Source organism: Syzygium oleosum, unplaced genomic scaffold, assembly GCF_021117445.2.
Source record: "Syzygium oleosum isolate NSW1041296 unplaced genomic scaffold, Sole_v2.1 Sole_v2.07, whole genome shotgun sequence".
Lineage (NCBI taxonomy): Eukaryota > Viridiplantae > Streptophyta > Magnoliopsida > Myrtales > Myrtaceae > Syzygium > Syzygium oleosum.
The window spans coordinates 3072935-3135236 of NW_026607491.1; the positions used below are offsets into that span (position 1 = coordinate 3072935).

At 41.1% G+C, this 62302-nt stretch overlaps 11 protein-coding genes and 1 non-coding gene across 14 annotated transcripts; 10 read left to right on the forward strand and 2 right to left on the reverse strand.

Annotated features, from left to right (window-relative positions):
- The first annotated feature begins 5823 nt into the window (after positions 1–5823).
- On the forward strand, positions 5824–8684 carry LOC115690714 (elongation factor 1-alpha-like). Its single transcript, XM_056313067.1, has 3 exons — positions 5824–5934; positions 6918–7400; positions 7488–8684. Exons 2-3 carry the CDS (start codon positions 6939–6941, stop codon positions 8373–8375), a joined length of 1350 nt encoding a protein of 449 aa, XP_056169042.1. The 5' UTR covers positions 5824–5934; positions 6918–6938; the 3' UTR covers positions 8376–8684.
- On the forward strand, positions 5847–19790 carry LOC115668045 (elongation factor 1-alpha). Its single transcript, XM_056313068.1, has 3 exons — positions 5847–5934; positions 17952–18435; positions 18519–19790. Exons 2-3 carry the CDS (start codon positions 17974–17976, stop codon positions 19398–19400), a joined length of 1344 nt encoding a protein of 447 aa, XP_056169043.1. The 5' UTR covers positions 5847–5934; positions 17952–17973; the 3' UTR covers positions 19401–19790.
- Positions 11950–15019, forward strand: LOC115667347 (elongation factor 1-alpha-like). The gene is made up of 3 exons (XM_056313066.1): positions 11950–12026; positions 13163–13645; positions 13729–15019. The coding sequence occupies exons 2-3, from the start codon at positions 13184–13186 to the stop codon at positions 14614–14616; spliced, it is 1350 nt and encodes a 449-aa protein (XP_056169041.1). The 5' UTR covers positions 11950–12026; positions 13163–13183; the 3' UTR covers positions 14617–15019.
- Positions 19791–21161: 1371 nt separating the features above from the next.
- Positions 21162–24030, reverse strand: LOC115690735 (uncharacterized). Its single transcript, XM_030617200.2, has 2 exons — positions 23526–24030; positions 21162–22028 (listed from the first exon to the last, which is right to left on the reverse strand). Exons 1-2 carry the CDS (start codon positions 23584–23586, stop codon positions 21373–21375), a joined length of 717 nt encoding a protein of 238 aa, XP_030473060.2. The 5' UTR covers positions 23587–24030; the 3' UTR covers positions 21162–21372.
- A 138-nt stretch (positions 24031–24168) lies between these two features.
- Positions 24169–26462, reverse strand: LOC115690731 (uncharacterized). Its single transcript, XM_030617196.2, has 2 exons — positions 26320–26462; positions 24169–25065 (listed from the first exon to the last, which is right to left on the reverse strand). Exons 1-2 carry the CDS (start codon positions 26393–26395, stop codon positions 24431–24433), a joined length of 711 nt encoding a protein of 236 aa, XP_030473056.1. The 5' UTR covers positions 26396–26462; the 3' UTR covers positions 24169–24430.
- Positions 26463–26545: 83 nt separating this feature from the next.
- Positions 26546–26617, forward strand: TRNAP-AGG (transfer RNA proline (anticodon AGG)). Its single transcript has one exon. It is a non-coding gene; the product is annotated as a tRNA-Pro (tRNA).
- A 1391-nt stretch (positions 26618–28008) lies between these two features.
- LOC115690715 (transcription factor GTE6-like) lies at positions 28009–33939 on the forward strand. 2 transcript variants are annotated; one of them, XM_030617163.2, is made up of 9 exons: positions 28009–28109; positions 28867–29001; positions 29466–29681; positions 30311–30388; positions 31362–31586; positions 31763–31861; positions 32057–32115; positions 33202–33352; positions 33467–33939. In XM_030617163.2, the coding sequence occupies exons 2-9, from the start codon at positions 28867–28869 to the stop codon at positions 33707–33709; spliced, it is 1206 nt and encodes a 401-aa protein (XP_030473023.1). In that variant the 5' UTR covers positions 28009–28109; the 3' UTR covers positions 33710–33939. The 2 variants fall into 2 exon arrangements, with proteins under 2 accessions (XP_030473023.1, XP_030473026.1); XM_030617166.2 differs by lacking the exon at positions 28009–28109 and adding an exon at positions 28190–28676.
- A 1607-nt stretch (positions 33940–35546) lies between these two features.
- LOC115690708 (protein DOWN-REGULATED IN DIF1 11-like) lies at positions 35547–36087 on the forward strand. Its single transcript, XM_030617160.2, has one exon. It carries the CDS (start codon positions 35598–35600, stop codon positions 35952–35954), a length of 357 nt encoding a protein of 118 aa, XP_030473020.1. The 5' UTR covers positions 35547–35597; the 3' UTR covers positions 35955–36087.
- A 5102-nt stretch (positions 36088–41189) lies between these two features.
- On the forward strand, positions 41190–41662 carry LOC130138575 (protein DOWN-REGULATED IN DIF1 11-like). Its single transcript, XM_056312959.1, has one exon. It carries the CDS (start codon positions 41238–41240, stop codon positions 41592–41594), a length of 357 nt encoding a protein of 118 aa, XP_056168934.1. The 5' UTR covers positions 41190–41237; the 3' UTR covers positions 41595–41662.
- Positions 41663–48690: 7028 nt separating this feature from the next.
- On the forward strand, positions 48691–49234 carry LOC130138574 (protein DOWN-REGULATED IN DIF1 11-like). Its single transcript, XM_056312958.1, has one exon. It carries the CDS (start codon positions 48739–48741, stop codon positions 49093–49095), a length of 357 nt encoding a protein of 118 aa, XP_056168933.1. The 5' UTR covers positions 48691–48738; the 3' UTR covers positions 49096–49234.
- Positions 49235–52806: 3572 nt separating this feature from the next.
- Positions 52807–55892, forward strand: LOC115690704 (uncharacterized). Of its 2 annotated transcripts, none has more exons than XM_030617154.2 (4): positions 52807–52947; positions 54401–54561; positions 54661–54954; positions 55131–55892. In XM_030617154.2, exons 2-4 carry the CDS (start codon positions 54421–54423, stop codon positions 55752–55754), a joined length of 1059 nt encoding a protein of 352 aa, XP_030473014.2. In that variant the 5' UTR covers positions 52807–52947; positions 54401–54420; the 3' UTR covers positions 55755–55892. The 2 variants fall into 2 exon arrangements, with proteins under 2 accessions (XP_030473014.2, XP_030473013.2); XM_030617153.2 differs by having other exon boundaries at positions 52813–52908.
- Positions 55893–59281: 3389 nt separating this feature from the next.
- On the forward strand, positions 59282–60097 carry LOC115690709 (E3 ubiquitin-protein ligase BIG BROTHER-like). The gene has a single exon (XM_030617161.2). It carries the CDS (start codon positions 59282–59284, stop codon positions 60095–60097), a length of 816 nt encoding a protein of 271 aa, XP_030473021.2.
- The last annotated feature ends 2205 nt before the right edge of the window (positions 60098–62302 follow it).

Here is a 62302-nt window from a genome sequence, read left to right on the forward strand (position 1 = left end):
TCCATCATCGACCGAATGGACGAGTTGCAACGAAGTGGGTGGCTCGGCCATGGACGACATTGATCGTGAGCCACCGCAATGATGGAGGGGTGGCTTGACCATGGATGCACAACAGTAGTCGGCTTGGAAGCAGTGTCGCCAACTTCGCCGGCGACTGCAGATAGAGGAGGTGGCTGTGGATAGAGAAGATGGGCGAAGAGAGAGAACAATTCCAACTAGATTTTTTATTTTTTATTTTTGTGTCAAGTTGTAATTGGGATTTAGTAAAAAGTATACGTCACGTCAACCTATGATGTGATATTCTGCAACCGCTGAATACTTTCTCTTCTCACTAGGAACCTTAAGTTTGACTTTTGACCTCTCTAAGTTCTGTAGGCCACTTGCGCATGTAGCTACCGATTCTTCATGTAAGACACGCTTTAACTCAACTAGACTTCTCAAATTCTTGCGTTTACGAGGAATAATCAAAAGTCATATATCGTGTCTCGTTGAGTTTGAGGTCGTTCTCTTAATTCTCGTGAAGGTGGACATAACGAAAAATCAAAGAAAGAAACCGAGACTTCATTTTGGTTTTGGATCGCGACTTCTCAAGTGGGCGTAATAATCACAGTAGACAGAGCAGAATGACTACATAAGAATGCCTTGTGATTCGACCCTTTTCCTATATTGTCATTTATTTTGAGGTCGTTCTCTTGACTATTTAATCTTTCCCCTGTCTCATTCACTTCTAGAAGCAGCATCTTTAATTTTTGCTCCCCAGGTCGGCCGCCCGAAACGGGCCGGACAAGTGCCGACAAAAGATTCTGAATTTTGGGTATCTCTACGATCATCCTTTTCAAGTCTTTTGCAATATACGTACATGTGTATATACGTATGCATATATCCATGATCAAAGCCAAGGGGGGTATAGTTTAAACATCCTAGTAAACCCAATTTAATAGGTTTGTCAAGTTTGGCTTCAACCCATTATAGGTAAGGTGATATCTATCATATTGGGCTTGTTTGTTTAATATTCAATAAAATCAAATATGTCCTTTTAATTTTCTGTCAAAACGGAAAATTTATTTGAAATTGAAAAAATTATAAAGAAAAAGCAATTCTATGTGATTTTAAATGTCGATATTCACGCGTTGTGAATTTCGGATTTTGGAAAAATGTCAAGGTGCATGAATCACAAAATCTAGATTAAGTGAAAACTAACAAGTAACTAGAAAGGTGGTGATTAATTAATGTGATGTAATGACAATAAGGCCATTTTATACTATGGCTTTCGGACTTATAATAGTGTCTCGAGAGTTGGAAATTAAAAAAAAACAAGTAACTAGAAAGGCGGTGATTAATTAATGTGATGTAATGACAATAAGGCCATTTTATACTATGGCTTTCGGACTTATAATAGTGTCTCGAGAGTTGGAAATTAAAAGAGCGACAAGCTACAAGCCTACAAGCACATTTCATAATGGTTTGGATAATATTTTATTAAAATATATAATTTAAGTTACAATTATTCTAAAATAATCATTTAACATTGGATTTGGACTCACAACTACACGCTTCAATTTGATATAGTATTCAAAAAAAATTTACTAAAATATTTGAGCAAGTATTGAACGTATTATAGCATTTAGTCAAGTTCCGGGCATGGCACGGGCAGAGCAGCTAGTTTTTATACAAGAACAATGATAAAAACCTCACATATGTCGTGCACAGAATGATCTTTTGCGTAATTCGTCAACTTAGGAAAAGTTGACTTTATTTTTTCTTTTTAATCTTTTTTGAGAATATAGATTTGGTCAGATATACTTATTAAAATTGGAGGCCATATGGGCTCGAACGGAGAGCGACAATCCCTATAACTTAATGCACCCATGCGAATCATCACTAACCAAACTCTTGGCGATTTTGGTGCAATAGTATTCATGTCCACATCATTTTCGAAGAATCTTTGTTGAATGATCGAATGCATTATCAAACTCCTAATTTAATACCAATTTTTTTTTCATACATTGCTTCTCTTCGACGATCTCCTAAGATCGAGAGGTGTCCACTGTCCACATGGACGAGGCAGAGTCCCAGCTCGATAGCGAGGGCGAAGTCGACGGCGCAGTTGATGGAGTCGAGGCAGAGGACGAGCAAGTAGGGGTAGAGGTGGCACTAGGCGGCGCAGGGGAGGAAGGCGAGGGGGTGGAGTAGGACGGAGTTGAAGTAGCTGAGGGGGGTCGTGCTTGACGGAGGTGACGCTAGCGAGGGACGATTGCTCCAGGGAGCAGTCTTCGATGCAGTTAAGGGTGACGATGAGGGGTCGGGCTAGTGATCAAGCACCACCGGGAGGGAAGATACTACCATTATACGGTGGTGGTGGTGGTGGTTGGCAGGGGCGAGTGAAATTAGGGTTTAGTGCTTGAGGATTTGCGCATTTTTCAGGTTGATGAAGATGGTGGTGCGAGTGAAATTAGGGCTTAGTGCTTGAGGATTTGCGCATTTTTCAGGTTGATGAAGACGGTGGTGCTTGTTCAAATTTTGTTCGACACGAAAGCATTCGCGGAAAAATAAAAAATACAAATCAATCCTTCAATTATAGATGGCGGGACATGCTCGATGGAGGTGACGCTGGTGAGGGCGGATTGCTCGAGGGAGCAGTCTTCGATGCAATTAAGGGTGACAACGAGGTGGGGTGGGACGAGGGGTCGGGCTGGTGAGGCACCACCGCGAGGGAAGATACAGCCATTATGGCGGTGGTGGTTGGCAGGAGCGAGTGAAATTAAGGCTTAGTGATTGAGGATTTTGGGCATTTTTCAGGTTGACGAAGATGGTGGTGCTTGTTCAAATTTTGTTCGACGCGAAAGAGGCCATGGAAAAACACTAAAAATAAAAATTAATCCTTCAATTATAGATGTACACTTCTATAAATGGGGGGTGAGCTCTCAACCAAATAATAGAATCTAATTTTTTTTTATTTTCAAGTCTCGGCTAAACATCGAAAAATATAATCATTTTTCTGGAAAATATTTTCTAGAAATATCACATTTTTCGCGAAATAAACGTAGCCTAAATAGTAAAATCACACTCGTTGAGCCGGTTATTCACCCTATTTTTGCCTGCTCCTCTATCGTCCGGTACCAAAGCAATTATCTTCCGTATTCACAACTTAGCTCTTCATCGATGAAAGGGCCATCATAAAATTATTAGCCACCCCACCCAATCCATTTTAAGTAATAACCACCCCCATTTTCACGCATAGCTTTGCTTCAAGCGTGCACGTATCGCGTGCCTTGCGTTTTGTTATCAATATTAGCAAAAAAAACACAGATAATAATTCAGGTATTCAAATATATTCCCCTATGAAGCAAGGAGAACGTAACTAGATGCTAACAAAAAATGCGTATTCTTCATGAATGTGGCGTACTATGGTTGAAGTGATGATGCACATCATAATAGTAAAACACCTCGCGAGCAGGTAACTTTTTTTTGTCCGATATAGGCTCGACATAAATCGAATCCATTGACATCGCTGATCATAAAAGTTCTATTCGAGCCCTATGTGTTCAATGACTATATTGCAATCGATCCGATCTTTTAATCAGGTCATACAAGTTTCTCTTCATGTTACGTGCCTCACCTAATGCTCCATTTAGGAGAGAAAGGCGGGGAAAAAAAAAAGAGAGGTGAGCGAAAACAATAAGTTTTAATCTTTCATGCGAACGAATTAGAGGGAAAATGTGAAAAAGTTCTTTGACCCGTATTCTAGGGGTGAGCAACGGACCCAATTCAATCAGAAACTGCCCAGAACTAGTTTTACCGGACCAATTCAAGGTTGATGCCAGGAAAACCGGATAGCTCACGAGTTCAAAACCCGGGAACCGACCAAGTTTAGTTTCGTTTCTAGTTTGATCCTTGAATCCATTCGTTGTAACCGGGAACCCGAACAAACCATGCCGGTTTCCGGGTAGAACCGAATTGGTACCGGCTCTATACTTTGGTCAGTACATCTATTTTAAATTTTCAAAAGAGTATGCTTTATCAACCAGGCCCAGCCCACTTTTAAACTCCCAAACTAAAAAGGGGCCACACCCACTTAAACTAAACACAAGCCCAGCTATAAAGCCCAAACAAAACTCAAACTCAAACTCAAAGAAACCCGGCCTCTGTCTAGTTCTCATCTCTCGACTCTCCTCCTTCTTTCACTCTCTCTCATATTTCAGGTTCATTGAAAGTTGAAACAAGGAATAATCGCAAAAAATATATAGAAAAAGGGGGCCCGCCTAGGTTAGAAATCTGTTCGAGAAACCTGGAATCGACCGGTTTGGTTCCCGATTCCAAAGCTGAAACCGAACCACTCCAATCATGCCCAACCCTAGTATTTCCTCTCTTTCTCTATCTCTCAAATTCACTTTGTTTGGTAATCTAAGGTTCCGTTTATTTTGCGGAAAATTAATAATTTGGAAAATATTTTTCCTAAGAACGATTGCTTGTATCGCTTGAAATAATTAGTCAATGGAAAATGTTTTCGTTATTGACAATAATATGTTTTCTAATATTTTTGTGGACGATGAAAATATTCTTCATTCATTCATTTTTGTAAGCGATACAAGTGATCGTTTTTAGGAAAACATTTTCAAAATCATTCATTTTTTACGAAACAAATGGAGCCTAAGCGAGAAAACAAATAGATAAAAAAAAAAAGAAACGAGGAGAAAAGATGAGAAAGGAAGTTAAAATTTCTCTAATATGTTTGGATGCATGTAGAGTGAGAAATGATGTGAAGGGAAATTAATTTTGTGAATAGACTTGATTATCCTTCATCTTATTCACACTTAAAAAGGAAGTAAGGGCAATCTTGGAATAAAAGGGCAAACATTTTCAATTCCTTCCATTTTTCTCCACTTTCGGAAGGAAATTAAAAGTGGGCCAGGGGGGAAGATTTTTCTTCCTATTCAAAACAATTTCCATTCACTTTCCTCCTAACTTAAACCTGCCTAGCAAGGGAAAAATTTCCCGAGTTTATTATTTCTATCAATTTCCTTTCACTTCCCTCCATTCAGACACATTATGAGCTACTCGTGCTCTACTTATCGCCTACCTCCAGATAGGCGCGATCTTTCGAGCTAGCTTAACTTGCTGATCAAGGTTCAAACTGAAAAATACTCAGAGTCGATCAACCTACAAACTCAATGCGGTATTTCATGTTTTATGAGCGATGTTTTCCCATTTTGGCATTTATATAAATATACTTGTATTTAAAATCACTTTTCCTCTTTAATCCATCTTTAAGCACGGATAAAAGGGGCGAGCCAGACTACGTCGAGTTGGGCTGATCTGAAGGAGGAAAAAATTGGTTCCGCGTTTAAAATTCGAGTCGAACTCGAGTGTGGCGAGCCCTTTTGGCTAGGTCGAGTTAAAAGTGTGATTGAACTCGACTCGACCTTTGACCAAAAAAAAAAAAAAAAACTCGGCTCTCTGCTGCATCAAAGCGTAAGCCCCGGACCAAATTTCGGGATTTCCGCGGGCGGAAGCAGCCGAATCGACGGAATTCGCCACCCCGGCATCTCTCCGGAAAATCCACCGAAGAAACCTCGGCGCCCTCCGATCGGACCCGTCCACGTCGGATTCCCAAATCCCCTCTCCCTTCGGGGGCGCGTGGCGCACACCTCCCAGACCCGCGACCCCCCCACCCCCAATGCACGCGGCACGCGCGTGGAGGCGCGAGTGGCGGAGCTGCTCGAGCGAGAAAGCGGCCGAGGGACAGGGACAGCCAATGGAATTAGCCGCACGATCCGAGGTCAAAAGCGGGAATACGACGCAGCGGTATAAAACGCGTCGCCCCCCAAACCCTAGACCCTCTGTCGCTCGATTTCAGTTTTGCATTTTCCATTTCGCTCTGCTCTCGAGCGGCCAAAGGGTTTTTGGTTTTGGCGGCCGAGGCATCTTTGGAAGGTGAGTCCCTCCGCTCGATTTCATCGCCTTTCGTTCATCGGATTCGTCGATCGTTTGCCTGCTTCGTCTCGCTTGTGATGGCCGAATCGCGATAGACGGATCGGATGGTCGTGTTCGGACGTCGGTGTCGTGCTCTTTCTGAGGTTCCTGGCTCGTGGAATCGAGCGCTCTGTCTTTTGCTTTACTGTCGAATCGGTTGAATCTGAGGGAGATAGTGTTTAGATCCGTGTATTGATTCGAATCGTATCGTATGTTCATGTTGACATGCGGCCGGCGATGTCTGGTTCATGAGCGAGTTATTTGATCGCGATGACCGATGTCGAGATGGTCGATCGAAATCGTTTTTTGAGCGCTGAGGCGATTGTGATGTTTTGAAGACTTTATATGGTAACTAGAGGATTGCAGTTGATTTGATGTTCGTATCGTATGTTCCTGTTGACATGCGGCCGACGCCGTCTGGTTCATGAACGAGTTATTGATTGTGATGACCGATTTCGAGATGATCGATCGATATCGTTTTTAAGCGCTGAGGTGATTGTGATGTTTTTGAAGACTGTATGGTCCCGTAGGATTGAAGTTGATTTGATGTGGTCAAACGATTTTTCGGCTACAACTTTGTTTGGGTATCTGGACAACTTGCTGAGTTCCGCATGTACGATATCATGAGCTTCTTGTTTTGAGGATTCTTCTTTTTGGTGTCTAAAGGTAACAGAACCTTAAATTTCTGCTCCTTGTCCGTCGTCGTAGTGTGATCGAGTACATGGATGCGTAGAATGATTTGTGTTGTCCTCTATCTTTTATTTCGGAAGTTATGGTTCTAAAGGAATATGGACTGAATTTTAGTCTGGTGCCAACATGAAGAGCTTCGGAAACTAATTCTCCGAATGAGTGTTTTGTGGTGATCGTTCGATGATATTCATTATTACCGTTGGTTGTTATGATAAATTGTGTTTGCTAAGTAAAAATTATTTTATTCTGGACAGATTTAAGCCTTGTACTTCGAAATGGGTAAGGAAAAGGTTCACATCAACATTGTGGTCATTGGCCATGTCGACTCTGGTAAATCAACTACCACTGGACACTTGATTTACAAGCTTGGAGGAATTGACAAGCGTGTGATCGAGAGATTTGAGAAGGAAGCTGCTGAGATGAACAAGAGATCATTCAAGTATGCTTGGGTGCTCGACAAGCTCAAGGCCGAGCGTGAGCGTGGTATCACCATTGATATTGCCTTGTGGAAGTTCGAGACCACCAAATACTACTGCACCGTCATTGATGCTCCTGGACATCGTGACTTTATCAAGAACATGATTACTGGAACCTCCCAGGCTGACTGTGCTGTCCTCATCATCGATTCCACCACCGGTGGTTTTGAAGCTGGTATCTCCAAGGATGGCCAAACCCGTGAACATGCTCTCCTTGCCTTCACCCTTGGTGTGAGGCAAATGATTTGCTGCTGTAACAAGGTATATTGGTTATTCCAGGCTGCTGTTAGTATATTGCCTTGTTGTTTGTTGATTTTCGACTTAACTCATTATATTCTTTGATGACAGATGGACGCCACCACCCCCAAGTACTCCAAAGCTAGGTATGATGAAATTGTTAAGGAAGTCTCTTCTTACCTGAAGAAGGTGGGATACAACCCTGACAAGATTCCTTTTGTCCCCATCTCTGGATTTGAGGGAGACAACATGATCGAGAGGTCTACCAACCTCGACTGGTACAAGGGCCCAACATTGCTCGATGCCCTGGACATGATTAATGAGCCCAAGAGACCATCTGACAAGCCCCTCCGTCTCCCACTTCAGGACGTGTACAAGATTGGTGGTATCGGAACTGTCCCTGTCGGTCGTGTTGAGACCGGTGTCCTTAAGCCTGGTATGGTGGTCACTTTTGGTCCCACTGGGTTGACTACTGAAGTGAAGTCCGTGGAGATGCACCATGAGGCTCTCCAGGAGGCCCTTCCGGGTGACAACGTCGGGTTTAACGTGAAGAACGTTGCTGTCAAGGATCTCAAGCGTGGGTTCGTTGCATCCAACTCGAAGGATGATCCTGCGAAGGAAGCAGCCAGCTTTTCATCCCAAGTTATCATCATGAACCACCCTGGCCAGATCGGAAATGGTTATGCCCCTGTTCTTGACTGCCACACCTCCCACATTGCTGTCAAGTTTGCCGAGCTTTTGACCAAGATCGACAGGCGATCCGGCAAGGAGCTTGAGAAGGAGCCGAAGTTCTTGAAGAATGGTGATTCTGGGATGGTGAAGATGATTCCCACCAAGCCCATGGTTGTCGAGACTTTCTCTGAGTATCCTCCACTCGGTCGTTTTGCCGTGAGGGACATGCGCCAGACTGTCGCTGTCGGCGTCATCAAGAGTGTCGACAAGAAGGATCCCTCCGGTGCCAAGGTCACAAAGTCTGCTGCCAAGAAGGGTGGCAAGTGAATCGTGCGTTTGAGATTTGACATCGCATCACATGGAAGTCATTGCAATAAGGCGTTGGCCATTGTCAGCAGTTTGTCTATTATTGGTCATTTAGGGGTTTGGTGCGCTGGTTATCATCTCGTGCTCCTGTCCTCATCAAGCACGTGGTTGCAGAACTGGGTGCTCGATAGGCGGTGGCAGACTGGCGTCACCAGCTCGAGTCAATTTTTGAGTCTTGTGTTTTTGGACTGGCACTTATAATGTGCTGTACTGTCTCTTCAAGTGTTCTTTTCTGTACCTGCTGACAGTCTACTATTGGTTCTTTTTCAATGCCGTTCAGGCCCTTGTGTGCCCCCTTTGCATACTATTATCATCTGGTCTTGCCGTCGAAAAAGCAATTCGGCACCCGCAAGCCTGAGACCCCGTCAGTATGGAGCATTGATTTCTGCATGAGTTGAACATCTCATCACTGTGTTTTTGAATTTTGTGTGTGGGGGAAAAATAAAAGCATCTGAACAATGCGTAATCACGTCTAGGGTGACGACCGATTGAAGTTGACTGTAAGTAGTAATGAGAATTGATTTGTTCTCCCAATGCATACTACATTAACATTTTTACCTATTAGAAAAAATGTGGTGCATGTATATGACAACACTACTGTGGACTTAGATTATACACGCAAAAAGTGTTATTGACGAAATGTCAATGCAGAAGCGTCTTGATTTATATATATTGCAAGGCCACCGGCAATGAGTTAATATAATCATCCTAAAATCGAATGGGACTTGAGATTTTCGGCTACACAACCTAGTAGTTCTCAAATCAAAGCATTCCATGAAAATTTCAATAAATTCGAGTGGAGGTATGAAATACAAAGTTCCTCGAGCTGTAAGGACGCTTGCACTCGAATTTGTCATAATTTTACTTGACGGGAGTTTATTACATTTCTTGGAATTATTAGGTGCTTGAAGAGCACATTAAGGTGTCCATGTTATAAACTAATTGTTCCCGAGACAGTAATGTTGTCCGATAACACACGGCCATTCTCTCAGCCTTTTCGAAGGTACTTCTTGTTAGTCTCTAGAGCATTTAGGCCTCGAAACTTTATGATCTGCTGGATCCATGGAGTGATAAGCGGAAAGCACACTTGCAAAACCGGCTGAACATTTCTAACCAACACCCTTAACTCTAAACTTCTAAGAGGAAGAAGGAACAGTGTTTAGAAGGTCAAGAGACAATCGCATATAAAAGAGAGATTTTCGAAACGTTGATCTTAAATTAAAGTTCCTATAGAAGTTACCCTATAAAATATAGGCGGAGCCAAGGATAATCCCGTAACAACACAAAGCACACTAGGACAATAATCCAGGCCTACTAGAACCACTAGGCATAAAAAGATCGCACGTATTCCTGTAAGATGCCTTCTTCTTCTTCTTCTTTTTCGGACGGGAGGTCAATAATGAAACATATAATTATAACAACTATTAAAAAAAAAAAAGTCAGTCCATATAGAGAATCCTCGAATAATCACATGAGAGCGGCCGCTGAAGAAGCTTTTGATTCGATCACATCGGGTGATCATGTTCGCTCCTTTCGCCGCCGCTAGAATCCTCCACAAAAGTCCCTCCAAGTCAACCAATGGCGATGGGGGCCGAGTGGGTCCCAACACCGACTTTAAAATAAGTATATTTTTTTCCCTTTAAAGTGCTCCACGTGTCAACCAACGGAGGGACCGAGGGAGTCGGTTCGTAGTCCTTTTCCAACCGCCGACACTAAATTCTTGTCTTTTTCCTTCTTCTTCTTTTTTTTTCCGCTGTTATTATCATTAGATACGATGCCGTTTTGTTATGTACTGACATTGACACGATATGGTCCATCCGAGAGCATGACTTAGATCTTTTGACATTAGATCTAACCCGTTGTGTTCATATAACTAAACCCTCAGTAGAAAATTTATGTTCCTACGCTTAATTTTAACTTAGATACGACGCGACGCATGCTACTAATAATTCTTTTTATGCATCGTCCGAGAACGTGCAATTGAAATCAGCTCTTGATCGATGAAGTTGGATCCAATGATGTCAGCTCGCTCGATGCCATTAATACAAGTTTGGATCGATTGAACTTATACAAGTCGAAACTGAAAGTGTGGTCCGTTTGAAGAAAAAAATATCACTAGATTTTATTATCCCCATCTTTAAAGAAAAAAGATGGATTGCAACCGACACGACGAAGATTGCGAAAACGCCATTTGTTTGATCTTGAGCGGGAAAGGAAAATGGCACGGAACGTAAAAGAAATTCAAAGTGCTAGTACTATGAAAGAAAAAGTTGTAAGAAATTAAGTTTTGCAAGGAAACTAAAGATAAAAAAAAAAGCGTGCCTTCATTGATTGAGTGAGTGTTAGTCACAAAGATCACATCGTGGGTTTTCGTATCCCATTAACATCTGTTCGTGACCAAAAAAAACCATCAGTTATTACATACGGTTAGGGATTTTGAATCTATAAACAACTTTATAAGCTTATTTGCAGTTACAAGCACCAACACGATTGCAATGATTGTCTATAAATAAGTTTCGACCGATGTGTATCGCGTGCTTTTGCGAGTTCATTAATTGCACTATCTCAACACTTAACCATACTAATGGGAATATTTATTGTTGATGACCTTATCGATCAACTTCTCTCGAGCCTCGATGCAGGCTTTCTCCGATGATTTTCGCGCTCCGAATTGTCGATTTCCTTCGCCGTCGACAAGCTTGCAGTTCGTCGATCATCCTATTCGCCGATGGCTTCTGTTCTGACCAAATTCTGTTCTTACCGACCGAATCCAACACTCGTCGATAACCAAGAGGTGGTCATTTTCGGGCGTTCGACATTTGTGCATAACTTATACTAATTCGGCTACTTCCAACTTGCCTATTACACATGCTACACGACTCAACTCTAGCATTATTACTTTGATACAACTGGCTCTTTTTTGTACATGAATATTCCCTAGCTGCTATGGTCCATTTATGGTTACAGTTTCCCGCGAACGCAATTGATAAATAATTCCAACTCGTTACATAAGGCGGATATTGTGTCACCGTTCGATCTTCTCCAATTTCAGCATATTTTGGAAAAAGCATTTTGATTATGTTATGTGTTGCATCCCACATCTGAATTGTCAATACTTTTTCTCTTTGCGTAATGCTCCTTTTTATCTAAAATAAAATCGTATCTCGGATTTTTTAATTGGAAAGGATGGTGGAAGAAGAGCATCTCCACATAGATAGATGCATGATTATTATTATTATTATTATTATTATTATTATTATTGGTCAGAAGATGCACAATTATTTTAATCGCTGCATTATTGTGCCGCTTTTCCGATTCCTTGCCGCGCAAGAAAAATTTTCGGAGCAAATAAAAAAAAATTTCGATTCGAGAAAATATTCACCTGCCAATTATAATTATTTAATTACCATCCAAATGAGACGGCTCCCTTTCCGGGGGGCAATATCGGGATTACGCATCCTAAGCGAGGGCAATAGCGGAATCCGGAAATATTGCGTGGGGAGCGATATAAAAACCCCCGCCCCTCAAACCCTACCGCCCTCCCTCCACCCCCCCCATTCATTTTCGTTCGCTGGTTCTTGCGAGATTCTCTCGGCCGCCGAGATTTCTAAGGTGAGTGCTCGATGGAATCGCCTTCGTCTTCATCTGCTTCATCGCTCCGCGTGTTCTTCGTTCGTGTGATCGATCGGCGTTGGTGTTGTTTGTTCGTTTGCTTTGCTTGAACTGATGTGGCTGGGCTCTGCGAGTGCGCGATGTTGGCCTTTTCGAGCGTGCTCTTTCTTTTTGGCTCGGATTCGTTCCCGCGCCTGCCGTCTGATCGATCGGTGTGGCGGGAGTCTCGTTTCCCGATGGTGGAGCGTGAATCGTGTGAACTGGTTTGTTTCTGGTTCGTGATGTGATTGTGTCCGGTGAAATCGGATGATTGTCGCCGGCTTCCGATTCTAGTCGATCGCTCCTGCTCGAACTTTGCGAATCTAGCCGTGTGCGATTGCTGTGGATTTGACGGCGTTGTTACTTGCTTCTCTCTTTTTGTTTTTGTTTTTTGTTTTTTATTTAAGTGCGTATGTTTCGGGCTGTGCGATCTGGTTTCCCTATAGTTTCCTCTCTGTGTGCGTGTGAATCGATTATAGCACTAGCAGTGCACGCTAAGTTGGTGTATGGTGAGTTGACGGCCGCTTTCGCTAGTCGGGATTTCGCGGTGATTTCATTTTTGTAGTCCAGCAGTTCTTGTGCTGCAATCGGTTCTTGATGAATGGGAATGGGGTGCCGACCTGTAAACAGACAGTTTGTTGGGATATGTTCCCTAATACGTTCTGAATTATCTTATTTGAAATATGCTTCACTGTGCCGGTGATGGAGGCGACGTCATGATGTTTTACTTTATTCCATGTCATTGTCAATGATGATGCGTGGATTTCAGTAGCATAGCATTTCGCCCTGTTTACTCCCCATTTTTGTATTTCCTTTTGCTGATTTGGTTATATTGTGGGAGGCTATAATCTCTTGTCAATTTTGTTTAAATTCTGAACTAGGAGTCATGGAAAATAGGGTGTGCAGAAATTTCAATTGACCATATGGATGTTGATATGTCGGGCTGAATTGGCCATCTTAGAAATACATAGATTTTCTTTATTACAGATCTTGACAAGCGATGTATACTTGAATTTATATTGCGTCCATTTTATCTCCTCTTTACCTGTCATCCAATTTCTCTCCAATCTAAGAATCGTTTTTCTTCCTTTTCGCAGCTTTAAGCCTCGTCTCTCGAAATGGGTAAGGAAAAGGTTCACATCAACATCGTGGTCATTGGCCATGTCGACTCTGGTAAATCGACTACCACTGGACACTTGATTTACAAGCTTGGAGGAATTGACAAGCGTGTGATCGAGAGATTTGAGAAGGAAGCTGCTGAGATGAACAAGAGATCATTCAAGTACGCCTGGGTGCTCGACAAGCTCAAGGCTGAGCGTGAGCGTGGTATTACCATTGATATTGCCTTGTGGAAGTTCGAGACCACCAAATACTACTGCACCGTCATTGATGCTCCCGGACATCGTGACTTTATCAAGAACATGATTACTGGAACCTCCCAGGCTGACTGTGCTGTCCTCATCATTGATTCCACCACCGGTGGTTTTGAAGCTGGTATCTCCAAGGATGGCCAAACCCGTGAACATGCTCTCCTCGCCTTCACACTCGGTGTGAGGCAAATGATTTGCTGCTGTAACAAGGTATATTGGTTATTCCAGGCAGCTGTTAGTATATTGTTCTGTGTGTGTTGATTTAGAATTAACTTATTTTTCTTTGATGACAGATGGACGCCACCACCCCCAAGTACTCCAAGGCTAGGTATGATGAAATTGTTAAGGAAGTCTCTTCTTACCTGAAGAAGGTGGGATACAACCCTGACAAGATTCCTTTTGTCCCCATCTCCGGATTTGAGGGAGACAACATGATCGAGAGGTCTACCAACCTCGACTGGTACAAGGGCCCAACATTGCTCGATGCCCTGGACATGATTAATGAGCCCAAGAGGCCATCTGACAAGCCCCTCCGTCTCCCACTTCAGGACGTGTACAAGATTGGTGGTATCGGAACTGTCCCTGTTGGTCGTGTTGAGACCGGTGTCCTTAAGCCTGGTATGGTGGTCACTTTTGGTCCCACTGGGTTGACTACTGAAGTCAAGTCCGTGGAGATGCACCATGAGGCTCTCCAGGAGGCCCTTCCGGGTGACAACGTTGGGTTTAACGTGAAGAACGTTGCTGTCAAGGATCTCAAGCGTGGATTCGTTGCATCCAACTCGAAGGATGATCCTGCCAAGGAGGCAGCCAACTTTACATCCCAAGTTATCATCATGAACCACCCTGGCCAGATTGGAAATGGTTATGCCCCTGTTCTTGACTGCCACACCTCCCACATTGCCGTCAAGTTTGCCGAGCTGTTGACCAAGATCGACAGGCGATCAGGTAAGGAGCTTGAGAAGGAGCCGAAGTTCTTGAAGAATGGCGATTCTGGGATGGTGAAGATGATTCCTACCAAGCCCATGGTTGTTGAGACTTTCTCGGAGTATCCTCCACTTGGTCGTTTCGCCGTGAGGGACATGCGCCAGACCGTCGCTGTTGGTGTCATCAAGAGTGTCGACAAGAAGGATCCCTCCGGTGCTAAGGTCACGAAATCTGCTGCCAAGAAGGGTGGCAAGTGAATCGTGCGGTCCACCATTGGCACTTCAACATTTGAGCACCGTCTCTGCAGTGGGAGTAATAAAGCTTTGGTAGTGTTTGGCTATGTCCATGTTGGTCGGGTAGGCGAATGGTTTGCTGGTTGTGGTCTCGCGTCCCTGTCCTCATCGAGTTGCTGGTTGCAGAACTGGGTGCTTGATAGGCGGTGGCAGCGCTGTGCTACTTCTACGAGTCTGTGTTGAGTCTTTCTTTTACGTGTTTTACTATCTTTTGGGGGCCAAACAATTGTGTGGTTTTTGAGTCTGCTTTGCTTTCTGGTTATTGGTATCGTCAAACATTCTGTGGTCTCATTCTGTTGAAGTGCAGTGCATTAGAGATTGGTGTGCTCCTGTGCTCTATTATATACCATCTGCATGCTTTTACCGATCTTCAGTGTTTATTATGTGCTTTTATTATAGCCACCGCGAGCATATAAGCTCTCGACAGCAAAATGAGCAAACAAGACGGTATAATTGGACTTATGTTTGTCATTTTGTTCAGAACTTGATACCATGAATGGGCTCAAAAAAAGGACAGTAAAGGACGACACCATATTTTAGATGTTCAAAATAAGTTAATGAATTAGACAAAATTACCCGGTAAGCCAAATTTAAATAACATAATATTTATGTGGGACAACTATAGAGGAAATATTTTGTAATATAATGTTAAAATTTCAAATTGAAATGCAATTACCAGTCTAAACTAAATTTTGATTCATTAGTTGAAAATCTCAAATGCAAATTTCAGCACTATATCGACAAATAGTTCCATTTGGCCAACTTTTCCGACGCGGCACCCATTTGGCACGGCGTCAACGCAACGTACGTCGAAAAAAATATTTTAAAAAATGCCAAATTGGCTTTCCGGCGTATCACGTCGTCAAATTGGGCGAGCAGTCGTTGGATGGAATAAAAATGACATCAAATGCAAATTGCTTGTTGATTGCACGTTAGGCCAAATGTTTTGGACTTTGATGTGACTAATGAAGTAATGATTTCCATTTGGACCAAAGAAAAAAGTAATGATTTCCATTTACTAGGAAGTAGAAGCCCGCACAAACTAGAAAAAAAAAAAAAACAAATCAGTTCTCGCATGCCACGGATTTAACTAAATTTAATTAAGAACACACCAAACACAAAAACTTGATAAGTTTATCCATCTAAAAATTAGGAACAAGATTTAGATTAATCTAAGTACAAATATCTATAAATAGATATAACATTTAAACTTCAATATAAGAAATATCAACCCAATAGAACTCTAAATGATATTCTACTTTTACTGTCACAAAAATCATAAGTTAAACCGTACTTAAATGGAACTATTGTAATATTTGTAATATCGAAAAGGTAAAATAGAGATAATAGTATTTTTTTAGGGCGAAAAAGTCACCAAAAATCTTAAGCTATGCTCACTTTGACATGTTTATCCTAAATTTTTTGTGACACCAAAAATCTCAAAATTGTACTCGTGTGACACGTTTAACCTTCGTTAAAGTTTTGTTAATGAAAACCGTTAAAAATTTACCTACGTGGACATCGGAAATCAAACGGTATTGATATGGTGCCCACATGACTTAAGTAAGATAAAAAGTTAAAAACGATGTTATTTTGGTTAAAAAATTATATACCCGAACCTTGATTGAAAGTAAATGTGTCTAAGTACAAGTTTGGGATTTTTTGCGTCACAAGAAAAAAATTTAGGGTAAATGTGTCACGGTAGGCATAATTTGAGGTTTTTAATGTCACAAAAAAGTTCAGGATAAATATGTCGCAGTGGACATAGTTTAGGTTTTTTTTTTTTATGGCTTTTCCCTCCTTTTTTATTGAGGAAATGGATTGAAATGACATGATATTACGAAATATAGGCAACAGTGAAATTATGAAAAATTGTGTATAGTATCGAAGGAATGATTTGACTTTTTTACCGAATGTTGAGGGACTAGATTGTGCAAGTCAAAAGTTTAAGGATTTAGATTGCACATTTAGCAATAGTTTAGGGACTTGCGACCCCCTATATTGCTTATTCAAACAAAAAAAAAAAGTACAAAAGTTCAAGAATGATATTGCACGTGCGGTCAGAGTCAAAGAACTACCGGGGTTTTTTTCCAATGGGGGAATTTGAAGATTAATAGAAAATACATAAATCAAGGTGCAAATTGAAAGTTTTCAAAAATAGCAAAAATGTACCGTGGAAAGATGGAAACAAATTAGGAGGGCACCATTTGGTAAATTTATCTAAATAAATAAATAATATAAATAAGAATGGAAAATGCTTCGAAAGGCCAGTGTTGAAATTATGAGGGCAAGATGAGGACACTCCAGGGGTGCTATATAAAGCCTCGCGAGGCCGTCGTCCTCACGCTCAAACCCTATCGCTCCCCTTCTTCGCTTCTGCTCTTCATCTCTCTCGCTCTCGCTCGCGCGCGGCCAAGGGTTTTCGGAGCTTCGACAGCTGAGATTTCCAAAGGTGCGGCAGCCCTTCGATCTTCCGTCGTTCTTGTTCTCGATCGGCCTTGTTGTTTCGATCATCGGTTGTTCGATCTTTGTTTCGTTCGTTCGTTCGTTCGTTCGATTTTTCCGAGCTCGAGATTGTTGGAACTCAGCTAGGTGCTAGGGTTGGTGTAATCTTTCGTCGTCTTTCGTGATTTGGAATGTGTTGATTCGCTCGCGTCTATAGGACTTCGAGCATTTGATGATTGAAACGAGGAGGACGGTCGTAGGTTTGCTGTTATGGATGGATTTGAGCTTTTGGCCCGTTTTGTTAGCTATCGCGGCGGAGTCCGATTTCTCTCGGTAAGGTTGTGGCTAGAAGCCTATGGGGAAAGGCGTTGTCGATGCTCGGTTCGATGTGTTTCTGGGGATCTGACCTGATCTGATCTCCTCTCACCGCCATTGTTTGTGCGCGCGCGTGCGAGATTGGTGTTTTGACGTTTCGTGATTTTTTGCTTCGCCTTTCCTACCGTCTGCTTTGGTTTTTGAGAAGCAGAAGAATCTGGTCTTCGTTCAGATAGATGCCTGTTGTTCCGGATGCTCATTGTAGATTTTAGATGTGTAGTTTCCCGAGTGTTCGCGTGGCTGAATTTGATGGCTAATGATTGTCGTGCGTAATTTCTTGTTGATCTCGTGGCTTTGACAAGCTGGAGACACCGTGTTGAAGAATGCTGTGATTGGCAATGTTGAAATGGTCAACCGAAATCAAAGTGTCGTTGTTGTTGATATGAGTTTTCTTGTTCTCCCAATGACTGTTGTATTTTCCAAGCAACTTTAAATTCTCATCCTAATGTCTAAGGATTATCTCTTTGTTCGATGGACAGTGTTTAAGCCCCATACATCAAAATGGGTAAGGAAAAGGTTCACATCAACATTGTGGTCATTGGCCATGTCGACTCTGGCAAGTCAACTACCACCGGACACTTGATTTACAAGCTTGGAGGTATTGACAAGCGTGTGATTGAGAGATTCGAGAAGGAAGCTGCTGAGATGAACAAGAGATCATTCAAGTATGCTTGGGTGCTTGACAAGCTCAAGGCCGAGCGCGAGCGTGGTATCACCATTGATATTGCCTTGTGGAAGTTCGAGACCACCAAGTACTACTGCACCGTCATTGATGCTCCTGGACATCGTGACTTTATTAAGAACATGATTACTGGAACCTCCCAGGCCGACTGTGCTGTCCTCATCATTGATTCCACCACTGGTGGTTTTGAAGCTGGTATTTCCAAGGATGGCCAAACCCGTGAACATGCTCTCCTCGCCTTCACACTCGGTGTGAGGCAAATGATTTGCTGCTGTAACAAGGTATATTGGTTATTCGAGGCTGCTGTTAGTATATTGCTGTGTGTGTGTTGATTTAGAATTGACTTATTATTCTTTGATGGCAGATGGACGCCACCACCCCCAAGTATTCCAAGGCTAGGTATGATGAAATTGTTAAGGAAGTCTCTTCTTACCTGAAGAAGGTGGGATACAACCCTGACAAGATTCCTTTTGTCCCCATCTCCGGATTTGAGGGAGACAACATGATTGAGAGGTCTACCAACCTTGACTGGTACAAGGGCCCAACATTGCTCGATGCCCTGGACATGATTAATGAGCCCAAGAGACCATCTGACAAGCCCCTCCGTCTCCCACTTCAGGACGTGTACAAGATTGGTGGTATCGGAACTGTCCCTGTCGGTCGTGTTGAGACCGGTGTCCTTAAGCCTGGTATGGTGGTCACTTTTGGTCCCACTGGGTTGACTACTGAAGTGAAGTCCGTGGAGATGCACCATGAGGCTCTCCAGGAGGCCCTTCCGGGTGACAATGTTGGGTTTAACGTGAAGAACGTTGCTGTCAAGGATCTCAAGCGTGGGTTCGTTGCATCCAACTCGAAGGATGATCCTGCCAAGGAAGCAGCCAGCTTCACATCCCAAGTTATCATCATGAACCACCCTGGCCAGATCGGAAATGGTTATGCCCCTGTTCTTGACTGCCACACCTCCCACATTGCCGTCAAGTTTGCTGAGCTTTTGACCAAGATTGACAGGCGATCCGGCAAGGAGCTTGAGAAGGAGCCGAAGTTCTTGAAGAATGGTGATTCTGGGATGGTGAAGATGATTCCCACCAAGCCCATGGTTGTTGAGACTTTCTCAGAGTATCCCCCACTTGGGCGATTCGCTGTGAGGGACATGCGTCAGACCGTTGCTGTTGGTGTTATCAAGAGTGTTGATAAGAAGGATCCCTCTGGAGCTAAGGTTACAAAATCTGCTGCGAAGAAGAAGTGAACCGTGCAGTCCAGCTCCGGCACTTCAATACTTGAAAGTGGTCCCTATAGTATTTGGAATAAAGCTTGGGCTATTGTTAGCCTTTTCTCTCTTGGTCATTTAGGTGTGTCATTTGCAGGTCGTGGCGCCATCTATCTGTCTTTGTCTAGTGTCTGGTTGCAAAATTGGGTGCTCGATAGGCGGTGGCATGGTTTGGCCATTAACCTGAGTCAGTTTTGAGTCCCTTGCGCTTTGTGGGGAGTGTACTTTTAGAACTCTCGATTCCGTTTCATTTGGGATTAGTCTGTTATATACATGTGATAGGCGGTCTCATATCCTGTTTTACCATTCTTCTTTGCGAGTCATATAAACGTTGTTGTGGATGTAAACTTGATCTGTTGTTTGGCAAAACCTCTTCCTATCTTTTAGCTGTTGGGGCCTTTGAAGTTGTACTCCAGCTATGGCTGCTTTGTGGGAAGTACGCATAACACGTTCAGTTCTGGGATTTCGAGAGGATAAATACCAAGAATGTCTGGATTGGTTTATAAATTGATGCTTCAACAGAATTGATCTGCAGTAAATTCATCATTTGCGCATGATATGGCTCATGCTCACTTGTTTAGATGGTCAGTTGTTTATATACGTTTTTGCTTGCAAAAAATCATATCATCAGTTAAGTACCTATTGTGAAACAGATCCTTGTTACTCAAAGTAGCGGATGAAGAGCTTGGACGGGGAAAAACAGCAATTTTGTTGAACGTTTGATTTGATACTTAAAATTCCTTTTCTTTCCGATCATCCTTTCGGAACTGTGGGTGTTCTAGCCGCCTTGCGATTACATTGGAAGGGACAGATAGAGGCAAAGACAGCACGCGATTACATTGGGAGGGACAGATAGAGGCAAAGACAATCGCCATGCGCACAACGTACCCAGCCACAATCCTTGTGCAAATCTTCGGCGAGAGTTGGTGACCATTGACGCCACATGCTTGACCCTCACCATTAGGGCGGATGCTTCCATTTCCTCGTTTCTCCTGTTTTTTCTTTTTGAACATATTTCTTCGATCGTTGATTCTTGACGTTTGTAGCTGGCCGATTATGATGTCAATGCGGGATATGTTCTGGAAAGAGTAACATATGTTCCTGTCTAGTTTTTTTTAACAGAAGGAAAACGTTACACGTTCTGAAATCCAGTTGAACGAGAAACTTTTCAAGGAGTAGACTGAACGTCGGCTAACACTTCAAATGGTAACCGTGTATTTGTCCCAAGCCTAAACCAGAGCAGCCTTTGCTAAAAGTGGAGGGAAATCGATCTGAATATGAGTTGTAAACCCTTCCAATGTCCACACGTTCTAATCTAGCTTCGCCCTTCGAGATGTTGCAATAACTCACGAGACATCAATTTGCACATCCGCCGTCTTTTAATTTACCATGCACGGCTCGCTTAATTGTCGACTCTTTTCGCCTAATGCCGACAAGGGGTCTCTTGATTCTTGCGATGAGTCAGCAACATAAACTGAGTAATGCACGACCGGACTTTGAGGCTGAAATGCCCATTTTTCACAAGAACAATGATGCGATCCCACTGTGACACATACGATGCCAACAATTTCCTGAACAAATCCGAAACAGCAGAACAGAGAAACTATGTGCCTCTTCCTGGAGACGATGCGTGCCAAGTGAATCTCATCTCGACGCAAAATCGAGTAGACCCTCTATATGCATCCATCCCGCAGATCTCCACCTGAGAATTAAGCTCAATTTTCCCGAAGGTACTTGAGATTTATGTCACAATTCTCATCATCTTTATTTTATGCAGAGTGCAAACATGGCTAGTCAAAAGATAACAAAAATTTCCAATGTGATCTCACAAAGGTCAAAAACCCTCTAAAAATGCAGAAAAGTGAAGTCAAGGCAGTTGTCTCTTGAAGATCATCAGAAGGAAAAGCCTTGAATGAAAGATCCTCCAAAGTTTCCATCAGCCCTGTTCAAATTACAAGTTCTTAAAAGCAGACTCATGAACTGGAGGTTTCTGTGGGGTCAGCCTGGCCAACAAAGCCTTATTATGGCAGTGCTTTTCGTCGATGAAATAGAAATCGTCATTCGCCTTGAATGTCACAAAGGGCCTGTTAGTCTCAGGAGCTCTAATATCCGAGAACTTGATTGTCCTCGGAATATGAGTTGCTAACCACGACATCATCTCCACCTCGAAGCTATCAGAGCCAGGCTGCCATTTCAGTTTGTGAACATATGGGTTCACAAACCAGTGAAGAGCCGCGGTGGTCGAAGCGCTAAGGAATATTACCGAAGATGCCACAGCACCCTTCAATATCACATTCATTTCTGGTAATGTCATGAAGGTTATGACCGGTCCCATGGATACAGAGAGGCAGCAGGTGGAGAGTGATAGGAGTTTCACTTTCTTAATAGTGGAAGAAATTGGACCATAGTAAACAATGCTGTTGTCTTTCTCATCTTCTCCACGTTCGACCCCTCTTCGCGGTCCAATACTGATCTTGTTTTCTTCTTCAGCAGCTGGGCTCTGAGACAGCCATCTTCTGTTACCAGCTGAAAATTTGGTGGTAGTATTGAAACTAGGTCTGGAACTCCATGTATGAGGCGATGCTAAAGATCTACACAACAGGTTGCCTGAAACATGGGAAGAACACGGAAATTTACATATTGGAATACCAAGAGAAACAGAACTCAAGCAAAGTAATTCATTTGTAGCATAATAACGATATTACCAGCAATTGACTAAAAAACTGCTTTTCAATTTGATTAAGCCATCAAAATAATTTATGTGAACATCTGAAGTTTTATCCTTCCATCATTTACAGCGATCATTAATCTTCTCAGCCACAGCATTACAATGAACATTGTGGTCCCATGAAGCAAGATAAAGAAATCGCCATTTTGCTTGGGTAGGCAATGGTCACGCCGTCTAAACTTAATATTACTCTCTTTTCTGTCTAAGTTGTCTTCTACGAAGAGGGAGGGGGTTGCTCAGAAGTGCTCATACTTACAGGAGAAATTCATGGGGCAGTTGATACATTAGTCGACACGGCTACAAAAAATAAAAAATGATACAAATGACAGAATAGTGTAGTAGAGAGCTAAGAGAACAAGCTTCTGAGGGCTGAGTCGTAACAACAATGAATTGAACAATTCAAATACTCGAACTTAGACATTAATGCAGTGGCACTGCAAAGGATGCTTGAGATTGAAACTGTAATCAACATAATAACTCCACTCAATAACAAATGATGCTAAACATCACAAGAAAATGGGTTCTTGTAGTGCTTGGACTCCATCTCAGAAGTATTGAGTTGATGTACTGTGAACCGCAAAGTATGAATTTACCAAAGTGACAAAGAAGCGCGAAGTATCAATGTCGGTAAAGAACATTAAAGCATTAGTAGCTCCGCTTACCCACATCAAAAATTAGACTGGATAGATTGCACCCATAACATCATCTTTTTTTCCCGGAAATTCGATATGAGCCAAAAAAAAGAAAAGATAAAGAGTGAATATAGCCATGAAAACCAGGTTCATAGCCAGCCCTCTTTGTACAATATAACCTCTTCACGAGATAGCAGAACAATCTCTCCTCTTACGTTCTAGACAAACAATCAGCTATATTTTTCCCCTTGTATGGAGTAAGAGCAAATTGATTAAATCCAAGAGGCTTCAAGACAAAGTGAAACCTCACACATACACCACATCAGGAGTCATCACCAAATGATTGCTAAGTCGAGAGAGACAGGGGCGCTCATCGACCCAATAGCGCAGCTACCGAGTCATTCTGAAAAACATCTTCTGCGACGTTGGGGGCAAAACCCTACAGAACCCCTCAACACCTTCGACCAAATCATGAAACTAACAGTTGAAGTGCAAGAGATGTTTAACCAAACCACCAGATCAAAAGGGTCATGCCGGTTTTCGGAGCCTACCCTCGGCAACAAAACTTCAAATTAAACGCACACCCACATCCACATCCACGGAGCAGCAGAATCTCTCTCCCCAGTACATGCGCGCCACAAAGGGAGCAACTTTCTTTCGTCTTTCTAGGTTATGGATCGGATGAACGCAGCTCAGCCACTAGAACAGAGAGCAGGGGACGAGAAAGAGAAGCGAAAAGATAACCTGAGGAAATATGGCGCTTCGACTGAGTGCGGAGTAAGTGGAGGAGAGCAGATCTCGCCATTTTCGATATGAATGCGCTCTCTGGTTTCAGGTTCGCAGCCGGAGAGCGAGGGTTTTGGGTTTGTGGGATGATGCCTTATGACAATTGCGTGGTTTCGGGCTTTTCGTAAATTTCGTGTCCGTAACGTAGATGTTGTCGAACTCACCATTCTTCAGAAAATTTAATAAAGTCTCTATTAATTGTTTGTTCTTGAAAAGCAATTGGCTTTTTTCGATCGAATGGAAGTTACATAAATGATTTCGATTTCGAGCAATGGCGCGTCGACGTGATCCTCAATTCCCCTGACTTAGGAATGAGGACTGAAGTATGTACCAAGCCTGTTGTTTGCAAATGGGACAGATGAGGGCAGGCTCACGGTCATCTCTAACTCCAACTCTGTTTGGCAGTTGGATTCTTTTCCTGGTAGTCACGCTGTTGGTTCAGGTCAGGGCATTTCAAGAATCAGAACCAGACACCATGCAATACTCTCCTAATTGCCGATCCTCTGCGGCGACTTGGAGAAGTAGATGCGAAATCATTGCTGTGAACTATTATTAAACAACAAGACGGAGAAACCAATAGCCATTTTCCAGACACTGGCGGTGAAAGGATGATTTCGCTCGCGAATACTTGGCCATTTATGTAGCAATTGCCAATCTTTATTGTTTGGAAACATATCTGGTCGAAAGATAAAACAAAAATCCCAGATATGGTTTCACAAAGATCTAAAAGGTATAGATGCATGACTAGAAAGAGGATCTCCACTTAAAGTTCATCAGAAGGCAAAAATGAAAGCCATAGCCCTCAAGATCTCCTCCAAAGTTCCCACTGGCCCGGTTCCGCCTACAAGTTCTTGAAAGCAGACTCAGGAACTGGACGTTTCCGTCGGGGTCAGCCTGGCCAGCAAAGCCTTGTCATGGCAGTGCTCCTCATCCACGTAATAGAATTTCCCATTTGCCTTGAATGTCACAACGGGCCTGTTAGTTTCTGGAGGCCTAATGTCCGAGAACTTGATCGTCCTCGGAACATAAGTCGCTAACCATGACATCATCTCCACCTCGAAACTATCAGAACCTGGCTGCCACTTTATTTTATGAATGTATGGGCTTACAACCCAATGAAGAGCCGCAGTTGTTGATGCGCTGATGAGTAGGACGGAAGATGCCATCACACCCTTTAGGATCATGCTCATATTTGGTAATGTCATGAAGGTTATAACAGGTCCCAGTAATACGGAGAAGAAGCAGCTAGAGAGTGATAGGAGTTTCACTTTCCTAATGGTGGTTGAAACTGGACCATGGTAAACAACAATGTCAACTTTCTCATCTTCTCCAGTTTGGCCCCCTGACCGTGGTGCATCACTGATCTTGCTTTCTTCTTCAGCTGCGGTGCTCTGAGACAGCCATCTTCTGTGACCAGCTGAAAGCTGGGTGGCAGAGGTCAAACTGGGTCTGCAACTCCATGTTCGAGGCGATGCTAAAGATCTACACAACCGTTGGCCTGAAACATGGGAAGAGCATGAAAATTTCGTAAGAACAGGATAAAGGGAACTGCAAGCAGATTAAATTGACTTGTAGAATAAGAACGATGTTTTTGAGTAATTGAGTCAAAACCACTTTTGAAATTGATTAAACCATCATCATCATTTCAACATCTATGGACTCATCTACCCATTAATTACAAAGACAATCAGCCTTCTCAGCCTCATTTTGCAGAACTTCCTATGTTACTTCAGCAAGCTTGCCAAAGAGCCAAAACTTGACTCCAACCATTCAGGTGAGAATTTTACTTGCTTATGTTGGCAACCTTAAGAGGGATAAAGCAATGGCCATTTCACTCATGTAGGCAATGGTCACACTGTCTAAAACTTCAATGATTCTCATTTCTACTTAAGTTGTCTTCAGGCACAGATGAGCTCAAGTGATTGAGCTTCTGAGAGAGCCTAACAGCATGAGCTTCTGAAGTGCATCCGTAAGAAGATGAACAGAACAGAGCAAGTACTTTGGACTGAGGTATCAACATTGACAATAATGATAAAAGCAATGGCTGCACTCGGTATAAAAACATGCTGAACATCAAAATGAAAAGGTTTTAAGCAATGCTTGGACTCCATTTCAGAAGCATTGAATGGCGTCCTACAAAGATGGCGAACCTTCAATTAAGTAAAGAACATTTACACCATCAGCAGCAAACTGGAATGAATCGATCACATCAATTAGGATCCTTTTCCTTGAAATTCGATACAAGATAAAAAACGACCACCGATGCAGAGTGCATATGGCAATGGCAATTAAGTTTCCAGCCAGCCCATCTTTAAATAACCGTTTCACAAGATAGCAAAAGATCTATCCTTTCACAATCTAGATCAACAATCAGCTATTTGGTCGCGCAAGACGGATTCAGCCTCCGGACGAGAATCCGCGTCGCGGGCTAGCCGAAACTCGAGCAATTCGTAACATGGCAGGTTCAAAAACGCAACTTTGCGACGCATCATTTCTAGAACCCGCAAGCAAAGTGGGTCTTCCAAAAGCTAGAGCGAGCGGGATCAAACACGCTCTCTCTCTCTCTCTCTCAAAAGAAATGCACCAGAAACAGCGCTAACTTAACTTCTCGTTAGGCAGTCAAACGAAAACGATTACGCAGAACATTTCCTTTCCTTTTTCTTTCACGACCGAAACACGTTTTGACCATCGAGATGCAGAGCAACAAAGGTCGAAGTTAAGGGGCAGAGAGAGAGAGAGAAAGAGAGAAGACCCGTGTGGAAGTAAGCGGAGGGGAGACGATGCTTCGACTGGGAGCGCAGCAGGTTGAGAAGAGCTGATCTCGCCATCTCCTTCTCTCTGCTGCACTTCCTCCGAGGTTTTGGTTCCGCACCTTCGCAGCTGACGAACTGCAGACACGGGCAGGGTTTTATGCAGCTGGGGATATGGACGAGTTTAAAAGTTATATCAAAAATTTCGAAGGGACGAGAAACAGCGAAGGGCATTTGGTCTAGTGGTATGATTCTCGCTTAGGGTGCGAGAGGTCCCGAGTTCAATTCTCGGAATGCCCCCACCACCTTCCTCTTTTCATTCCTTTTTTTGGCCAATTGGTATGCCACTTGGTGGTTCCGTTTTTCAAATATTGCTTTGTCAAAGTGAAAATGCAAATAATGTCTAATTTCTTTTTTCTTAAAAAGGTTCGGAACCATTTCTAAAAGTTGAGTCTAAGTTAATTTTCAAGATGGAACTGTTTATCATAGAGGCTTGAATCGATGATCTATTGAAAGAGTCAAGAGGGGTTAGATCAAAGCCTTTGGAAGCGGAAATTGTATTGATAATGAGAAGCTGGTTATTGCGATTGAACCAAAATCTTTACTCCCTCTTATTAATGAGTGGGAAAAGTGAAAGAGAAATTCTAAGCTTTTTGTAAATAGTGTACTCGAGTACTAAATCTTTCAACTAGTCCACTCAAATTCTAAATATTTTTTTTTGGTCAAAAAGTACAATCAAGTATACTTTCAATGAATCGCACCTAAAGTTGCATATGTGACACTCAATAGCCAAATACTTAGTATTCTTAAATTTCACCATTCAATACAAGTTTCAAGACTTAATTAATCGATTGCATTTCACAAACAAGCACTTGTGGTGCAATTTTCCCATTGACGGAAGGAGGGTGAATCAACAACAATGCTAAAGGAACCAAACATGATTTAGGACAAAAAAAAGTACATATTTGGTCTTCATATACATGGTACATCTTCGACGTGGTCTTTAAACAAAGATTTATGCAATCGAGTTCTTGAAATAGTTAGGAAACTTTTCCATTCAAAGTCTCTGGGTATTTGATTTTGTGAAATTAGAACCGATGTGTCTGCCAATGTCGATTAGAAGTACGATTCAAAGAAAATTGGTGCCACGTTGGACAATTAGTTTGTGCCTACCCAATTATACTGGAAAAATGTCTTCGGCAAAAAATAAAAACAAAAGACCATTGGAGCAACAATGCAAGATATAGACGGTCTGACTTTTCCCACTGCTTTTAGTCCACATAGGGATACGATTAAAAAAATTTCACAAATTGAAAAGCCCAACTCTACAAATTAAAGTTTGACAATTGAGTTTTCAAACCCATATATGAAAGTGATTTTACACACAAAAGGAAAGGATACTAAGGAATTGCGCGCGTGATGTGTAAAAGCTAGTCTAGTATCTTCCGTGAATAAACTTGCACATCGAAATTTTGTATCAATATAGATATGAAGTGAATTTAACCAAATTCAATACTCGAAATTTTGAGTTGTGAAACTCAAGAAAGAAGGGCCTCGGGATTTTCTCCCAAGAAACTCAAAAACATAATAGCATAAATCACAAAAATGCCCCGGAGAATATATCTTCGAAAATACGAAATATGACTGTTAAAAAGAGGAAAAATAATAATAAAATAAAATAAAAGAAACAGAAAAATAATATATCCATTACGGAGCCCAGACCGTGAACTTCCTCCCTCCTCCACCGGCGAAATCGCCTTCGGAGTCGTCTCCCACTTTCATCTTCGCTTCGGTAAGAAAATCTTTGCTTTCCAAATGCTCAAAAACCACAGCTTTGATCTTCCCTTCTTCTTCTTCTTCTTCTTCTTCGTGTTCGATCTCTTCTCTCTTCCCATACGCCTCTTTCGCGGTGTACTTGTGGGGGGTGGGTGCGGGAAATCGCCGGGCGGAATGGTGCTGAGTGGAGCTCGTGCTCCGACGCTCGTTTTCGGAGCGCCGGACGGACGGGGCAATTCGGGATCGTCTTTTCCAGCCCCGCACCGTGCAGTTGGTTTAGAGGCTCTTCTGGCGAAGGATTCGATGATGGGTGTTGCTCGAATTGGCCTCTCGATGATGGGTCGTTTGAAATTTCGCTCATTTCTCGACCCCATCGTGCTGATTGAACGTAGCTCGTGCGAAAGAAAGTTTATTTAAGCCTCTCCCGTTGGCGACGGTGTTCTCCCGAGGCTGCGGCACTCTTCCTTGATTGGGGTGGTTGTGTTGGAAACGGGTTTAGGATTTTGTCCGGTAGTTTTACCAGGGATCAAGCTGGCTGGGTTCGTTGTGTTTCTCTTGTTCGATGAGAATGTCGCTTTAATTTGTAAGTGCATCTGCCCGCGACTCCAGTCTAGCCGCAATTCCCCGGGAGGCCGCGGTTGCAGCTTTAATCGAACGCCGGTGGAGACATTTGCATTGTGTTTTTCGACATTGGACATTGTTTTTTTGTCTTTGCAATTAGGATTTAGTGGTCGTCACGATTGTGTAATGACATTGATTTATTTTGGTAACAGATGGAAGCGATGGGTGCCTCGGTAGAGTCGGCACAGGATAATGATATAGCTGGAACAGGAAGACACGAGGCCAATGTACCGGAATTGGACGGTTACAAGCACCGCGTGGATGAGATTCTCATGAAAGTCGATCAGGTAATATATGCAAGGCTTTGAAAGGATGCTTTTTCCATGTTGATCGGGATTTGAAGGAATTGTGTGGGTCGCTCATGTAATGGACTCTGCCAAACATCTTTTGTTAATTTTTGTTTGGGTAGGGGGAGGAGGAGGGGAGCCGTGTATTTGCCGTGGCTCAAATTTGAATTAGGCATTCGTGTGATAGCCTCGTAAAAGATATCGAGGCAATGTTGGGTTTTCTTTTGCTTGTGAACTTGCCATGTTCTTTCTTCTTTACGCTCCCCCTTTTGTGGATATAGCTGAATAATACAAAAGGTAGACAATGATGAAGAAGCACATGCAGGTTACTTTCACATTGATGAGTAGCATCTGCCGTTATGCTGCCTTTCTCCATGTTATTTTCTTACAGTAAAGCGCAAGTTTTTTGGAGTCTGGAAAAAAAAATGATCGATTTATGTTAATGATTGCTTTATCCTCTGCAGCTCGAGCAAAGAGTCAACGAAGTTGAGCTGTTCTATCTCAATACAAGTAAAAAGCAAGTGAACACTTCGAAAGGTAGCTCAGTAGTTAAGGATAAAGATAAAGAGAGGCAAATCCCTAGCTTAAAGAAGCTGCAACTGGATGCATCTCGCAGAGAAGCAGCTGCTGCAAAGAGAATGCAGGAGCTCATGCGCCAATTTGGCACAATATTGCGTCAGGTAATCGTCTAACGTTTATGCTCATTTTATATATCATGCAGTACACTGCAGTGACTCCTTTAACCAAGTAAATTAATGAGTTGCCATAGCATACGTCCTATTTTGGCCTCTTAATTAAAATAATGACGGTTTTGGGTTTACATGAATATATGATTATGGTGATGGTTTATATGTTTACCCTATCAACTTTCAAGATGACTGTTGTAATGGCTGGCTAGCTTAATGAACTTGCCATCCATCATACAGGTTTTCATTATTTGTCTAATTTTTTGGTTTTGACATATCTTTTAGAAAATACTCTTTTGTCTGTATAGATCCATTGCTTAGTTGGATTGATCAAACTAGTTACTTTACATGCACATCCTTGTAAGTCATATAGGGGGTGGGAACGTTCTTTGAACCGTCTTTATCTTAAATGTTAGTTTCATTGGTGTTTTATTTAATTGATTTTAGGTGTTTAGCTTAACTGAACCTCTGGCCTGTTTTAACTTTCTCATGTCTTCTGTCCTCAATTTTCTTGCACAAGAAAGAAAGTATGTTTTTCCATTGGTAGAGATAGAGAAATCCTCATGTTATATATTAGCTGTTTCTATGTTTGTTAAGCATCACATTTTGACTATTGGTGTCAGATCACTCAACACAAATGGGCATGGCCTTTTATGCAACCTGTAGATGTTAAAGCTCTTGGCTTGGACGACTATTATGAGGTACATATTATCGTCTCTTTCTGAATACCTGTGATTGCTATGCACTTCCATGTGCCTCTTGCAATATTCCCAGGATCACCCATTGAAGCAAGATGACAAAGTTTTATACTTTGAACACATTGCAGATGGATCTGCGATGTTAAGATATTTAGCAGTGATAGTTTGATTGCTTATCAAAACGCAACACTGCTTCATGGTCATTTGATATCTGAGATTTGGGGAATTTGCTTTCCTCTATGCTTGCATAAGCCCACTCATTAATATCATCAACTGAATGACTTCAGTCTTATCAATTTAACTTGAGTCAAAAGATGTTCACTTTGAGAATATTGTGACTTGTAAGCAAATAAATTTATATTTGCCAAATATTCTGGATAGTAAGATTTTGAGAATTCAGAATGTTGCATCAAGAGGCGGCCTTGTTCTAGTTCTTATTTTTCTACTCTATATGCAAATTCTGTTCCATATGGCCTCCATAATGGTCCATTTTCTATTATATTTTTCTGATTCAGTAATAATGCTTGTTGATGTCAACATGATGCTTGATGCATATGTCTGCTTATTATGGTTGTTGGCATGAAGTCTTGTAGGCATGGTTGGTTTAGGAAGTTCTTGTGTTTTGGTTACATCTTCTTTCTTGTTCCATTAAGAAATATACAAAAATCAAGCATATATATAATCATATAATTTTATCTTAGAAATCATTGTCATCTTTACAAAATATTAATGTATTTGGATCTTGGATTTTGATCTTAAAATGTCCTTTTTCATATACAAGTGGTCCGCTCACTTTCCAACTGGTTGGACTCAGGACAGGCTGATCCAACTTGTCTTTCTTCTTTTTTCATTGATCTTGTGGGATCTGATGTACTTGTGCTGTTGTCAGTACGACAGACAGTTCTAAGCTGTACTTTCTGCTTCTTGCAGTTCCTTTTTGACAGTTTTACTTTTTGTTCTTGATGATCTGTTTTAGGTGATTGATAAGCCAATGGACTTCAGTACAATAAAAAATCAAATGGAGGCTAAAGATGGTACTGGTTACAAAAATGTCCGTGAAATATGTGGTGATGTGAGGTTGGTTTTCAAGAATGCAATGAAATATAATGCTGAAAAAAGTGATGTTCACGTAATGGCCAAAACTTTGCTGGAAAAATTTGAGGAGAGGTGGCTGCAGCTATTGCCCAAGGTTACCGAGGAGGTTAGTTCGGATCTGGTTATCAGATTGAAACTTTTCCCTAGGTTCCATTAACATTACAGGCCATGACTTCCTTTGGATGGACTGTCATGATTCCTCAAATATCCTCATAATTTTTTCAAACAGAGATACCCTTACTCTTTTTAATGTCATTTATATCATAATTCGTACTTATTTAGGAGAAAAGACGAGAAGAGGAGGAGTCAGTTGCGCAGATGGACATGCAGCTTGCTCAGGAGGCTGCTTATGCAAAGTTGGCAAGAGACATAAGTAATGAGGTACTGGACTTGTCAATATGCATAATATGTGATTTGATAGTTGGGGTGAACATATTCTTTTACATACACATATCCATAGATGACCAAGATGCTTTCTTTTAATTGCAAATTTCTTTTTTTCTGTTAGATATATTTTTGCTAGGATTCTTGAGAATAATAAGGGATGTTTTCTCCTGTATTTTCATGAACTTTCAGCTCTATGAGGTTGATTTGCATTTGGAAGAGCTTAGGGAAATGGTTGTTCGGAAATGCAGGTCTGTTTCACATGAGTGTATATCTGTTGTGGAATATTCTTTAAGTTTTATTGAAATCTGCTTTATGATGATTGCTCCTGTTCTGGTTTATGCTTTTAACTCTATACATAGGGAGCTTCTAGATGAAACTATATCAATCTGTATTTAGCTTTGAAATTGTGCTTTCTAGCATCTGGGCATTTACTGATATGCTTTTAACTGCTTGCCGTACTCTTGGGCACTGATGATGAACAATTGCAATCCGAATTTCAGCATTTACGTTATTTGCGCCGAGACTATGCAACTGTTGAACGAAACAAACCACTGAAGAGTATATTGTCCTGACTAAAAATGCATGACGGTTGATGCTACCCCGAAAGTGGGTGCCTTCACCTTGAATAGTTGGCCCATACTATCATATTCATGCCTTGTTAAAGCTTATAACATGGATGAAGTATGATGAATCATTTTGAGTTTCCTGATGCCATTGATGAACTCAGATTCACAAAGGAGGCATGTAGATTAATTTGAAGGACTTTTAGATCTTGCTAGTTGGCTGATAAAACATTAGATTTTCAGGATTGGTCATGTTTAGATTTGGGAGTAGAAACCACCGTCTGAGAATCTTGATTGTGCAAATATAGGAGTCTGAGTTGGACAACTTGAGTTCCGTACATGGCTGAGAGAATTTGTGACAGAATGGCTGGATTCTTAAGTATTGCATGCAATCGACACAATGAGGCATCCGCTATTCTGCTGGCTTGAAGGTTTAATAAATATAGCTCGAGATAGTTAGAAGAGATGTTTGATGCATGCGATAAGGGTGCATAAAGTTCTACATTGAATGTACACAGGGAATTGGTTGTAAATAACTAAAAAGTGGAGGAGCTTAAGCTTAGTCAATAGCTGGTTGGAGTACCATGGAGTCCTTTGCATGGTCACCAGCTCCTTTTCTTTAGGAAACGATGGTTTCAATATACTCTACATTTGTCTTTGACATCTTTAGGTTCCTTCATTTGTAAAGCTTGCTTTGCAAATAAGGCTGATACGAGTCTGGCCAATTTCTCTCTTCTAGATGAGGAGGAACTCATGAGAATTTCATTTCAGGAAAATATCGACTGAGGAGAAAAGAAACATCGGCACAGCCCTTAGTTTGTTGTCTCCTGAAGATCTCCTTAAGGCATTGGAGATTGTCGCTCAGAATGATCCAAGCTTCCAATCAACAGCTGAGGAAATAAACCTGGACATGGATGCTCAGGTCCTGATCTGTCCCTCATCATAAGAGGCTTGTGTTCTATTATTCAAGGGTTTTTTTTATTTGCTGGACATAGTCATGGACGATTCATGATCTTTGGTTACCTGACTTATGCAGAGTGAATCTACTTTATGGAGGTTGAAATTCTTTGTGAAGGATGCTTTGGAAGTTCAGGGGAAGACTTCATTAAGTACTGGGGGAGATAACAACAATACCAATAACTTGAGCAAGAACAAAAATAACAACAGTAACGGTAACCGGATCAACAAGAGGAAAAGAGAGATATGTGATGCCATCACTAAATCTGCCAAGAAAAGGAGTAAGAAACCCACCCTCATGATTGCATCACAGAGAACATAGTCAAGGGAGATGTGGGGTTTCACATGAATCCCGAAAAGGCTTTCGGCTGATCGGAATCGCAGACCTAGTGTTGTAGCGGTTTTCCCCTCTTTCGTGTCTATGGAGTCATAGTTGATGCAGCTAAGTGACCCTTAGAGTTTGGGTTGCCGTTGGCATCGAGCAGAAACTTGTTCTAGCCGCCGACATTGTAAATTCTCCCACTCTTGCTAAGATTTTGTTTCGCTCCTTAATTCTTTCATATCTTTTCCTTTTGCGCCGAACCGTGAACTCCAGTATTGTTTAAACCTGCACTGTTTAGGGGGATTCATCTCAGCAGGACCTACAGATGCCCATTAACTCAGTTATGTACTCGTCAACATGGACCGAGAGAAGAACATTTGGCAGTCTCATGGGTTAAAACTTCCATTGATGCAAGTGATGCATTGGGTGATCTATATTGCCATCACTTAGCAGCTTGTGCTCCACTGAACTTCATTGCAATGACTGGACGGTATGCCTGGAGCACCGGTCATTAATCCGATACATCCTCATGATCGGGAGCACCGGGGCATGCGGCATTTTTTTTGTTTCGTGGTGTTCTAACTTTTCCTTTGTCGACGTGCAAATAAATGGCGTGGCAACTCTGATGAGAGATGTCTCCCTCGGTACAAGTCCAAAGTTTCGATGTCGACCTTCCCATTTAAACCGTTTGCAGTTCGTTTCCCTGTCAAATTTCTACTTGGAGAAGTGTGAATTTCCCATGTGCGATGACAAAGGCTTGAGATTAAGCTGGGGCAATGCCAGTATACTCGCTGAAAGTGCAAGACATTTTTACTTAACTAATGCTCCGTTTGTTTTGCGAAACATATGACGTTTTTGAATTTTTTTTTTTAAGAAGTTATAATGTTTGGCTGAAATCTGAAAAGGAATTGGAAATTTTTTTTCCAAAGTAGACATGCATTCTTCGGGCTTTAATAACTTGGGTACGAGCAGCCACGGAAACGGGTATGGGGCCCGGGATCCCCGCAGAAGCCGATACGATGATCGTAGGAGCGGAGGTTGGAGGAGGAATGGGAGTCCCCGATCGATGAGAACTCAAAGAAGTCGTCGTGATCGGAGGAGGATGATGAAGATGATGTGTAAGGCGTCATCTTCGTGGAGTAATTGGCCGTGTCGGAGTACAAGGAGAGATTGTAGAGCGAGAGCGCGATTTTCAGAGCAGGGAAAATGAGCTAGGGGCTGTGTCATGCGTGAGATGAGACGAGCAAAAATCATTTTCCCCTATTTTAAAGGACTTGTTTTCGTTGATAGAAATTGTGTGTTTTTTTTTAACTCATCCGTTTTTCTTGGGCCAAACGCCTGAAAATTCAGAAAATATTTTTCTGGAAATTGTTATTTACGAAACAAACGGAGTCTAAGTATAAATTTATCAACACTTCCATCTAGATTAAATCTATTTTCGAGGGAGAAAATGAGTGCGTTTAGCAAGGGAAAACCGAGTCTATCACGCACAACTTTTTCGGGACATGCGAATTCCTTCATAAATTAAGCAATACTTGTGTGGAGACAACAGTTTTAATTAGCTTTCCAAAGTCATTGGACGTGATTTTGTTTGTAAGTTCTCGATGTTTTTTCTGGACATGTGCATGTGACAAAAGCCAGAAGGTCATTATGGTCTAATTAATAACGTTTAAAATAGAAGATCTCAATCTAATGATCATGAACAAATTATAACCGCACGAGAATCGTTAAACGCCTTAATAAATGAAGAATAGTTATGAAGCATTAACGAACTACTCCTCGACATCATTATAAAAGCACCCGCACATCTTCTATCAAGCACATCCTTCAAACTGAAACCAAAATATAAAGAAAAGTGGGAGATACACAGCATTCGAAAAACAAAACAATGGCCAGATCCGCCATTGCCTTTCCCGCGCTCCTACTCGCGTTCTTCGTCCTGCTCGAGCTGGGACTCGCCAAACAGGCCCGCGAACCGGCGCCGGGCTACGACAGCTCCATCGAGCCGTGTCTCAAGAACATGACCGAAGAATGCGGAATCGAGGTCTTTCAGAACATCTTTCACAAGGGCCCCGAGATCACCGACTCTTGCTGCGGCGTCCTGCTGAAGTTTGGTCACCCTTGTCACTCCGAGCTTATCGAGATCGTCCTCAGCACCGGTAAATTCGCGACCCGCGAAGCGGAGATCTTGCAAAAGAGCACGGCCGCATGGAAGCGTTGTCGTTCGATCGTTGAAGGACACTGATATAATCTTTCGGCTATGATGGTTTGACTATCTTACACATTGTTAATTTGTGGAGATGGTGATAGGGAGAGGACTTGTTATCCCTTCTCTGTTGAAGGTGTATTTTACATGCTAAATAATATACTTGTTTTTTTTGGTCGAAGTGCTAAATAATATACTTGATATTGAACTTTTTTGAGTAATGTATTTTTTGCTTATATGGACTAGAATCCATTGAAGCGCAAAGTTACCCATATTGGCTCATGCCTGTGTAAGTTTACATATATATGATACATGTCGTATGCTTGATCATCAAATAACGTGAAAAAGTTAAAATATAAAAAGGGAAAAGAAGAGTGATCGAGTTCATGATTTTAATTGCTTTTTTCTATTTTTTTTTATCTAAACTTGTCAATTCAAATGAATTCAATGACAGATCCTTTATAATGGCCGAAGGGTACTAAAGTTTTGTCATAGATAAGGCTTGAGAATTTAGCTGGGGGTGATTTTCATACATGCTAAAAGTGCAAAGGCAAAATAGTCCAACCGAGATCATCTTTCGATACGATTTGTTAAACCATTTAAACGATAACGGCATTATTCGTCTTCGATTTTCTATCCAATGCTTGATGTCATTCCTAAACGCTCGATTATTGTTTGATTAGGTTCCTGAAATTTCATTCAATGCACAAATGCCTTCCCTAAACTTTCAATCGATCTAATTTCATCTCTAACTAAGTTCTCCATATATTTTACCAACACATATGTCGCTGTTCTTATTCTTTTACGAATTTTTGCTATCGATGAGTGTGAGATAGATGAAAATGTCTATTTAAAGTGCTCGAGTGAAGATTTTTTTTATTTATTTAAAGGGAAACGTACATGTAGAGAAGGACCACGTGCTCTTTCTGTAACATGAGTGAATTTTTGCACGTACGAAATTCACATGCATAATTCTCTCTGATTTCTATGTTAGTTTTACTAAATTGTTGTCCTTCTTAACAAATTTTGTTAGCACTGAATATTAGAAAATGGTGAACATTTTAAAGTGGCAAGCTTTTGCATGTTTTACAATCGAGTTCCTAAACATTTTTTTTTGTTAAATTAAGTTCCAACGTGTCTCAATTAACGTGACATCATTTTAAGATACCACACTGGATGCTATAGTGGATATTTAGGCTCCGTTCGTTTGGCGGAAAATGTTTTCCAGGAAAATTTTCCAGGAAAATATTTTCTGGATTTTCCAGTGTTCGGGGGGCAGAAAATAACTTCCCATGGAAAATATTTTCCCTCCCATGGGCAATTTTGCCTTCACTTTGGGAGAAAATGATTTTCTCTTTGTTCCGTGGGAGAGGAAGTTGATCGCCGGTCGCCGCCGTCGGCCGTCGGTCGCCGCCGTCGGCCGTCGGTCGCCGCCGCCGGCGTCCGCCGCGCCGGCCGTGTGGTCGCGCCGCCCGATCGGACGGCCGCTGTCGTCGTCGCGATCGCCGCCACCGGTTGTCGGTCGCCGGTCCACTTTGTTGATCGTCGGCCGGCCGCCACTGTCGTCGCCGCCACCGCCGGTCGGCAGTCGCCGGTCCACCGCCGCCGGTCGTTAGTCGCCGCCGGTCGTCGGTCGCCGTCGGTCGTCGGCCGCCGCCGGTTACCCGGCCGTCGATCGTCGGTCACCGCCGATCGCTGCCCGCTGCCTCCGACCGCCGCCGGTTGCCGATCGCCGCCGCCGGTCGCCGGACGCCGCCGGATCGGTGGTCGCCGAACACCAGAAAATATTTTCCGAAACTTTTTCAGATTTTAGCCGAACACCAGAAAATTGTGTTCCAGGAAAACATTTTTCAGGAAAATGACTTCCGGGAAAATATTTTCCAAATATTTTCCGCCAAACGAATGGAGCTTAATGGCTATTTATTGGCGTTAGTGTCCACATTTAATGGCTATTTAATGGCGTTCGTGATTTTAACGGGGCTTCACATTGATCGACTATTGAAAAGTTGATGTATTTAATCGAAAAAAAAAGTTTAGGTACTTCATTGTAAGACCAGAAAAATTCACGTACTTGCGATGGCATTACTCCAATATTTATAATATGTTGTGGTCTTAATTGAATCAGTTGAAAGTTTCGAGAGATGGGAAAACTATCTATAGTGATTTGAAGATAACAAAATAATCAAAGGTTACAAATGTGTGCATTCTTGGTGGAGCAACATTTTATATATGCACAAGTGATATGCGGATCGTGTCCCAACAATATCGTCAAAAGCTAGGATTGCTCTACCTCTAACAGGGATAAATACGATATCAGGCACAGAAGGTGTTTGAAAGTTGGATGGACCAGAGTAGAGGGTGAAAAGGTCGTAGAACGGGGAAGTTCGTGCATACTCGGATGAACAGCAAAACGGTGAACAGCTGAGTAGAACTAGAATCGCCAAAACCACTTGGAAGGACAGAAGGATAGATGGTGACCAATCATTTTCGGTAAGAAGCGTGAAAGAACTAGAAGGACCGCTAGTAGAAGGAGTTCCTGCTATAGACGAGGTGGAAGACGTTTGACGTGCTTTCTGCTACCTAAATAAGAAGAACCGGACCTCTTTTGAGTTGATTTAAATTTAAATCAGAGGTTAATTACTAGCTTTCGGGTCCAGAGGTCCAAAGAATTTAACCCAAAGAAAATCATAGCAGCACTTCCCCTTTTGTGCAAGCATTCAGAGAGTTAGACACCGGACAGAAGTAAAGCCTTTAATGATGGTAACCTCCATTTTAACTCGGCAATGGCAGACTGATTGTGCAGTCCGTAGACCGGCTAAGGAGATGTTCGTGTCCAACGGACCTTTTGACCTAGTTAGGACTTCCCAACGGCCAGATCAAGGCTTGGAAGTTTATAAAAGGGACTCAAAGATTGCTAAGGACAACGGCGGAAATTGGAAAGCTTCTACTCTCTATCGCCTTGAATGAGATAATGAAACGAATAATCCATAAATTTTGATCTAACGTGCAATGTGATCCCTGAACTTCTAATTTGTTCAATGTGGTCCCTCAACTTTTGATTTGTTCAATATGATCCATCGATTTTTAATACATGTTCAATGTAGTCCCCGGATTATATATTGTCCTTCAATTTATTCAAGATTAGGGATAACATTGAACATTTTCATAAAATTTGAATTCTAAATTGAACATGTACCAAAAGTTCAGGGATCATATTGAACAAATTAAAAGTTGATCACATTGCACATTGGGCCAAAATTTAAGGGCCATCTGTGTCGTTTTCCCCCTTGAATTTTGTCGTACTTCTAAGTGTGATTACTGCTTATATTCTGATTTAGATTATTTGAAACGGAAGGGTCGTTGAGCTTTATGATCTGTAAACAGAGGGTGTTAATAGTGATAGACGTGCTTGTGTTTTTGTAGGGCTATCTACTAGCTTCAAGTCTACTCTCTTTTAACCTCTTGAAGATTACTAGTAAATTCAGCACCTGCTACCATCTTTAACCTCTTGAAGATTACTAGTAAATTCCAGTATGATTCTCGATTGTTAGTTCGAGAGAGTGGATGTAAGTTTTGTTATAAGCCGAACCACTCTGCTTGCAATTTTTTTTTATCTTTTTATCTCATTGATTTATCTATTTGTATAAGTACCGATATTTGTTTAATTGGTTCTGCATCTACTAAAGCATACTCGCAAGCATTCCGCGAAAAAAGTTCAAATTTACTTAAAACAATCTACTCATGCCCCTCTAAGTTGTTGTGCTAGCCTTAACAATTGCAACGTTGAATAGAAGTTTAGAAATCGCACATTTGACAAAAGTCGATGGGCTAATAGTATCATTATCCCACATGAAAATGGCCTTCACCAGATACGAGCTGCTTATAGTTAAACGATATCGCTTAAACCTCCATGAAAACGGAGATGCAGTTATAAGATAAGCCGATGACAATTTTTACTTCTTAAATTATAATATCGGCCTTCTAGATAACAGAAGGGATTGTTTTCTTTTGAAGTTCCGCAGAAAAGTTTTAGAGGTTGAAATGCGTCATTGAATTCGCCTTTATAAGTGCTTGATGTTTTTATTTTCTTGACATGTCCATGTGATAAAAAGCAAGAACGCCATTAGGGTTTTAATTAAGGGTTGATACCACGAAAAATCCTAAACCTGGTACACTTGTTATAATTTTACCCCAAACTATTTTTTGACCATAAAAAACCCCAAATTGGTACACTTGTGACAAATCTACCCCGAACTATTTTTTGACCACAAAAACCCTAAAGAATATACACGTGATAATTTTACCATGAACTAATTTTTAATATTATTTTTTATTTTTCGAATTTTTTATTAATTTTTTATTTTTCTTTACTTTTTTTTTCTTTTCTCTTCAACCTCTAGCGGTCGCCGACCGCGGCACCAGAGTGGAAGCCTGAGTCGGCCCGCCTGTGGCGAGGCCGGCTCGCCGCGGCGAGTCGGGCTCGACCTCGCCCGCAGGGTCGAGCCTCGGCCCTGCAACTCGCCCCGCACCAGCGGCGAGGCTCGACCTCGCGTGCGTGGCTGCGATGTTTTTCTTTTCTTGACATGTGCATGTGATAAAAAGTAAGAACGCCATTAGGGTTTTAATTAATGAGGTAAACTGAAGATTTCATTCGGACTAAGGATCACCGCCAAGTCGGCGCGTGCGCGCCACCTGCGGTCGAGCTCGCCGCGAGTCGCGCTCGGCCTTCGGCCGACTCTAAGCCGGCGAGGCGAGCCTCGCTGGCGCGGCGACCTCGGCTCGGCCTCGGCCGATCGCTGGTCCGGCGACCGGCCGAGGTTGAAAAGAAAAGAAAAGAAAAAGTAAAGAAAAAAAATTAATAAAAAATTCGAAAAATAAAAATAATATTAAAAAATTAGTTCGGTAAAATTGTCACAGTATATCGTTTGGGGTTTTGGTGGTCAAAAAATAGTTGGGGTAGATTTGTCACAAATGTATTTGGGGTTTTTTATGGTAAAAAATAATTTGGGGTAAAATTGTCATAAAGTGTACCGGGTTAGTTTTTCGTGGTATTAACCCTTTAATTAATGAGGTAAACTGAAGATTAAACTGAAGATTTCATTCGGACTAAGGATCACGAACAATGATGAAACTCGCAAGATTCGCCATAATTTGTAACTTGCTATCCTCTTGCTTCGTAAATAAATGAAGAGTTGTTATGAAGCATTAATGAACCACTCTTTGCCATCACTATAAAAGCACCCGTATATCTCTCCTGTCAAACGCATCCTTCAAATAGAAACCAAAATAAAGAATAAGTGAGAGATACACCATTCGAAAAACATGGCCAAATCCACCATAGCCTTCTCTGCGCTTCTTTTCGCGTGCTTCGTCCTGTTCGAGCTGGGGCTCGCCGAAGATGCTCATCAACCGGCGCCGGGTTACGATAGCTCCATCGAACTATGTCTCAAAAACATGACCGAAGAATGCGGAATCGAGATCTTTCAGAATATCTTTCACAAGGGCCCCGAGGTCACCGACCCTTGCTGCGGTGTTCTGCTGAAGTTTGGTCATCCTTGTCACTCCGAGCTCATTGAGATCGTCCTCAGCACCGGCAAATTCGCGCCTCGCGAATCGGAGATCTTGCAGAAGAGCACGGCCACATGGAAGCATTGTCGTTCGATCGTCGAAGGACATTGAGTGGTTATGATGTATCAAATCGTTATGACTATCTTACACATTGTTGATCTGTGGAGATGGCGATAGGGTGAGGACTTTGTTATTCCTTGTGTGTCTCACATGCTAAATAAAATTACTTGATAGCCATCTTTTTCTCTTTCCTACTAACGCATCTTTCGCTTATACGGACTAGAATTCATCCAAGCACAAAGTTTTATATTATGTGAGTAATCTTGTATGGTATGCTCGATCATTAGTGGAAGGGATTAGCAAATAACATTAAAAAATTAACATATCAGAAATGAGAAAATACGTAGGGAAAGAAGAGTTATATGGAGTTCAAGAATTTAATTACTTTTTTCGGACTTTTTTTTTGTCAAATCTTGTCATTCAATGAACTAATGACAGATTTTTCTGTAATGGCTGAAGAATACTAAATTTTTATCATGATAATGCTTTGAGATTTAGCTATGGTGATTTCATACGTGCTGGAAGTGCAAGGCGAAATAGTCGAACTCAGTTCGATCTTACAACACTGCAATGTGTTCTTAATCCTTAGAAGTAGTAATGACACTGTTTGGTCTCTGTGGCAAGGCCGGCAAGAGCCCTGATTTCGCCTTCTCTCTCTCTGCATGTTACTGCACGGGAGGTGTTCTCTGGGGGTGTCGGCAGCGAGCGCCCAGGTATGGTGTTCCAAAGCGGCAGTGGCGAGTGCCCAATCGCCCGTGACAGTCAATAATGTCGACTAGTGGTCGAACTGTGCGCCGTCGCCTTCGCTAGGATGCCCTTCCCCTCCCCGATTTTTTGTATGATTTTTTCCTCTCTTATTTTCCCCTGATCATGGCAAATTGCAATGTAGGACGACACTTCAATTTTTAATGGCAATTAATAGCTACGCTAGCATCTTTGTCTATAGTTTTGACAGAATGACTAAATAGAAAAAAAAAATTGTATAATTTATGATCCAATTGCACCATAAAAAATTGAGGAGCTAGATTGAATATTTTGCAATCATATATCGTATGGACGTATTCTCATAAGAAACTTCAGTTCGTTTTGCTTTCTATTTGGCCTTTGACCCCACTAAAAATTTACGTTTATTAGCTTCGATCCATGATAAATCTTGTTTTGTTTTGCACGTGAATTACACTTAGAACTTGACAAAGTCCGTACAAATTGCAATCTTTTCCTTTAACTGAAAACGATGAAACAAAATAAATTAAAAGAAAAGTAATTACCATCACCTATACTAATTATTATCATGGAACCGACTTCTAAATATGGAGTCCGCCCTCCAAATGACTAAAAAGTCCTTATTTTTAATATGAAAAAAAGTTTCCAATATGACAGATTTCAAGAGCAAATTATGTATTATTGAAATAAAAATTCGATAGCTCTAACAAATACCCTATTTTCATGGATCGCATATCTCATATTTGAAATTAATAACGCTATTTTCCAACTAAAAATGACCGGATCCATCTCCAATTTGTCACGCTCTTAGCGTGGCTAAGGGCTATAGTTATATTACAGAAAACTAATTAACATCGTTATATTAATGCAGCCATTGTTAAAACAGCCTACCTCTCCATCCCTGCGTATGCTCTTTTACTTGTTTAATTTACTAAATATGGAAAGTTCACAATTTCAATTACCTCAATTCTTTGGGAAAATTGTCCAAAAAAGTCATAATCCTATTATACGGAGGCCAATTTAGTCATGAACCTTTCAATTGTGCTAATTTAATTCTAATCCTTTTGACGATTTGTCAATTTAATTATTCAAGCTAATTTTGGTCGAAAATCGCTGACATGATCTAGTTGGCATTATCCGTCTTACGTGGCACAGCCTACGTTAATGTGGACAATTTTTATAATTTTTATAATTTTTATAATTTTATGAATTTGTTCTTCTTTTTTTCCTTTTTATTTTCTTTACTTTTTCTTTTTTCTTTTCCCCTTTTTCCCTCCACTGCCCATCGCCGGTCACCGGTGAGGGTCGGAGGGAAAAAGAGAAAAATGAAAAAGAAAAGAAAAGGAAAAAAAAAGAAAAACGAAGAAAAATTTCAAATATTAAAAAAAAACAATAAAAATTGTCCACGTCAGCATTAGGCGTGCCACGTAGGATGGTAGTCGCTGACTAGACCACTACATCAGCAATTTTCAACTAAAATTAGCCGGAATGACTAAATTACCAAATCCTCAAAGGTTTTAGGATTAAATTGGCAAATTGCCAAAATGTTTAAGACAAAATCAGCACAATTAAACTGTTTAGGAATTTTTTTAGTAATTTTCCCTCAATTCTTCTACTGATATAGGTAGTTGACACATTAAAAATTTGAATGCTTTTCTTTTTAATTAAGCATGGTTAATAAATGCCCAAAATGCACTAATATCGGTAATAAGAGTGTCGGAAGCCAAAAGTGGAGTAGAAAAAGCATGGGCTTGTTTTTATCTTTATTTTCTTCATTAGAAGCTTCTCTCAATTGCTAAAATTAATAACTACCTACCATCTTTAAAAACGAAAAAAGCTACACAAATTCATTTACCAAATACACGTGGCATGCGTTGAATTTAGGAGAAAATTACAAAATCCTAACTATATTGTATGGATGTTAATTCAGTTCTAAACCTTTTAATTTGATCAATTTAGTCATGAATCTTTTGATGATTTATCAATGACCGAAAATCGTTAACATGGACGTTGGTCATCTTATGTAACACGGCTGGTTCTAGTACGAACAATTTTTGTAATTTTTGTAATTTTTTTTAATATTTTTGTCATTGTTGCCGTGAGGGCTTACAGGCTCTTGTTGGTCACAATGGAAAAAGAGAAAAAAAAATGAAATGAACAAAATAGTCCAACCGAGTTATTGATAAGGCTTGAGAATTTAGCTGGGGGTGGTTTTCATACATGCTAAAAGTGCAAAGGCAAAATAGTCCAACCGAGTTCCATCTTTCGACACGATTTGTTAAACCATTTAAGCGATAACGGCATTATTTGTCTTCGATTTTCTATCCAATGCCTGATGTCATTCCTAAACGCTCGATTATTGTTTGATTAGGTTCCTGAAATTTCATTCAATGCACAAATGCCTCCCCTAAACTTTCAATCGATCTAATTTCATCTCTAACTAAGTTCTCCATATATTTTACCAACACATATGTCGCTGTTCTTATTCTTTTACGAATTTTTGCTATCGATGAGTGTGAGATAGATGAAAATGTCTATTTAAAGTGCTCGAGTGAAGATTTTTTTTATTTATTTAAAGGGAAACGTGCATGTAGAGAAGGACCACGTGCTCTTTCTGTAACATGAGTGAATTTTTGCACGTACGGAATTCACATGCATAATTCTCTCTGATTTCTATGTTAGTTTTACTAAATTGTTGTCCTTCTTAACAAATTTTGTTAGCACTGACTATTAGAAAATGGTGAACATTTTAAAGTGGCAAGCTTTTGCATGTTTTACAATCGAGTTCCTAAACATTTTTTTTGTTAAATTAAGTTCCAACGTATCTCGATTAACGTGACATCATTTTAAGAGACCACACTGGATGCTATAGTGGACATTATTTATTGGCATTAGTGTCCACATTTAATGGCTATTTAATGGCGTTCGTGATTTTAAGGGGGGCTTCACATTGATCAACTATTGAAAAGTTGATGTATTTAATCGAAAAAAAAGTTTAGGTACTTCATTGTAAGACCAGAAAAATTCACGTACTTGCGATGTCATTACTCCAATATTTATAATATGTTGAGGTCTTAATTGAATCAGTTGAAAGTTTCGAGAGATGGGAAAACTATCTATAGTGTTTTGAAGATGACAAAATAATCAAAGGTTACTAATTTGTGCATTCTTGGTGGAGCAACATTTTATATATGCACAAGTGATATGCGGATCGTGTCCCAACAATATCGTCAAAAGCTAGGATTGCTCTACCTCTAACAGGGATAAATACGATATCAGGCACAGAAGGTGTTTGAAAGTTGGATGGACCAGAGTAGAGGGTGAAAAGGTCGTAGAACGGGGAAGTTCGTGCATACTTGGATGAACACCAAAACGGTGAACAGCTGAGTAGAACTAGAATCGCCAAAACCACTTGGAAGGACTGAAGGATAGATGGTGACCAATCATTTTCGGTAAGAAGCGTGAAAGAACTAGAAGGACCGCTAGTAGAAGGAGTTCCTGCTATAGACGAGGTGGAAGACGTTTGACGTGCTTTCTGCTACCTAAATAAGAAGAACCGGACCTCTTTTGAGTTGATTTAAATTTAAATCAGAGGTTAATTACTAGCTTTCGGGTCCAGAGGTCCAAAGAATTTAACCCAAAGAAAATCATAGCAGCACTTCCCCTTTTGTGCAAGCATTCAGAGAGTTAGACACTGGACAGAAGTAGAAGTCTTTAATGATGGTAACCTCCATTTTAACTCGGCAATGGCAGACTGATTGTGCAGTCCGTAGACCGGCTAAGGAGATGTTCGTGTCCAACGGACCTTTTGACCTAGTTAGGACTTCCCAACGGCCAGATCAAGGCTTGGAAGTTTATAAAAGGGACTCAAAGATTGCTAAGGACAACGGCGGAAATTGGAAAGCTTCTACTCTCTATCGCCTTGAATGAGATAATGACACAAATAATCCATAAATTTTGACTCAATGTGTAATGTGATTCCTAAACTTCTAATTTGTTCAATGTGATCCCTCAACTTTTAATTTGTTTAATATGATCCATCGACTTTTGATACATGTTCAATGTAGTCCCCGAGTTATATGAAAATGTTCAATATTGTCATTCAATTTATTCAAGATTAGGGATAATATTGAACATTTTCATATAATTTGAAGACTAAATTGAACATGTACCAAAAGTTCATGGACCATATTGAACATATTAAAAGTTTATCATATTGCATATTGGGCTATAGTTTAAGAGCCATTCGTGTCGTTTTCCCCCTTGAATTTTGTCATGCTTCTAAGTGTGATTACTGCTTATATTCTGATTTAGATTATTTGAAAGGGAAGGTTTTTTGAGCTTTATGATATGTAAACAGAGGGTGTTAATAGTGATAGATGTGCTTGTGTTTTTGTAGGGCTATCTACTAGCTTCAAGTCTACTCTCTTTTAACCTCTTGAAGATTACTAGTAAATTCAGCACCCGCTACCATCTTTAACCACTTGAAGATTACTAGTAAATTCCAGTATGATTCTCGATTGTTAGTTCGAGAGAGTGGATGTAAGCTTTGTTATAAGCCGAACCACTCTGCTTGCAAATTTTTTTTATCTTTTTATCTCATTGATTTATCTATTTGTATAAGTACCGATATTTGTTTAATTGGTTCTGCATCTACTAAAGCATACTCGCAAGCATTCCGCGAAAAAAGTTCAAATTTACTTAAAACAATCTACTCATGCCCCTCTAAGTTGTTGTGCTAGCCTTAACAATTGCAACGTTGAATAGAAGTTTAGAAATCGCACATTTGACAAAAGTCGATGGGCTAATAGTATCATTATCCCACATGAAAATGGCCTTCACCAGATACGAGCTGCTTATAGTTAAACGATATCGCTTAAACCTCCATGAAAACGGAGATGCAGTTATAAGATAAGCCGATGACAATTTTTACTTCTTAAATTATAATATCGGCCTTCTAGATAACAGAAGGGATTGTTTTCTTTTGAAGTTCCGCAGAAAAGTTTTAGAGGTTGAAATGTGTCATTGAATTCGCCTTTATAAGTGCTTGATGTTTTTATTTTCTTGACATGTCCATGTGATAAAAAGTAAGAACGCCATTAGGGTTTTAATTAAGGGTTAATACCACGAAAAATCCTAAACTGGTACACTTGTTATAATTTTACCCCAAACTATTTTTTTGACCATAAAAAACCCCAAATTGGTACACTTGTGACAAATCTACCCCGAACTATTTTTTTGACCACAAAAAACCCTAAACTGGTATACACGTGACAATTTTACCATGAACTAATTTTTTAATATTATTTTTTTATTTTTCGAATTTTTTTTATTAATTTTTTATTTTTTCTTTACTTTTTTTTTCTTTTCTCTTCAACCTCTCTAGCCGGTTCGCCGAACCGGCGACCGGCCGAGGGCTGGAAGCCGGCGAGGTCGGCCTCGCCCCACCCACTAGCAAGGCTCGATCTCCGGGTTGGGCGAGGTCGGCCTCGCACCCAAAGGCGAGTCGAGCCTCGCCCGGGCCTGAGGCCCGGCCCCGGCGAGGCTCGACCTCGCCGGCGTTGGGCGAGGTCGGCCTCGCCTTGCAACCTCGCCCTGCAACGGAGAGGTCGAGCCTCGCCAGAGCCCTCGCCAAGCCTCGCCCTTCAACGGCGAGGGTCGAGCCTCGCCGAGATCCGGCGAGGGCCCGCCTCGCCAGCCCGGTCGGGCGAGGCTCGACCTCGCGTTGCGAGGGCGGGGCCGACCTCGCCCAACGTCGGCGAGGTCATGCCTCAGCAAATCGGCCACGCGGGGCCGGGCCCCCGCCAGATCTGGCGAGGCTCGACCTTGCTGTTTCAAGGCGAGGCCGACCTCGCCCAACGCCGGCGAGGTCGAGCCTCGCCAGTGGCCGGCGGGGCCGACCTCGCCGGCTTCGGCCTCCGGCCGATCGCCGGTCCGGCGACCGGCCAGAGGTTGAAAAGAAAAGAAAAGAAAAAGTAAAGAAAAAAAATTAATAAAAAAATTCGAAAAATAAAAAATAATATTAAAAAATTAGTTCGGGGTAAAATTGTCACATGTATATCAGTTTGGGGTTTTTGGTGGTCAAAAAAATAGTTCGGGGTAGATTTGTCACAAATGTATCAGTTTGGGGTTTTTTATGGTAAAAAAAATAGTTTGGGGTAAAATTGTCATAAGTGTACCAGTTTAGGGTTTTTCGTGGTATTAACCCTTTAATTAATGAGGTAAACTGAAGATTAAACTGAAGATTTCATTCGGACTAAGGATCACGAACAATGATGAAACTCGCAAGATTCGCCATAATTTGTAACTTGCTATCCTCTTGCTTCGTAAATAAATGAAGAGTTGTTATGAAGCATTAATGAACCACTCTTTGCCATCACTATAAAAGCACCCGTATATCTCTCCTGTCAAACGCATCCTTCAAATAGAAACCAAAATAAAGAATAAGTGAGAGATACACCATTCGAAAAACATGGCCAAATCCACCATAGCCTTCTCTGCGCTTCTTCTCGCGTGCTTCGTCCTGTTCGAGCTGGGGCTCGCCAAAGATGCTCATCAACCGGCGCCGGGTTACGATAGCTCCATCGAACCGTGTCTCAAAAACATGACCGAAGAATGCGGAATCGAGATCTTTCAGAATATCTTTCACGAGGGCCCCGAGGTCACCGACCCTTGCTGCGGTGTTCTGCTGAAGTTTGGTCATCCTTGTCACTCTGAGCTCATTGAGATCGTCCTCAGCACCGGCAAATTCGCGCCTCGCGAATCGGAGATCTTGCAGAAGAGCACGGCCGCATGGAAGCGTTGTCGTTCGATCGTCGAAGGACATTGATTGGTTATGATGTATCAAATCGTTATGACTATCTTACACATTGTTGATCAGTGGAGATGGCGATAGGGAGAGGACTTTGTTATTCCTTGCGTATCTCACATGCTAAATAAAATTACTTGATAGCCATCTTTTTCTCTTTCCTACTTACGCATCTTTCGCTTATACGGACTAGAATTCATCCAAGCACAAAGTTTTATATCATGTGAGTAATCTTGTATGGTATGCTCGATCTTTAGTGGAAGAGATTAGCAAATAACATCCAAAAATTAACATATCAGAAATGAGAAAATACGTAGGGAAAGAAGAGTTATATGGAGTTCAAGAATTTAACTACTTTTTTCGGACTTTTTTTTTGGTCAAATCTTGTCATTCAATGAACTAATGACAGATTTTTCTGTAATGGCTGAAGAATACTAAATTTTTATCATGATAATGCTTTGGGATTTAGCTATGGTGATTTCATACGTGCTGGAAGTGCAAGGCTAAATAGTCGAACTCAGTTCGATCTTACAACACCGCTATGGGTTTAATCCATAGAAGTAGTAATGACGTCACCGTTGGTCTCTGTGGCGAGGCCAGCAAGAGCCCTGATTTACGCCTTCTCTCTCTGCATGTTACTGCACGTGTGGTGATCTCAGGCGGCGGTAAAGTTTGGACCAGAATTGTCACTCGAGGTAAAGTTGATTTTTTTTTTTTTGAAATTAGCCCCATATAAATATGGTTACGACAATTTCGGATGTCACAGCGTCGGCAGCGAGCGCCCGGGTATGGTGTTCCAAAGCGGCAGTGGCGAGTGGCCAATCGCCCGTGACAGTCAATAATGTCGACTAGTGGTCGAACTGCGCGCCGTCGCCTTCGCTAGGATGCCCTTCCCCTCCCCGATTTTTTGTATGATTTTTTCCTCTCTTTTTTTCCCCTGATCATGGCAAATTGCAATGTAGGACGACACTTCAAATTTTTAATGGCAACTAATAGCTACGCTAGCATCTTTGTCTATAGTTTTGACAGAATGACTAAATAGAACAAAAAAATTGTATAATCTATGATCCAATTGCACCGTAAAAATTGAGGAGCTAGATTGAATATTTTGCAATCATATATCGCATGGACGTATTCTCATAGGAAACTTCAGTTTGTTTTGCTTTCTATTTGGCCTTTGACCCCACTAAAAATTTACGCTTATTAGCTTCGATCCATGATAAATCTTGTTTTGTTTTGCATTTGCTTTTGCATGTGAATTACACTTAGAACTTGACAAAGTCCATACAAATTGCAATCTTTTCCTTTAACTGAAAATGATGAAACAAAATAAATTAAAAGAAAAGTAATTACCATCACCTATACTAATTAGTAATTACTATCATAGTATCATGGAACCAACTTCTAAATATGGAGTCCGACCTCCAAATGACTAAAAAGTCCTTATTTTTAATATAAAAAAAATTTTCCAATATGAAAGATTTGAAGAGCAAATTATGTATTATTGAAATAAAAATTCGATATCTCTAACAAATACCCCATTTTCATGGATCGCATATCTCATATTTGAAATTAATAACGCTATTTTCCAACTAAAAACGACTGGATCCATCTCCAATCTGTCATGCTCTTAGCGTGGCTAAGGGCTATAGTTATATTACAGAAAACTAATTAACATTGTTATATTAATGCACCCATTGTTAAAACAGCCTACCTCCATCCCTGCGTATGCTCTTTTACTTGTTTAAGTTACTAAATATGGAAATTTCACAATTTCAATTACATCAATTCTTCGGGAAAATTGTCCAAAAAAGTCATAATCCTATTATACGGAGGCCAATTTAGTCATGAACCTTTCAATGGTGCTAATTTAATTCTAATCCTTTTGACGATTTGTCAATTTAATTATTCAAGCTAATTTTGGTCGAAAATCGCTGACGTGATCTAGTCGGCATTATCCGTCTTACATGGCACAGCCTACGCTAATGTGGACAATTTTTATAATTTTTATAATTTTATGAACTTGTTCTTCTTTTTTCCCTTTTTATTTTCTTTACTTTTCCTTTTTTCTTTTCCCCTTTTTCCCTCCACTGCCCATCGCCGGTCACCAGTGGGGGTCGGAGGGAAAAAGAGAAAAATGAAAAAGAAAAGAAAAGGAAAAAAAAAGAAAAATGAAGAAAAATTCAAAAATAATAAAAAAACAACAAAAATTGTCCACGTCAGCGTTAGGCGTGCCACGTATGATGGTCGTCGCTGACTAGACCACTACATCAGCGATTTTCAACTAAAATTAGCCGGAATGACTAAATTACCAAATCCTCAAAGATTTTAGGACTAAATCGGCAAATTGCCAAAATGTTTAAGACAAAATCAGCACAATTAAAATGTTTAGGAATTTTTTTTCGTAATTTTCCCTCAATTCTTCTACTGATATAGGTAGTTGACACATTAAAATTTTGAATGCTTTTTCTTTTTAATTAAGCATGGTTAATAAATGCCCAAAATGCTCTAATATCGGTAATAAGAGTGTCGGAAGCCAAAAGTGGAATAGAAAAAGCATGGGCTTGTTTTTATCTTTATTTTCTTCATTAGAAGCTTCTCTCAATTGCTAAAATTAATAACTACCTACTATCTTTAAAAGCGAAAAAAGCTATACAAATTCATTTACCAAATACACGTGGCATGAGTTGAATCTAGGGGAAAATTACAAAATTCTAAATATATTGTACGGATGTTAATTCAGTTCTAAACCTTTTAATTTGATCAATTTAGTCATGAATCTTTTGATGATTTATCAATGACCGAAAATCGTTGACATGGACGTTGGTCATCTTATGTAACACGGCTGGTTCTAACATGAACAATTTTTGCAATTTTTGTAATTTTTTTGATTCTTTTTAATATTTTTGTCATTGTTGCCGTGAGGGCTTACAGGCTCTTGTTGGTCACAATGGAAAAAGAGAAAAAAAAAAACGAAATGAACAAAACTAAGAATTATAAAAATTGTTCGCATCAGTGTCGGTGGTGCCATGTAGGGCGATCGGCGTTCCCGCCGGTAATTTCCGGTTGAGATTCGCCGAAAAGATTATATTAGCAAATTATCAAAAGCTTTAAGATTGAATTTTGAGATTAAAAGTTTTTAAGACGGAATTGGCATCTGCGCGATACGTTGATAACATTGTTGGTAAATTCTTCCCTTAGATTCTAGTGATAACAAAGCCAAATGTGCAAACCTCATCCATGACGACACAGTAGTATGCTGCCGTGAAGACATATCACGTCCTTGTAACTTTTGAGCCGTCGGATCCACCAAAACCTCATCCGTCCGAGAATCCCCGACCCCCATCCCTTATCAAGATGCGCGTGGCAGGCCAACCAATCCGAGGACGCCAAGTGGTAGTCAACGAGGGGACGCGCGCCCGATATTTTCCCATTAAAAAAAAAAAGAAAACCGCATTGATCACGCCACCGCACTCTACTACCGGTTCAGCAAAGCTGACTCTTTGACCCGGTCCAAACCAAACCCGGTCCCACCCACGCCCACCCAACCACCACCCGTTCCACGACGCCAGGGGGGGCGGCGACGTCCAAAGAGGCGTGTGGCCGTCACTCGCGAAGTCGCCGTTCCAAGGAGGCGTGTGGCCGTCACTCGCGACGTCGCCGTTTTGCCCCACCTCCTCCTCTTCTCTCTCTCTCTCTCTACAGCACAAGACACCAGGAGCATCTCTCTCTCCCTTCGCCTCTCTGCCTCTTCCGTTCTCACCTAATCTCTCTCTCTCTCTCTCTCTCTCTCTCTCCAGTGTGCGTGGCCCGTCTGCTTCCGATCCGATCGAGGTGATCCTTCTCGAATTGGCTCTTCCTGTTCGTTCTCCGGTTCGTTTGCCTTTGCTCCTGCACGTCTTCTGGGCCCTTGTCGTTTTTGCTCCGCGCAATCCCCTGTGGACCGACGTTTGGTTTCTCGCGTTCGGCGTCCTGTGTGGCGTGTACCCTTTTGGGGGTCTCTCTTCTTTCTGTCGGTCGTTTGGGATCGATTGCTCGTCCGGGGCGCGGCTTGAATTTGGGGGGGCGCGCCGGCCCCCCCTCCGCCGTCGAGCTGAGTGTGTGTCCTGTGTTGATCTTTGCTGTTCGTGCGTGCTCCTGGTTGGTAGGGGGATGATGGTTTAGCTGTAATTGCTCGATTTCAGCTGTGTGCAATGTCGGGCGTGCGTATTTCTTATTAAAGGTTTTCTTCTTTACCGGTGGTGTCTCGAAGTTCTCGTCTGTTGATCGTTTATTTGGTTCGGCGTTGAAGTCGGATGATTTGGGGGGGTCTTTGGTGATTTTTAGGGTTTTTGAATCGGGTGATCTCTTAAGGGTCGTAGGTCCTTGCCTTTATGACGGGATGAATGTATCGTGATTAGGTAGTCAAACGTTCTTAGCAGCATTTTTTTTTTTGTTCCTTGCGTGGATCGTTGGTTGATTTTGTTTTTCTTTTTAAGCGATTGCAACGAAATTCGTCTCCTTGTAAAGCTGTCTAGACCTGGGTTCCATGTCCAGAGGATTAAATTTTCTTTAGCGTTGATGGAATCCTGTAGATTCTTACATAGGGTGCGGATATGGTTTGCAAGAGAGCTGTTGGTCGACGTGATGGCAATCATTTAATGTAGATCGTAGCTCAGAAATCTCTGATAAAGTTTTGAAGTTGGGAGTTATGCAGCTATGGTTTGGTTTGGGTGTTGCCTATTTTCGATTAGTGAGTTTCCATGCGGAAATTGGTCATCTTTCTGCCTTGTAAACTACTTACGAAAGTTAGGAATTTATGCATGAGATATCATCTTGGTCTACATGATGCAGCTTCTTTCCTTGCGCTCCATATTGAAGTTTGCACCTTTTCTCTTTAGCTGTGCTAATTGCCGAACATCAGTGCGACAGATATACCTTCAATTGGCAATCAAACTTCTGAAGAGTGTTCGCTCAATGTGTGCTTTGCTTGTATTTGTATTAAACTCTGATCTTCCTTGGGATTTGGCTGCTGTGTGTTTCAATCTGTCCATCTATTTGAGCGACTGTATTTGGTTGTGAAACTCTGGGGAATTCAGCAAATACCCATCTTGTAGTTTGGCTTATTTGTGGTGTTAATCTTTGAGCATGCTTACTCTTCAACTTCTGCACTAGTGTTTTCAGGGTCGCTAAAATGTTTCCTGTGCTGTTTGCTCTACATTGATTTGACCACCATCTTGCTACTTGTAATGTAATATCGATATCTGAAGTCACTTATCAGTTATTTATGTCAATTTGCATGTCAACACGAGGATGTTGTCGATCACACTATTCTTTGTATGTGCAGGTTATTTTGATTCCATAAAGATGGACTCTTTCTTCAAAAGCGAGGATTGTTTACCTTCTCAGATGGACATCCTGAAATGTCCCTTTTTGAGGAACATTAATGAACCTACTAACTTCTCTTTGGCCTCTGCGATGCCTTCTGCGATGCCTTTTGCGATGCCAGTAAGCTTTCTGCTACTGATTTGTATTAACGTCTCAAGCTCTTTTTTCTTATTTTTTCCATTTACCAAAATGCAAATTGTTAATTGTTTCTCTGGGCAGGTACGTGGAGCCAAAGGTCCGATTTTTGAAGATGGGCCCAATTTTGACATGGCATTCAGGCTTTTTCATGGTCGTGACGGAGTAGTCCCGCTCTCTGGAAGGTCATTCTCACACTTGGAGAAACTAGAGACAAAGCCTGCGCCACCGCAGTTTAACCCGTTGGCTGCAAAGGCAGCAACAATCAGTCTCTCTTCCTTTGGACCTGGAGGGCCATTCAGCTTTGATGCCTTCTCTGAGAAATGGAAGAATCAGAAAAAGAAGTCCAATTCATCCAAGAAAGACTCTTCCTCACAGGTACATCAATGTCAATGTCGTGTTCTTTGGGTCTTTTCAGTTGGGAAGCTCTATATTGCTAGTTTCTCCGCAAGTGCAAGATCGATTGCATTGTGTTGTGATTGAGGAACCGTTATATTATCCTTGCATGTGAGGTGAATTTGTGTTGACTCAAGATAAAATGAATTTGTTTATAGGAAAATTCAAAGCACGAGGCCATGGGCAATGACTGGCTGCAAACAGGGAATTGTCCAATCGCAAAGTCATACCAAGCTGTTAGCAACGTCCTTCCCCTCGTGGCAAAAGTTCTACAGCCTCCCCCAGGCATGAAATTTAGGTGTCCTCCGGCAATTGTCGCTGCCCGAGCAGCTATAGCAAGAACTGCTCTCGCAAAGAACCTCCGACCCCAACCTTTACCTGCAAAAATCCTTGCGATCGGGCTCCTAGGCATGGCAGCTAATGTTCCGCTTGGGATATGGAGAGAACACACAACGAAGTTCTCACCTTCATGGTTTGCTGCCGTCCACGCTGCTGTTCCATTTATAGCGATGCTCAGGAAATCCATACTGATGCCAAAATCAGCCATGGCCTTCACCATTGCAGCTTCTGTGCTGGGACAGGTGATCGGCTCTAGGGCAGAGCGTTACCGGCTGAAGGCGGTGGCTGCTAAGAAACCAAGCATAGCGGACAATTCCATAGGCGTATCGAGTCCATTACAATTGGTTGAGGTGAAGACCGGGCACTGCAGCAGTGCCGTCGAGTGGGACCGAGTCACTCTTCAGGTGGCGGGGCCTTCTGCTTCAGCCGATGTGTTCTGTTGATTTATGGGCCGTGGGTGTCCCGTTTCGTCGAATCCTTGATTTGTAAGGTGATATTCTTTGTGTTTTGATCTGAACCCTGCTGTGGCTCTCCTTCTGATCTTGTTTTCTTTATCTGATCGGCTGTTCATGCAATAAAAACGAGGACTGTTTTGTCGTTGAAGAATTCTGCCATATAATATTACTCTTGTATTGAATTATTCTCCTTCTGCGCTAGTTCTTGCGGTTTCCGTATGTGGACGCTTTCTGGAACCATCATTATTAGGAGGTGAGAAAACGTGGGGCGTTATGAAAAGTCAAAAGCAGGAACGACAGCTATGGAATTTCAAGTATGGTGGCCGGCATGAATCTTTTTATTATTGAGCAGCAGCATTGATTCTTTTTTGCAATCCATTTTTCGTTTTTTCCTATGAAGATAGTTGACTTTTTTGAAGAGGAAATCGATGATTTAACTCGAGTCTCGAAATCCGGGCAATTGTATCTCGAGATACATTAATTTTCTTACGAACGCTATGATATGCCGTCGTAATAGTTGTAAAAAGTATAAGGAAAAAAATCACCAAAAACCTCAAATTATGTCACTTGTGATAAATTTACTATGAATTTTTTTTTGTGATACAAAAAATCCAAAATAATGTCACTTGTGACACATTTACCTCATAATACTTTCTCTTAAGGCATTTTCGTCTTTTTCCTTTTCTTTCTTCTTCTCTCTCCTCTCCGCTGTGGCCGGCGGAGGGAAGCTGGCGAGGGCCACCCTCACCGGCGTTGGGGTTAGGTGAGGGCTGCCCTTGCCGGATCTGGCGAGGGCGAGCGAGGGCAGCCCTTGCCCAACCCCAACGCCGACGAGGGCGGCCGTCGCCCTCGCCTGGACGAGCGAGGGCCGCTCTCGCCCGACGCCAGCGAGGGTTGCTCGACGCCGGCGAGGGTTGCCCTCGCTAGATTTGGCGAGGGCAGCCCTCGCCCAACCCCAACGCCGGCGAGGGCGGCCCTCGCCGGCTTCCCTCTGTCTGCCACGGCGGAGGGAAGAGAGAAAAAGAAAAGAAAAAAAAAGAAAAAGGAAAAAAACGAAAATGCCCTAGGAGAAAGTATTATGGAGTGAATGTGTCACAAATGACATAGTTTTGGATTTTTCGTATCACAAAAAAAAATTCAGGGTAAATTTATCACATGTGATATAGTTTGGGGTTTTTGGTGATCTTTTTCCAAAGTATAATTATAACGTGTACTATCTCGTATGTTGGAAGAGCCGATAATATGGTCATCATGATGACAACTTTCGCCGATGAATTTCTGCGTGAGTTTGATTAACAAGGACCACAGTTTTAGTTTATTTAATTGAAAAAGACAGGAGAAAAAAAAAATCAGAAATGTGTTAACCTGGCAATAGCCATGAATTTAATTGATTATTGTATAGAATTTTGCTGTATAATGGCGAGTAGTAAGATTTGAAACAAAACAAGTTGACTTTTGTCCATCATAATGAAGCTTTTAAGATTCGTGAAGAAAAGGGGAAAAAAAGGAAAGAGATCTGAAGAAGAGGAGGAAAGAACTAAAGGCCTTCTACCATTCAAGCCTGCCCAACATTGCCCCTTAGCCCAATGTTTTTCGACTGGCCCAGGCGAGCTCGTGGACAAAGCATTATGTCCTCTCACGAAAGTTTCTCTAAAGTGGTATTCTTTATCCAAATTTACCCCCCTATAGCGAGCCCTTCAAGTTCGTCTTTTTACAGTCTTTTGTGTCGTTCAACGTCGTAAATGAATCAAGCTTGCCACAATAGAGATCGGAAGCAGTGTGACGGACCCTGGCCTAGTCGACCTCGTCCAACTCGTGGTTGAAGGTCGACCTGGCAGCCTAGGCAAGATCTCGGTGCTCTTGAGGAGGCCGCCGGAGTTCGATTGGTTGTGGTTGTGACTGTGAAAGGTCGATTGACCCAAATCCATTGGCGTATGGTGGAAGATTGAAGATCGAAGATTGAAGATAAATTGAGGGGGAAAAACAAACTTAAGTAATCACCGGTCTATCAAATTTGTCTGTTTAATTATTTAAATGGATTAATACCTTTAGTACCCTCATTTTATTTATCTCCAATATCAACGTTTTGCGAATTAAAGACGAAGTTATTGCTTGCCGAAAAAGCCGAATTGAAACAAAACATTGTTAAAATAAAATCCGAAAATACGAATATTTACGTGTGCGTGCACATCTTGTGTAAATGGATCCTAGTTTTAGGATGATCAGAGTTTTCTAGCGACTTGATGAAGTACATAGTCAACTGTAGAAAATTAAAAATGTGGAGTAAGATGTAAATTCAAATTTGAAAAGGTTAAGAGCGATACGGATTGTAGTTATCCGATTCCTTCCAAATTATAAGTTTGACCCTTCCTAAGTAATGTTTTATTATAATTAAGGTAAGTTAATTAAATAAATTTTTCCAATGGTACAATACTTTCGAGGGGTTTCTTTCGAGTGCGGCCAATCATGTTTTCAGATGACAACATGTTCAAATAATCTTGAAGGTCACATGTCGACACTTCACGGGAGGAGCCTTACTCGATGCATGTGTGGGGCACGGTTTCGCTCATCCGTGGATACTAGTTCATAATGTCGCAGGCAAGGGTCGGCCGAGCCTCGCCTGTGGCGGGCGGCGGCGGCCTCGTCCGGGCGAGGCCAGGCTGCCGGTGGCCGGCCTCCGGTCACCGGCGGTGACCAAAAGGAGAAGAAAGAAAAGAAAAAAAGAAAAGAAGAAAAAGAAGAAAAAAATTCAAAAAAGTATTTAAAAAATCGAAATATATATGTGGAAATGCCACGTAGACTAATTTTTTAAAAAAAAATCAAACTAAGATTAAAAATTTAATTATAAATGCCACGTATTAATTTGGTCGGAATCTCTCGCCGTTGGCACCAAAGTGATCATTTTTCCTCCGATTTGGCACTTAAGTGATCCAAATGGAACTTTTGGTACCAAAGTGAGCTCCGTACACAACTTTTGGCACTTCTGCTGTTCTTCCCCTTTTTTCGTGGTATCGATTCAATTTAACGAAGGGTAAATTTGTCACAAATGTATCGGTTTGGGGTTTTTAGTGGTTAAAAAATTAGTTCAGGAAAAATTTATCACAAATATATCAGTTTTGGGTTTTTGGTAGTAAAAAAAGTTCGGGGTAAAATCGTCACATGTATACTAATTTGGATTTTTTGCGATATTAACCCTTTTTTTTTGTCAAACTAATTTACAAATTTGAAAACTCTAAAATTAGATTTGCTGATACAATTTTGTAAAGAAAAAATTTCCTAATAACTTACCTACACGGAGTAGTCAAAATAGGAAAGTTTAAGCAAATCCTACTTAGAGGCGGTCTTCCGCGATGCATATATAAGCACGTCTGTCGTTTGTTTCCTATTCTAGTTTCATACCTTGCGCATCTTATTCTTGGGAGATTTTTTCTGCTAGTTTCCATAGAAACTCGATCAGGGTTTTCGCCTGGCCCTTTCTGACTTGCTGCATCTCTCCTGAATTTCCTCCGAAAAGCATGGATTTCGGCATGCTGGAGCCCCTCTGCGTCGCCCGTCAAATCCCAGATTACGACCTGCTCGAAGCGTCGGACCGGCGTGTGTTCTACATGGAAGTCCACGTCAAGTTCGTGTACTTGGCCGAGCCTCCCAGCGCGCCGTCGGATTGCCAAGGAGATCGTTTGATGCCCAAGGTCTCCCGCGAAGAGAGACACGAGTTCCGGATCGACGCCGATCAGCTGTCGCAAGATGCCGACGTGGAGTGGTTCGTGCGGTATATGTTGACGACGGTGGGCGTGATGTACAGCCCCCGCCACGAGTTCATGGTACGGACGGTACTGTGCGGGGCGGCGTCCGTGGCGAGGGACGAGCGCAATAGGGACGCAAATGTTCTGCCGATGAGGGTCTCTATTTCGTGCGCCGACCCCTCCATTCACCCAGAGCTGACGTCGACTGAGGAGGGGCAACTCGCTATGGCCTACGACGAGGTCGAGGGTATAGGCCCCAGCGAGGATGAGGCCTACGATGAGGGCGAGGATATAGACGCCGGCGAGGATGAGGGGCTCGTGGTGGCCTTCGACGAGGGCGAGGATATGGACACCAGCGAGGACGAAGAGGAAGTAGCGATGATCGGGCCGTGGTTGAAGGGATTGACGGAGGTTGAAGTGACGGAAGGAAGCACGGATTGTGCGATCTGCTGCGACGTCATTCTTGCGGGTTCGAAGGGGAGCTCCATGCCTTGTTGCCATGTTTATCACCGAGAATGCATCGCGAAGTGGCTCAAGAAGAGCAGGACTTGCCCGCTGTGTAGGTTCAAGTTGCCTTCAACATACTAAGGATTGTCTGCAATCTGCATCGGCCCGCTCCAAAATCATTGAAGTTTGCTGGGATTGAATTTACCGTAAACTGACTCTTCATGTGAAGGACATACAATGCGATACATTGTTTTTACTTTGATTTTTGGTCTTGTATTCAAATCTGAGATACTGGTCTCTTTGTCAGTTGGTAAAAGTTTGTTGTCTGACTGATATCTTCAAGTGAAAAGAAAACCATATCTTTCATGTGAATAATATGAGTAGTATGGGTTATTTTTTTGAATATAATGTGATGGTCTGTTTGTTTCACTAAAAACTTCATGATATAAAATATATTTTTCATGAAAATCGTTCTCAAGGAAAACTGTCAATTTTTATTCATTTGGTAGTTTAGGGAAATTATTTTCCTTATTGCCCGGAGAGAAAGTTAGTCTCCTCCAATCTAAGTTTGTCGTTTTCGATAAATGAAAAACGTCTTCCGGAATTTATCGTCGTTCAAACGCTGCAAAAATTGGAAAACGATATCCTCATAATAGTTTTCTTTTTTAATACAAATGGGTCCTTAGTGTGAATATTTGTGTCTGTGTATGGCATATGATATGGGTTTCTACCGATCAGTTTGAGCCGATTCGTCATTCCTCAACCTTCACCTTCATTAATTTTAAATTTGAATAAAAAGATAAGAATAAAATATCTTGAATGGATTTTAAAATGGTTTCTATGAGTATTAACATCACAAAAAACCTTAAATTGGTACACCTGTAACAAATTTACCCCAAACTAGTACACTTATGACAAATTTATTCTCCGTTAGTTTTCGTTAAATTTTATCGTCAAATTGCTAAGTTGGGTGACACATGATAGTTTATGAGTGTACCAAATTGGGATTTTACCCTCCGTTTGTCATTGGGATAAATTTGTCACAAATGTATCAGTTTGAGATTTTTGGTAGTCAAAAAATTAGTTCGCGTACATTTATCACAAGTGTACTAGTTTGGAGATTTTAAAAGTCAAAAATTAGTTTTGGGTAAATTTGTCACAAATATACCAATTTAAGGTTTTTCGTGGTATTAATCCTATTATTTATGATAAAAAAAAGTTCTACATATAATTTAAAATTAAAGAGAAAAGAGGAACATATATTGTCATGGTGAATACTGCTTGGCTACGTTTAGTAGTCGGGATAAAATTTTATCATATCCCGTGTTTGGTGCTTACCCAAGAGAAAATAAAGTCGGATATATGAGAGATATAGCCTGGATATAATTATCCCATGGGAAAGGTTGGATAAACGTGAATATGATTTCTAATATACATAATATAAACGTTATTTTTCTCGAATAACAAACTTGTTATAGTTATAAAATTCAAATAACATTTGAATATAAATAATATTTGAAATTTAATATAAAAATCAAAATAACAAAAAAATAATAATAATTTCTTTTTTACTTATTCTTATTTTTAGTTATGTATTCAAATTTCTTTCTATCTTATGATATAAATTTCATATATATAAATAAATACATTTAGTATTTATATTTATTACATATTTTACGTATATTAGTTTAATTTACTATTTACAAAAATTTTCTTAGAGAATGATGGAAGGGGAAAAAATAAAAAAGAAAAGAATTAAAAAAGAGAGGTAAAAATAATAAAAAATAAGCAAATAAAAATGAATTAGATAAGGGTGTTGTGAGAGATTTTTATTATCTCCATTTGTGTAAGTTTTAGGTTCATTTACATTGATACTACGTTCATAACAAATAATGGATATGGTAAGATGTGAAAATATGTAGCTTTATTACTGTGATTCACCAAACAGTAGATATGATACAGCAAATCATTTGGATTTCATATCCACTCTTATCCAGTCCTATCCTGACTAGAAATTCATGCATCTAAATGCAGCCTGAATGGATTTTGAACAGAACTAACGGTAGAAAATTATCCATTTAATATGAAGCAGAACAAAATGAGTACCTTCTTCATTGGGTAAATAAATTCCTCCTAACAAATAATTCACCCAATTTAAAGAAATCAAAAATGAAAAAATGAAAATAATAAAAAAATTGCATGTTACTACAGAAATTATTGATAATTTGAGGCATATATTATTTAAGTAATCAAGTGAACAAACGGAACTGAATAAGGAGATTTACTTAATTTGAAAGAATTCAAGAAAACGAATGATTAAAAAGATTAAAAATTTAATGATGTAAA

Excerpts from the sequence above, each read along its gene's own strand:
- LOC115667347 (XM_056313066.1), top strand. The coding sequence starts at position 13,184 with ATGGGTAAGGAAAAGGTTCACATCAACATCGTGGTCATTGGCCATGTC. Across the intron at positions 13,646-13,728 it reads TGATTTGCTGCTGTAACAAG|ATGGACGCCACCACCCCCAA; the intron begins GTATATTGGTTA and ends CTTTGATGACAG.
- LOC130138574 (XM_056312958.1), top strand. The coding sequence starts at position 48,739 with ATGGCCAAATCCACCATAGCCTTCTCTGCGCTTCTTCTCGCGTGCTTC.
- LOC115690735 (XM_030617200.2), bottom strand. The coding sequence starts at position 23,586 with ATGGCGAGATCTGCTCTCCTCCACTTACTCCGCACTCAGTCGAAGCGC. Across the intron at positions 22,029-23,525 it reads GAAGCGCCATATTTCCTCAG|GCAACCTGTTGTGTAGATCT; the intron begins GTTATCTTTTCG and ends CCCATGTTTCAG.
- LOC115690731 (XM_030617196.2), bottom strand. The coding sequence starts at position 26,395 with ATGGCGAGATCAGCTCTTCTCAACCTGCTGCGCTCCCAGTCGAAGCAT. Across the intron at positions 25,066-26,319 it reads CTCCGCTTACTTCCACACGG|GCCAACGGTTGTGTAGATCT; the intron begins GTCTTCTCTCTT and ends CCCATGTTTCAG.
- LOC115690708 (XM_030617160.2), top strand. The coding sequence starts at position 35,598 with ATGGCCAGATCCGCCATTGCCTTTCCCGCGCTCCTACTCGCGTTCTTC.
- LOC115690704 (XM_030617154.2), top strand. The coding sequence starts at position 54,421 with ATGGACTCTTTCTTCAAAAGCGAGGATTGTTTACCTTCTCAGATGGAC. Across the intron at positions 54,562-54,660 it reads CGATGCCTTTTGCGATGCCA|GTACGTGGAGCCAAAGGTCC; the intron begins GTAAGCTTTCTG and ends TTCTCTGGGCAG. Across the intron at positions 54,955-55,130 it reads AGAAAGACTCTTCCTCACAG|GAAAATTCAAAGCACGAGGC; the intron begins GTACATCAATGT and ends ATTTGTTTATAG.
- LOC115690715 (XM_030617163.2), top strand. The coding sequence starts at position 28,867 with ATGGAAGCGATGGGTGCCTCGGTAGAGTCGGCACAGGATAATGATATA. Across the intron at positions 31,587-31,762 it reads TGCCCAAGGTTACCGAGGAG|GAGAAAAGACGAGAAGAGGA; the intron begins GTTAGTTCGGAT and ends GTACTTATTTAG. Across the intron at positions 32,116-33,201 it reads ATGGTTGTTCGGAAATGCAG|GAAAATATCGACTGAGGAGA; the intron begins GTCTGTTTCACA and ends ATTTCATTTCAG.
- LOC115690709 (XM_030617161.2), top strand. The coding sequence starts at position 59,282 with ATGGATTTCGGCATGCTGGAGCCCCTCTGCGTCGCCCGTCAAATCCCA.
- LOC130138575 (XM_056312959.1), top strand. The coding sequence starts at position 41,238 with ATGGCCAAATCCACCATAGCCTTCTCTGCGCTTCTTTTCGCGTGCTTC.
- LOC115690714 (XM_056313067.1), top strand. The coding sequence starts at position 6,939 with ATGGGTAAGGAAAAGGTTCACATCAACATTGTGGTCATTGGCCATGTC. Across the intron at positions 7,401-7,487 it reads TGATTTGCTGCTGTAACAAG|ATGGACGCCACCACCCCCAA; the intron begins GTATATTGGTTA and ends CTTTGATGACAG.
- LOC115668045 (XM_056313068.1), top strand. The coding sequence starts at position 17,974 with ATGGGTAAGGAAAAGGTTCACATCAACATTGTGGTCATTGGCCATGTC. Across the intron at positions 18,436-18,518 it reads TGATTTGCTGCTGTAACAAG|ATGGACGCCACCACCCCCAA; the intron begins GTATATTGGTTA and ends CTTTGATGGCAG.